This window comes from Crocodylus siamensis, chromosome 2 (assembly GCF_052110815.1).
Source record: "Crocodylus siamensis isolate JL-2025a chromosome 2, ASM5211081v1, whole genome shotgun sequence".
In the NCBI taxonomy this organism is placed as follows: Eukaryota; Metazoa; Chordata; order Crocodylia; family Crocodylidae; genus Crocodylus; species Crocodylus siamensis.
Window position 1 is genome coordinate 92,163,459 of NC_143396.1, and position 72,089 is coordinate 92,235,547.

General features: G+C 42.7%; 1 protein-coding gene across 2 annotated transcripts; it reads left to right on the plus strand.

Moving 5' to 3' along the window:
* Positions 1 to 11,833: 11,833 nt before the first annotated feature.
* Positions 11,834 to 50,121, plus strand: EDNRA (endothelin receptor type A). Of its 2 annotated transcripts, none has more exons than XM_090036353.1 (8): positions 11,834 to 12,246; positions 15,514 to 15,981; positions 31,822 to 31,949; positions 38,517 to 38,715; positions 43,799 to 43,951; positions 45,956 to 46,089; positions 46,499 to 46,607; positions 48,413 to 50,121. In XM_090036353.1, the coding sequence occupies exons 2-8, from the start codon at positions 15,592 to 15,594 to the stop codon at positions 48,551 to 48,553; spliced, it is 1,254 nt and encodes a 417-aa protein (XP_089892479.1). In that variant the 5' UTR covers positions 11,834 to 12,246; positions 15,514 to 15,591; the 3' UTR covers positions 48,554 to 50,121. The 2 variants fall into 2 exon arrangements, with proteins under 2 accessions (XP_089892479.1, XP_089892480.1); XM_090036354.1 differs by lacking the exon at positions 11,834 to 12,246 and adding an exon at positions 12,768 to 12,969.
* The last annotated feature ends 21,968 nt before the right edge of the window (positions 50,122 to 72,089 follow it).

Below are 72,089 nucleotides of genomic sequence, written 5' to 3' on the forward strand. Positions count from 1 at the left end.
CCATGATGGCCCACTGCCCGCACCCAAGCATGGAGACCTGTAACAGAGCACCATGGGGGGTGCTCACCACTTAGTGAGCTGCTGCAGGCTATGGAGGAGCCTGCATGGTGAGCAGCAGAGTCACCCCGCCCCTCCTGTAGCCATTTTAAGGGGGAAGGTGTGTGGCAGAGCACCTCCCATAGGACCCTCACTACTGTTAATCCTGGGAAGAGTCACTGGAGCAGGGCATGGCATGCTGTGGGGAGCTTGGCAGCAGCTTCTCCTGCCACTTCCAGCCAGGAGGGCTACAGGCTCTCTGCAGCAGGCAGTGATGGTGCCAGTCAAGGGTGTCAAAGATGCACACAAAGTGGTCCAGGGCCCTGTCCATAAATTCCCTCTCCTGGCACTGTGATTCCAACAGGTCTACAGAGGCATGGGTTGCCTCCTTAAAACAGCATTTTGCCATCTCAAGCACCTATTCATGTGCCAGCAGCCCAGGTGTAGGCATCCCCCAATCTGAGCATGTTCCCCCTCCACATTTCAAGTCATGCTGGTGCCAGGAGTTAGCCTGTGTGCACCCAAAGCTCAGAAGTGAAAAACAAGGCCTGCAGCATCACCTCCTTTCTTCTTCAATGCCTCCATGCTCTGTACAGCTGTACCCCTGGCCTTGGGCCAGCATCACATTCTGCAGGTACTATCCTCCCATGTACAGGTAGTCTCGCTGCAGTTAACAGAGCCTTTGTGTGAAGTTGCAACTGTTGCTGATAAAATGAAGTATGAGGGCAGGTATTTGGGACCGTCCCAGCAGTCGCCTGGGCACTCACACAGAGACAGCAAGATAGCTATGGTAAGTCCCCCGTCTGGACCCTTTCCCAGTCCAGGCCCAGGAGCTGTGTCACTGCTCTACAGCCAGCACAGCAAAGACTGGGGTCCTGACTGTGTTGCAGGTGGGAAGCAGGCCCTGCAGCAGTGCTGGGAGGGGTTGCCTAGGAGGTTGTCTGTATCCCTCTCTAGGTACTACAGTGGCATCTTCTACACTCCCCCAGAGGGTCCAGGGACCCAGGATCCCACAGGGACTCAAACCATCCCCAGAATGAGCAGAAACTGAGGTCTCTGCCTCACCCCAAAAATAAACAAGATCCCTCAGTTTCCCATAGTCCCAACTGTGTGACTGGAGTTGGATAATGGAGGAGGATGGGATGAGTTCATCCATGATCCATGGTGGTGCTCATGAGGTCTCAGCATCTATGGGTGGGTGAAGGTCTGGCTGCAAAGAGGTGGATGGAAGGATGGATGGAAAATGGGAAGGGTGGATGGAAGGAGCGATGGATGCATGTTTGTGTAGGTCCTGGCACGTGGCTTTCCTGTTCACTGCAGCTAGTCCAGGGCTCCACTGCTCAGGCCACCCCCACAATCTTGAACTTTCCAGGGACTTCCAGCAGACACCCCATGATTTTGATAATGCCCTACACCTCACCCTGGAAATTTTCAGTGTCTTCTACCTACAGCATGGAGACATCCCACCTGCTCCTGAAGTTTCCAGGGGCATCTGCCTGCTTTCTCCAGCTTGGGTGCTCAGTGCCACCCTCCCCCAACCCAGCCCTAGTACTCTGGGAACCTGTAGCTGTGGGCCAAAAATGCCTTGCAACACCTCAGCTGCACATGGTGTCTGGGTACCTGCCAAGACTGGCCAAGCTGTGAAGGTCACAGGGTTGCCTCCATGCAGGCCCAATCCTGATGTTCTGCTCTCTACTACCCTGACCCACCAGAGACAAACGATCCACTACCGATTCTGCTCGAAGTGGGGTCCATGCTGGGCTCTGGGTGACGGGGTGTCCGGCTCTGGCCTCCGAGATGTGGTGTGCAGAAGCCAGAGTCAGGGTCCGTGGGGCTGTGCCTGAGCATGGAGGTTCTCCTGGGATCAGTGTTAGGTGTGTGTATACCTTGTGGGGTGCTTCATAATGGGGTGCAGGGACACGGCCCGAGGACTCGAGTGCCCAGGTTCTGGGGCTCATGCAGGGAACATAGACACTTCCCTTCCCCCCACTACCTATCTGTAGCTGACAGATGGCTTGAGGTGGGAAACAGGGCTGGAAGAGAGAAATTGTGCTGCTTAGCTCTCAGAGAGCTCAGGGATGAGGCCTGATGCATGGGCTGCAGCAGCCAAGCATGAGCTGAGTGCTAGCATGCCTCCCTGGAAGGGCAGGACAGTAGAGGCTGCAAAGGAGGCTGGGATGGCAAAGAACAGTGATCTAACTTAAGTGGGCCATAGTATCTTAAAATACCAGGTACAGACTAGTTTTCTAGTCTAGTCTGCATGTATTTGGAATTACAGTCAGTCAGCTTATTCATTTGCAAAAAAATATGTTTGGCACATTTCGATTTTTTATTTCCCAATAGCATCTGAAAAATTGTAGATAAAACAAACATAGATTACTGGTTGTAAATGACCAAAGAACAGTTAAAGGAATGACACTGAGCAGGATCCAGGGGCAGTCTGGAGGGGGTAGGGGAATGGGGGTGCAATAGTGCAGTTGCACCCCACACTCGCTTTGATTTCTGCTCCATTCAAACTTTAAAACCAACTGCCTAGGAACGGCAACGGCATTTCTATTCAGGCAGTGCTGAGAGAATCAATTGCTTTCACAGCTCATTGTCATCACCCTGATTCCTGATCATTTCTCTCCACTGCACAAGTGTTAATGACCCTCTCTCCTTTTCAAATGGCCTCAATGTTCCACAATTCAAATTATTCTTTCTTCTGCGGTTTTGCAGTCTGTTAGCCATTCCTAGTAATGTCTCACTTCAATTCCAAAGCCCTACTGACTGTTTTTAGCTCTATTTAAGCCCTTTAGTGTGTTAATATTAACTCTGGTGTAGAAATGACTGACAGTGAAGTATTGGTTGCTGGATTTATGAAGCTAGATTTTGCTTTATAAATCTGGATAAGAGATCTGCACTTAACTATAAAGACTACAGAATGAAAGACGCAACACCTTTTGATTATTTTGACAATTTTTCATAGTGTTGTTTTTATAATTTTAAATCTAACAAATTTGTGCACATTCCAATTGTTATACTTGTTTTTGTTTTCATCTTAAATTGAATAATATAGTGCCAGCCCCCTAGTACATTAGTAAAGCATCTAGTTTATCTTTAACTAGACAAAAATATGCATTATATTACACGTGATGGATGATGTGCAATGCCATCAGCTCCCTTCCCCCTTCCACCTCTTCAAAATCTAGATCTGTCTATGACAGCATCTAAGGGTCTTGGTGTGAATCATCACCAATGGAAAAAACTAACAGAGGAGAGCAGAACATTGTGAAAGTAGCTCAGGACATTCTTGGATCTAAGGAATCAGGTACCAGAGTACCAGCTGATGCTTCTTTCTCCAGGGAGAGAGAGGGATGGGGTTGCTGTCCTAGCCAGAAAAGTGTATGGAGAAAAAAATGTTACTTGTTCTTAGTCCTAATGTAACAAGGTGCATGGGTCAGAGGTGGGAGCCCAGCTGCAGAGTGTTAAAGGGCAATCACCTGCCTGCCAAAGAGCACTGAGCCAGCTGATGGGGAGGGTTGGCTGGCCCTGGAGGAAGGAAAAAGCTCCCAGAAAGATGACACTGGGGAGGAGGGAAGTTGAAAAGAAAGGCAACATGGAGGTGCAGCAGTGAAGTCCTTCCCCTGGATTGGAGAGGCAGGGAGGGATTTGTTGACATTTTGTTATTCTGTTAAGGAGTAACAACCTGCTACACCAACATTAAAATATATTTAATAATCCAATACACACCAAGCATTATTTGCTTAGGCAGTGTCCATGCTGTCACCACAATCTTAAATGTTAATGGTTCTTTCTTGCTGAAGTACTCTCACGTAGTACAGTCTTACAAATTACTCCACAACATACAATCTACAAGTGCACACAGTTTTAATTCATGGCATTCTATTCTATTCTATTCTATGCAGAAATCTTCCTCTTGTCAAACTATTGTTGACTTAAATGGAATTTTGATCTGAATAAGAATTTAAGGATTTGGCTGTCAATCTGAAACAGCAAACATTACTGAGCAATCACATAAAATGCATACTTGAGGGTACTTTCCTCAAATCCCTACCTCTCATTGCCAGCTGCAGGCCTTGCAAGTGTGATAAGATTTTTGCCGCTATTTATTCTTTCTGATTTTGAGATTGCTTGTGTTTAAGGCAGGTTTTATCTTATAAATGGAAAACTGTAATGACAAAAAATATGGTAAAGAGAAAAGGAAATGCAGTAGAAGCATGGCACATTTTATATTTTTATCCTCATTGTTCCAGCACTGATGCTGGTGAAGTACAGTGACAAGCAAAAGTTGGACCTTTCCCAGTCAGTCTTTCCTGGGTTTTTTCTTAGACTGTATCATTAACAATTATGAAAAAATGCTCCAGAGGGAAGCAAAAGGGCCAGTATTAAAGATAGCAAATTCTTCAGTTTAGCAAGTCTCCACGTTATGAGAGGGCCAGTGATGTCAGTTCTTACTATAGCTTTTCTATAATTCTTCAGTAAAATTCACAGTTTAACTAGCATGGAAGATAACGCATTGTATAGATAACCTGCCTTTGCACAGTCACAATAATAATGATAGCACCTAGTTTTTAAACAAGGTTTTTATTAGTCTGGGAAAACTTTACTTCTAAAAAGTAGAGAATGAAATCAGCTGTACCAAGATAGAACCCAAGTATTCAATTTGGGAGGTAAAAATCACCCATTTTCAAAAGAAGACCAGTGGGTGGAACCGCTAGGCAAATCTCTGACTAAAATTCCCATCTGTACAGTGAATTAGTAGCGACAGCATACAGCACCACCTGTATGATAAGGTGGGTCCACTCTGTCACATCCGTGTGCTTCAGTCCAACTGCATCACACTATGGAGACTTTGTCTATAGCAATATTCTGAATACCTACTAAAAGATTAACTAAAAAGGGTGCTCTTTGCAAACTTAACTTTGAATTTAAATCCGTGTTTTTAGTGGCTAAAGTTTTCTGGGAATGTGATGAAAGAAAAAAGGAATAATCTACACTTGGCACAGGAAAAAAGGGTTACTTATGCATATCACATAGGTGGAGTAGGCTTTGTTGATGTGTCATTACAGGAAATGTACTGTAAATAAAGCAAGTATGGATGGGAAAGAGGAGAAAGAGCAACTCTGTATATTACAGACAAAATAATCAGGTTTTTACAGATCTTCAGTGAATGTGATATTGGGTCAATTAAATATATATCTACAACCATGCACACTGCTAGTCCAGGGCAGGAAGTGGTTTCCACATCCTGCAAAAAATTCAAGATTTCTAAACTTTTGTCATTTCATGCCAAAGAAAGACAAAGATACTTCAAAATAAGAGAAAGATAGAAGCCAGTCTACCCAACAGACCTACTGTGCCAGGCAATATTTGCCCTCTAACCTATTGCCTTACCCTGTATAGGTCGTACTCCTGAACTGGAAACAGTGGAGCTTCATTTACACCATATCACACCACACCACACCACACCACAGATAGGCTGTTTTTGCATGCTAGTGAATGGTATACTCTCCTGGCACATGCTAGACTAGGTCTGCTGTTGTAATGAACACCCTAACTATAATGTGTCAAACTCGAGTTTTCACAGAAATTCCATCCTGGGCCCTGAGGAAATTTTGCAAACGTACTTTGTCAAAACCAACAATTTTCCATGAAGAAATTTGGTTCCAATGAATCACTGTTTTCCAACATAAAGTGTTTCATACAAAAAAAGCCAACCAGCTCTTACACACACAATGCATAAACTGCCAGTCTCATTTAGTTAATTTCCAGAATGTATAATAAAAATTGTGTAACTCTAAGTCATCAGGGAAATCTCTCCAGTGGCTGAGAGTGCTTTGACAACTCATCTTCTAAAGTTAATGTCATTCTGTCCTGGGAAAAGAAACCCTGGGAGCTCAAATATCTGGGAACCCATTGAAAAAGCTGGCATTGTCCCAAGGAACTCAACTCCTTTTTCCATACCGCCGGAATGGTCCTTTAGGATAGGATTTTTGTCTTCTCTGTGAAGGGAATGCAGTCTCTATCATAAATCAAGCTGGAAAGACTAAATGAAGCTAATTAGCAGTTGCCATGCTATACCATCAGAGACGTTTGAGAAGGGGATTAATCTCTTTTTGGTTTCTTTATTGAACCTCAGCAAGGGGATTTTAGATCTCTTCTCCAACTAGAAAATCTCCAGCATACATTATTTGTATTTTACAAAGAATACGTAGAGACATTTGGAGCATTTAAAAGTTGCCACAGTTCATGAGGGTAGCTTTTCCTGGTGGCTAGAGCAGTGATTCTCAACCATGTTGCTATAGCACCCTGGGATAATGTGAAATCCTTTTAATGGTCCCGGGCAAACTTAGCACTGTTAGGTGTGCAAGTGCCTACACATGATCCACAAGATAATGTGAGAAATTTCTAATAGGAATCCATAGTATCACAAACATTCTGAATTATTGTGGATTTTCTAAGTTCTTACAGCAGATGAATTGCTCTAATATTTTTCCAGTCAAAAAAATTAATTCATAGATTCATAGAAGGCAGGCTAGAAGGGACCTCAGAAGATCATTGGGTCTAGCCCCCTGCACCAAGCAGGAAAGACAATTGGGGTCAAGTCACCCCAGCAAGGTGAAAGTGCAGTCTCCTCTTGAAGATTTCCAGGGTGAGCAATTGCACCACTGCTTGAGGGAGCTTATTCCACAGTCTGGACACCCTGGCTGTGAAGTTTTTTCTAACATTGAGCCTGAAACAGTCTTCCAGGAGTTTGTCACCACTGCTCCTGGTTTTTCCCCAAGGTGCCCTGGTGAACCAGAGACTGGAAACCAGGAGGCAAGCCAAGGTCAGAAATGGGAGTTAGGAAGCTGGGAAACAAGCCAAGGTCAGGATCCAGAGTCAGGAAGTCGGAAGACACGACAGGGTCAGGAGTCAAGGACCAGGAACAAGAATAGGAAGCAGGAGAAAAGGCAAAGAGATACAGAACAAGCCTGAAGCTGTTTACACACTAGAAGTTCTGCACACTGGGCAGAGGTCAGCTGCTAGGGTGGTTCCCCCAATTCAGCACTTGGGCCAGTCAGGCCATTGGACTAGTCAGCGGATGTCAGCTAGAACTCAGCTGAGCCCACTAGCTCCTTAACTGTGGAACGGGGATTGTACCTTACATGGATAATTTACCACCTGGGTAACATTCATTTAAATCAGGGTGACTCATCCAAATACAGAACATGCTAAGTTATGCCATCCTTGAAAGTCTTGATGTTAACTTTCTATAAAGGGCTTCAGGTGTATCTCTCCTAGTTTAGTCCAATTGAATGATGTTTTTCCCACTCTTATATCTGAAATCCTTCACAGGATGGGGGAGGTGATCAGTATTAAAAAAGTGTAGCATTGTTGAAGTTTGCTGATGACTCTGAAAATCATATATACTTTCACCTCTTAAAAATGATTTGAAGTGCAGAATGGAAGCTTGTCTTTCACTGAAAAATCATAAGAAGTCATTTGCACATAGAATAATTACATGTTATTGTGAGTTATAATGTTCTGAATCGCTGAAGAAGCCCTGTAAACTAATGCAGTTCATTCTGTGGAGAGACCTAAGAGGTAAAAGGACAGACTTACATGGGGCACATATTTAAGGAGAAGATGCCTCATCAGGAAATGTTCAAACAAAAGAATACACACAGTGAGCAGCAATTATAAAATGTTTATAAATATCTTTTTAGTGTTAAAAGTACAAGTTCAAAGAATACTAATGAATGCCTCCTCAGCATCTAAGGCTGACTGCATATTTCTGACAATCTACTTTTAACAAATCATCATTTAAATAAGTTCTATGACATTACTAACTTGGGAGGGGAAATTTCAGTGCTTGAAATAAGAATCATAAAACACTTTAGCCAGAGCCTGTAAAAATCAAATGATCTAAGCCGGGACTAGCTTATGGCATTCGCACCATAGGTCTTTGCCTAGACCTTGGTTCCAGAAGTCATGCATAAATCATGACATTGGGATTTGACTTTCATTTTGAAATAAAATGTTTCCAACTCTTGTAGTTTGCAAGATGGACTTTGGAACATAAATCAGGTTTAAATGAGATAATCAGATTTGCCTGCATTTGCAGGAAGCCTGAAACAACAGCTCTAATAACAGCAACGGGATATTAACTCCAAGCCTGCCTGCTTGGGAAAGATGAGAGACTTTATTGACAGTACTCCTGTGGTGCACTAAATGCATGCATAGCTGGAGTCAAAGTATGCAGGGGGCCCTTTCCATCCATCCAGTTACACCAGTGGTTCTCAACCTTTTTAGGCTCAGAGCACCTCTCTATAACTTTTTTGAAGTTCGTGGCACTCCTGATTGAAAACTACTGTTGTGTTGCCTCAGATTATCTCTATGGTTCTCAACCAGTGTGCTGCTACTGCTGCTGCTGCAGCCAGGTGGAACTGCCCCATGTGCCTTGTGTCCCATGTGCCCAGGAGGGCTGAGGCAAGAGGGTGCACTCCTAACCCCCTGAGGGTTGTTTGATAAACCTAAAGGAAGCAGGAGCACTCAGTCGGCTGCAGCACTTTCTGATCTGACCCTGCACCCTCCTCCCAGAAACAGAGGTGCACAGGGCAGCCGCAGCCTTCCTGCAGGCAGGAGTGCATACTCTTGCTACAGCTCTTCCAGGTCTGACTCTGCACGAGGCATAGGGGGAAGTTTTACTCAGTTGCAGCACCAGTGTCAGCAACAGTGGCATCTATGTCACACTACCGCAAAAAGGGTGTCGCAAAAAGGGTGTCACGGCACCTTAATTGAGAAACATTGAATTAGACATCCCGCAGCTGCTGAGATACGGGTTAGTTACATGTAAGTTCCTCAGCTTCACCTTTGCCCCTCTGAGTAAGAGAGGGCCTTGTTCCCAGATAGACAGGAAACCCTGCTGACACTTCTGGGGTGTGGGAAAGGGACCTCATGGCACTACTTCTAGGTCTCTAAGAAAGAAGTGGCCCTCTTGCTCCTACCCCACCAACTGCCTGAAGTCACTGAGGGACCTGGGTCAGAGCGTACCCATAGTTTTGGGCTACATTAATCTATTAATGATCCCAGTCAAAACACTGTGCCCAAGGAACCAGGATTCTTTGGACTTAGCACTGTGGACCTCACTACCAGTAAGATAACGGTAAAATAAGATGCTTAGGCTTGTAAGGATGAAATCAGGAAGGCCAAAACACAACGGCAGTTGCAACTACCAAAAGACATGAAGGGTACCAAGAAGGGTTTCTACAATAAGAGAAAGATCAGGGAAAGTATGAGTCCCTTATTGAATGGGAGAGGGGGGAGGACAACCTAGTGATAGATGAGGAAGAAAAAACTAAAGTACTCAATGCTTTTTTCACCCCGGTCTTCACAAGCAATGTCAGCTCCCAGGCTACTGCACCTAGCAGCACAGTTTGGGTCAGAGGTGAGCAGCCAACAGCGGTGAAAGAACAGGTTAAGAGCTATTTAGAAAAGATGGAGTTCATGGGGACAGACACAATGCACCTCAGGGAGCTGGCTGATGTAATTGCAGAGCTGCTGGTCATTGTCTTTGAAAATGCATGGCAAATGGGAGAGGTTCTGGACGATTGGAAAAGGGCCAATATAGTGCCCATCCTTAAGAAAGGGAAGAAGGAGGATCCAGGGAACTATGACCAGTCAGCTTCACCTCAGTCCCTGGAAAAACCATGGAACAGGTCCTCAAGGAATCCCTTTCTAAGCACTTGGCAGAGAAGAGGGTTATTCCATACTTTCTGGAACCACCCTTTAGGTAGGTGCAGGTTGCTATTAAATTCCCTCTCAGTCTTCTCTTCTCCAGTTCCCCCAGCCTGTCTCATAAGTCATGTGCCCTAGCCCACTAACCATTTTCAGTGCTGTCTACTGGACTCTCTCCAATTTGTCGAAGTCCTTTCTGTAGCGGGGAGAGGGAGGGGAGAGCAAAACTGGACACAGTGCTCCAGATGTGGCCTCACCAATGCAGAACAGAGGGGAATACTCACTCCCTTGATATGCTGGCAATTCTCCTACTAATGCAGCCCAGTATGTCATTTGCCTGCTTTTCAACAAGGGCACACTGTTGGCTTATATTCAGCTTCTTGTCCACTGCAACCCCCAGGTCCTTTTTTGTAGAGTGCTGCCCAGCCAGTCACCTCCCAGCCTATACCGGTGCATGGAATTGTTCCATCCTAAATGCAGGACTTTGCACTTGTCCTTGTTGAACCTCATGAGATTTTTTTTGGTCCAATCCTCCAATCTGTCTAGGCCTCTCTGAATCCTAGCCCTAACCTCCAGCATATCTACTCTCCCCAGCTTGGTATCATCTGCAATTTTCTGACGGGACACTCTTCCTATCTTCCAGGTTGTTGATGAAGATATTGAACAAACCTGGCCTCAGGACTGACCCCTGGGGCACTCCACTTCATACTGGCTGCCAACTAGATATTGAGCCTTTGATCACTACCCTTTGAGTCCGACAGTCCCACCAGTTTTCTATCTACCTTACGGTCCATTCATCCAACCAACCCATGTTTTCTTAGCTTGCTCGCAAAAATATTGTAGGAGACCATATCGAAAGCCTTGCTAAAGTCAAGGTATATCAGATCCACTGCTCTCCCCACATCCACAGAACCAGTCATCTCATTATAGCAATCAGGTTGGTCAAACATGACTTGCCCTTGGTGAATCCATGCTGACTGTTCTCAGTAGTGGCGGAAAACAGAACAAGGAGCCGTGGTCTGGAGTTGCAAGGGAACATTAGGTTAGATATTAGGGAAAACTTTCTCCTGAGGAGAGTAGTAAAGCACGGGAAGCAGGCTACCCAGAAAGGCTGTGAAATCTCCATCCTTGCAGGTTTTTAAGGCCTAGGTAGACACACCCTTGGCTGGGATGGTATATCTGGGGCTGGTCCTGCTTTAAGCAGGAGGTTGGGCTAGATGACCTCCTGAGGTCCCTTCCAACCCTAATTTTCTGTGATTCTGACAGTATTTCCTCTCATCACAGAAAATGGTTTGTGACCATTTTTACACCCTTTCAACAGAAAGGGTCACACCCATACTTCTCATGGGTGCCCCGTTCCTTTGATAATCTCTCACCCCCCAAATCCTTCTAGTGACAAGTGCACTGTACCGCCTACCACTCACACAAGAAATTGTTTACAGGGAGGGAGGAGTAATGCAAGGAAAAATGAGAATATAATAAAACATCGTTTTGCTGTTTTCTTAACGATTTGTAGCAACTGGAAATAGACTACAACTGGGGCAGATCCAGCAGTCGCACCCCCCTTTGATTCCTGCCCCACCTACACGTCGAAAACAACTGCCTGACACAACACCCTTTGACTATTTTTGCCTAGGTTGTTATGCTTTTTTAACTTAATATACAATCTAGCAAATCAGTGCACACTCCAATATTTGCTTTTGCTGGGATCTTAAACTGAATAACATAGCCCTCATTTGGGGGAACTTAATACATAATCCAGGAAATCAGTGCCTATTCCATATTTGTTTTTGCTGGGCTCTTAAACCGAACACTACAGCCCTAGCATATCAGTAAAGCTTCTCACCTAACGTGTGTAAGTGGGAACATGTCTGTAACATGTAAGTGACGGACGCCCCTGTCACGTCGCATTACACGTGAGGATGCCCCCCACCATCTGCACGCCTCTTGGCAAAAACCCTACATCTGCGCCCCCTCCCCGCCCCCGCGAGGACCACGGCGACCCATGGAGACTTCTCCCCGAGGCTCAAAAGGCTTTTCCATCCTTCCAAAAGTTTCTTTCGGACAAAACCCCCCAAAAGAGACAACTTTGAGGGCTGAAGTTACTGATGTCTTCCAGCCCCTGTGACTTCCCCGGCCTGCCCCGGGCAGCGGGCGCGGCGTGTGGCGCAGCCCGGGCCCGGGCCCGCGCGCGGGCGCCGGCGAGCGGCACACCCGGGCGGAAGCAGTTAAGGAGGGCAGTGCTCCCTTGCGCCCGGGAGGAAACCTCTGCGTTTGAACAGGGGCTGGGGCTCCCTGTGGGCTGGAGCCTGGGGTGGCTCGGGGGAGGGGGCAGACGCTCCGCTCCGGCTCTTTCTTCCCTGTGCTCATCTAGCGGAGGTGGAGATTTCCCGATCCCACCCAGCCCGGCGGAGACGGGAGGATCTGCTGAGCCTGGCCCGGATATCCAGCCTGCACCCGAGCCGCTTGCTCGGGGGGAGCCGCCTGGTAGGGTTTGGGGGCGCAGCGCGGGCCAGGGGGGCGGGGGGCAGGCGGGGGCTGGCATGGACCGGTGCTGGTGCTGCAGGCGGGGTGGGGGGCATCCCAATGCCGCGGAGCCGGGTCTGGCCTCCCCCCCCTCGCTTTGCAAACCCCAAGCTTGTTGAAATCCTGCTTGACATCTCCCTTGGGGCTTCTCCATTGAACAGCAGGCTGCTCTTTGCTTTCTGGAGGTCTTTGGGGATCCCAGGCTCTCACCTACTGACCACCTCCACTGACATTTTTGGCTTTCTTGTGCGTCTCCAGCTGCTTGACCGCTCCTAGGAAGAGCGCAGACCACCTGCGAACGCTTCTGCAGCCAGGCGGAGGGTGTTTGTTCCTACCCGCAAGTTTGCAAACTAGAATGGTTTCCAACTATTTGAGTTGGTCTGGTAAAAGATAGATTGAACCAAAGCACCTGGTCTGCCAGAAATCACAGACATGAAGAGCTGGACAGGACCTGGAAAGATCATTGAGTCCAACCCCTGCAGCTCTGAGCTGGAATACTGCTGAGATCAAATGTTCCCAGCAAGGTGTCTGGTAGAGGTGATCTCTTTTATTAGACCAACTCAATAGTTGGAAAAATTGTTCTTTGCAAGCTTTCGGGCACAAACACCCTTCTTCAGGCATCGGAAGAGTCTTCTTAGGTGTTTCTGGCTTCCCTACTCCAGGCAGGAGAGCTGCTGCTACTAGGTAAGGAGTTGTGCTCTCAGCCCTCCCAGGGTCCCAGGGTGCCAGTAGCATGTTACACAGGTGTGCCAGGGCTGCCAGTGGGAGAGGAGCAAGGGAAACCCCCTCCTCAGACCCAGTCCACTCTGCCTTTCAGCATCCACACTTTGCCCCCATAGATGCTGACAGGCAGAGTGAACTGGGTCTGAGCAGGGTTTTTCCCCTGCTCCTCTCCCACTAAGAGACTGGGCAGGATAGACCTACAGTCTGAGTCTTGATGGCAATTCTTAATGTTCTTCTGGTTTACTGCTTGTGGCCTGGGAGTCTGAAATAATCCCACAGATACTATAGCTCACATGTATGCTTTGGTTTTGTATTATCTATTAAGGACAGTTAAGCCAAGTTTTACTCCAGATTCCTGCAGAGATGTGTGTGCATGCATGCTGCTACTATGTACGCATACAGACACACTGAGCATAAGCAGTGGCAGGACATGTCAGTGAATCCATATAAAAGTGTTCTTGGAAATGATCACTTGGGGGGCGTTTTCTGGTTTGTTTAGCTTGTTGGGAAAGTGTCTGAGAATGTGGTTGTCTGTTTGCATGTTCTTGCTGCCTCTGACATCACATTCATAGGGGTTGTCATCCTTTGAGCGTTCACAGAAAAGTTTCATAAAACAGGGAGACCAATGTGAATAAGGCATGAGTCTGGGTGTTAGGAAAACTGGAGTTTAGTCTGGCTCTACTGTGGATTCACATGGGCAAGTATGAATTTGGTTCTCTTCACTTAAATTCTCAGTGACTCAGTGTTACCCATTTGTAAACCTTGTAATAATAAATAATAAAAGTTGTCTGACAAGGAGCATTGGGAAGCGTAACTGATATTTATGAAATGATTTAGACCCCTAAGTCAAAAACAATTTAAGTAATGTACAGTATTTTTAATGGCCCTGAGTTACCAATATAACAGGTATTATAAAAAATAAATCTAAGGCTGCTATTCAGTTCATTAGATTTTAAGATCATAAGCACAGGCTAATGCAGTGGGCAAGATTCTGACTTTAGTTTACAGGGCTTCTTCAGTGATTCAGAAATCAGACTAGCAAGCATATGGAGATTAACTTAGGAATTCATATGTTCTATACACTACATTAGAGAGAGAGAGAGAAAGACCTCATGCACTACAGAACTGTGTATACAACTATCATGCAGTCAGGGAACTTTACATACCATATGCTACCATGGAAAAAGTTTCATAAAATTAAATGCAAGTATTACAAATGTGCCTGAGGCACCAATGTTAGTGAATTCTCTGTCAGTTTCCATTGTGAGTTCTACATTGTTATTTTATTTTTAATAACCCCATGGCAAAAAAAGTTAGGGAGGAATCTCTATATACCATAAGATTCATTAGTTTAAAAATAATCTTCCAGTTCCTTCATTTACAGTATTGCAATTCTAGACTTGAATTTTCCAGTGTGGCCAAGGGACTGCCCTTGATGTTGTAAGAAATTGTCAGACCGAGCGGAAGGGATGGAGGAGGAATCTTTGGGACGTGAGAATATATACTACTTTTGATGTGGATCCCACAAGTGACATCCGGCCTGAACTGCACTGCAGTATTTGTAATAGTGATAATCATCCATTGCTTCAGGAAATAGACTGTAGACTTTTCTTTTACTCAAACTTGTGCTTGCTGTGGGGGATGACCATGCTGCTGATGTTTCCTCTACAAGCAGCAGATTTCATGGATTATTCCTTACCAGGCTAAACTGTGTACAGTGAACACATAAAATCACTTGTATTTACACATAACAGACTTAACTATGGCTAAAATCTAAATATGAACTCCAAGGGAATTATGGAAGATGAAGGATATATTGATCCTATAGGCAGAGCCTATTGAGTTGTATCGGAAATGGAAAAGCTTTAAAGGATTTGATCCAAAGTTTACTGAAGTCAGTAGGAATCTTTCTGCTGTCTTTGGGCTTTGAATCTACCTCAAAATAATGGAGAGGATTTGAAAATCATCTCCAGGATCCTTATTTTAAAATCCAATCTGTTACTAAGATAGATAAAAATATGTTAAAAATATTAGGGTTTCAGCAGACAAAATAGTTAGAAAATATAACTTTCTGTCTTAATACTTTTAATGATGAAAGGCTGCAATTTCGCTATTTAGCTGAACTCATTTAGGGAAATTTGCTTAAATTTTCTAGGAACTGAAATATCATTCAGGGAAACTTCTCTGATATCCTTTTCCTAACACACTTTTCTTGCAAGCCCAAGTCTTGTGACACAACTTTTATCTGCCACTTGTTGTCTGGAATGTTTTATTCCACACATAGACAAGTACTCCTGCGCATTTTCATGGCATAGCAAGATCTTTTTAGCACAAGTCATCACGTGCCAAAGGTTATCTATCTGATCTTGTCAAAATAGCTCAGCTGATATAAAAACCACATATTTCCTGCTAAATAAGAAACTGTATGCTTGTTTTTAGTACTACTCCTATTGTGTTGACCCGTGTTTTATTTATGGGGTTTTTTTGTATTATTTCTCCATATAGGTAAAGAAGTGAGAAGGATCACAGTAAAATATTGAAAGAGCTGTTTCACACAATTTGCTTGAAATTCAAGGCTTCAGGATGGGAGCTTTTTGCTTATGGGTTTCCTTGATGCTTCTGGTACCAGGATTTGTCTTCAGTGACAGCTCTGATAGATACTACACCAATCTGAGTACTTTCACCATCTACTCCAGAACAGAAGCTAACCTACTTCTTACTACCAGCAGACCCATGGTGGTCAACAAAACTCACGCTTGCAGGCAACAGACGAGAATTGCTGAAACTTTTAAATACATTAACACAGTGATAAGTTGTGCTATTTTCATCGTTGGATTGGTTGGAAATGCAACACTCCTGAGGATCATTTATCAGAACAAGTGTATGAGGAATGGCCCGAATGCACTGATAGCTAGCCTGGCACTAGGAGACCTTATCTATATCGTCATTGATATTCCTATCAATATATATAAGGTAGGAAGAAACAAGGCGTACACTTCAACTGCACCATCTCTGTGGGTTCACAGCAGTTTGGCATGTTTCTTTTTTGTCTAATTTGTGCTTTTATTTAATAACAAGAATGTTATTGACTAGAGTGTACATTTAAATATAACTCAGCTGTTTTCAAGAACAAAAATCAAGTCTTCATTTACAGGTTTCTCCTTATGAAAATAAGGAGTGTGTTTTCTTTTGTGAATGATCCTGCTCCACCATATCAAAGTTTCTCCTTGCATTTAACAGCAGCTGATTAAAAATCAAACACAGCTGAGCTTAATTTTAGATGATGTCCTTATTACACTTAAGGAAGAAAAGGGTTAATCAGATTAAGCGAGCAGATTTTGAAAAAACTGCTATCTCTTTTTATAGATCAAAATGCATAGCTGCTATTTTGAGACTATTCTATTCTTGCCTTATGTTTAGATAGAGAATATTCTCTGAGATTAACACTATTTATATGGTAAATCTAGGAGGGCTGTGACCTGGTAGGGTTAATTATTAAGTAGGAGATGCTTAGATCAGTTTAGGATTATTAAAATCAATTATGCTCTAACTATTTTAGAGCTGGATTTGTAAAAATATTTGAAGGATTATAAACAGTTATTTTAAATGTAACTGAGTTTCCGGGTCTAGCCTTTATTGCTTTGCACTTGTAAGACTGAAACGCAGATTCTTTGAGACATACGATCATTCATTTCTTTCTTGTTTTAGCCTCTATTTCAGTTACTCAAACATATTCATTATGTATGAATTATTGACATATTTACAATACACTTACACATAGAATAAGCTTATAAGAAATTCTAAAACAAGCATTTTTTTTAATTAATCAAATATACGTAAGTAAATATAATGCTCAATATTTGAGCAGGTATATATGAAACCAAGTAACAATGATTCTTTTACAAGGGGATAAAATTATAGGTAGCCCCATCGAAGGGTAAATTAGTTTTAAATTAATGTCAGATCAGAACTGAGTGAAAGGGAATGCCATAAAATGCATACAGAAGCTGATAGCAACTTTCTTTCGAAATTATTTTTTCAATAGAAATTACAGGATCTATAAAAAAAGATTTCAGCTTTCTCTGTGGAAAACTGAAATGGAGCAATTCATTATGGGTCAAATTGATGGACATCAAAATATTTTGGCTTAACGTACTGATTCATAGAGTTACGTTTCTGGCTAGTTTCACAACATTCTGGTCTGCAGAGCCTCAGAGGACGTGTAGTTTGGGAGCTTCCAACTCTCCTTCCTTCCTGTGGCCCAACTCACTCTCTAAACTACATTTCCCATGACGTGTCTGTATTCCCTATGGTTCAGCTACCATGGCTGAACTACCCTCTGGATATATTTTATGCATTGTGGTGGGGGGTTGTCACAGATCAAATTTTATCAGAAATTTGCTGAATAAGAGAATAAGGCAGATGTTTCTGAAAGGTTAGAGAGAAAATGTTGCCAACATTTACACTTTTTTTTTCTCTAGACGTTTTAAAGAACTTTAATGTCTCTGGGCTCTGGAGGAAGACCTAGAAATTTGGGGTGGGAGAAGAAAGGAGTTCAAGAGAGAGTGCCTTAGATCAGAATGCTGCCTTTTGTTGGTGTTAGGAAAAGTCATATAATTTCAGTCATATTAGAAGGTGTAATTTTTAGGTGTGCTGGCATTTTGTAAAATTTTTTCTTTAACTTTTGAGTACTGTACTATACATCCAGCCTAGCCTCACAGACTCCCATTGAATCACTCTGAAGCAGAGGCTCACACCTCCAGATGCAAACAAAATGGCTCAAGGCTAACACATGAAAATACCCAGAGGGAGAAAAATAGTAATCTGTGATCATGGAATTAAAGACTTGCGGTAAATTGTTGGCATCGGTGTGTCAGCTCTTCCATAGAAAGAAACAGAATTTAAGTTTCACAGGCAACCTTCATTCTCACATTTCTTACTTTCTGAGTTCATGATTTTGAAACCTGAATGACTTCTTTTTGCAAAGTAATATAGATATACATCCTGGAAGTATACTGTGGGGTTGGTTCTGTGTCATCTAACCCAGAGAAATGCTGATAGAATTTAGAATTAAGCACCTTGGTAGCTCTACCTATCACATGGCAATATTATTTCTAGAATATTTTTCGTATAAACTAAGCATGTCAAACTCACTTGCACCCCATGGCCAGATCCAGACCATGGTGCTCCACACAATCCAGATCCAGACCACAAGGAGCCTCCCAGGATAGGTCTGGACCTGGAAGTAGGGGCAGCGCAGGGGTTAATTTGGCCATTACTTGCCCCCTCTACCATCAACAATAATGATCACTGGGGCTCCATGCCCTGGATTACATTGGCAGGCCCCATCCCCACTCTACCTCTGAATTCCCAGCTCCTCTGAGAGCCCCATGAGTTGGAATTGGCATGTGGGCCGCATATTTGACACCCTGGATATAAACTATTTGGTCATATAAAAAGTAATTATGCTGCTAGTTAGAAACAGTAAGGACTTTAAATTTATGTCTTTGTAATTTCCCTTAAAATATAATCTTGTCTTTAGGACCCCTAAAATCTTAACACCTACAGAGCAGCATTTAACTCCATCTGTCCAGCTGTGCCCATTTGAAAATGTTAGTTGAATTTGAAAATTTTTGGGATAAGTCTTTGAGGAAAACCCAGTGTTTAAAGAAGGAGAGCTTCTTTCCTGTTGGTTGAATACTAGTTTCAAAGCTTTCTGTACTCAAACCTGCAAAAATTTTTAAATGTTTTGTTTTCTTTAAAGATTGGCTTTATAATAAGCCACATCAGACTGAACACAGTAAGCAAAGTTGAGCCAGTATAAGTTGAAGGAGCCGGTGCACCGTTTGCTGGTGAACATTGTATTTATTATTATTAATGGAAATAATTACCAGTATCTTTTATATATGAATTCTTTCAAATAAGAGTCTAATCCCACATTCTTCATTCAAGCAAAACTGCCATGGACACCAAAGTGAACAGACATTTATCTAGATAATAAGCACATCCATAATTAAGTTACCCTGGATAAAAAATGTATAAAGGGATATATAGACCTTCATGATTCAATGAACAAGCCATTTATTAACTGACTGAGCCTAGGAACAAGTTTTCCCAGTGGACAGGTTATTCCATAATTGTTTGCTGTATCAAAATCTATCTTTTTCCAAGTTTCTTTGCCTACATAATACATGTGCAATAACAGAAGTATAAATTAGCCTAAATGTATTACATTCAGAAAAATGTAAATGACAAATATGGCAAATTTGCCCCTTCTTAGAGACCAACTATCAAACATTATCATGACAAGAGAAACATATATTGAGAAGTAAAGTGAATGTTTCCATAAACTTGTTCAAAATGCTGAAACTGAATGAATGAATGAATGAATGAATTTATAGTTATTCAGATTCACAATCTGAATGTTTACGCCTTCTTTGAGGGATCCTTTATGTAATACCAGGTGTGATCCTTCCTGTTACGCACCCTTAAAATAATTCAATATAATGTAATACTGCAAACAGGCTCAGTGGACTTATGCCAATTTATGTCAGCTAAGGATGTAGAGCTTTATGTTTAAACTGGTATCTTCTGCCTTTTGCCCTTGCAGGGGTTGGATTCAAAGGCCTGTTAGGAATTCATCCTCTACTAGAATTTTATAACCTCTTTTACTTATGATTGCTTCCCCCTTAAGGCTTGCAGAGAGATTTAGATGCAAGTAACATTCACTAACTTTGAAGGCAGTCTGAATCTCAATCAAATGAGACACTAGCTTTAAAACTACCTTCAAATTTGTTTTTAGTTACATGTTTATACTGCCTGGACCTATATCTCCTTCCTTTCCTTTCCATCCCCTAGTTAGAATGGCGGCAAACCACATTTTTAGCTTACTCCCAGTATCTTTGGTCTGTGTACTGGGGTTGCGGTTGTGGGGAGGAGGGGTGATATAGGATGAAGAGTGTTATGCACTTACTTGTTATTGTAGGAGGCGGTTTTTGTTTTGTTGTGCTTTAAGGATTTTTTTTAATGTAGGGGGAAAAACTGATCATTAAAATATTTTAAAACTGCTGAAACAAGAAATCTAAAATATCAAATACAGCTAAGCATTGCCATGATAAATACCAGGGTTTAATTACTTCGATGGCATCTGAAATAGGACTCAAAATATTGTGAAAACATAATTGAAATACAACATATTAGTTTAATACAGGAAAGCTTCTTTGGAAAAGATTCCGCAACATTTTTAAAAACTGAGCTCACCTTCCACCAACTGGGGTTTTAAATATCCTTTAAAACAAAGAGACATTCATTCAGATCTAATTTGTGTCAGTTTGATGTGGGATCTATTTTGTCTATATTAGCACTCTTTGATTCTGTGGGCCCTTAAGTTACATGTGTATATCCGAGGCATAATGGGTCCTTTATTATCTTGGGAATTTTTGATATTTACTTGATTGCTAGTGTAATGAAGGACCCAAGCCAAAAAAACTAATCTATGTATCCCGTTCTCAAACAGCTGAACAAAATGTTGTTATATGTGGAGCGATGCTTTCTGTGACCGACCTTCACTTAATCAAATGCTGTGAAAGGATGGTTTTAATGCTGACATCATAGTCACATCAGCATCTAAACCTCAGTAGTCTGTGCAGAGTAGCATTAGGTTAAGTCCTATACATGGTACTCCTTCTGTGTATGTTCACCAGACTGTTATATAAATAACATACATTTTCAGGGCTCTTCTCACTGGGAGAACTTTTATATTATACCGTTTCTGGCTATTATCAGTGTTTGACATCAGAGAATCTTCTTGTGGGGTGTGTAGATAAGCATATCTCTCCTCAGCTTTTTCACAAAAGCCACACAGATTAGCAGCTTGGTGCATTAAATTGTTTTTATCATCATAATTAATGTTGTGCATAAATTACAATGCTAATTATGTGCATTGAGCCTGACCCTATAGACCTTTCCAGCAGGTAGCATCCATGGAAATCAGTGGGACATTTGTACACAAAATGACTAAGATCAAACATACACAAGCAAACATACATATATAGCAAACATAAGGCTAAAACCTTAATTCAGATGAGAAAGTCTGACTTAAAAGAAGATTTCATCTATACACTGTACATTGTTTTTATTAAATGCAGCCTCTACTGGTGCCCTAGGGGGTAATGGGCATACTGCTTGCATCAAAATTTCATTCTGCTGAGATTAGTGATCTTAGAAAATAATAGCTTGCAGTGATACAGAATTTAATACAACATGGATAGATTGAGTGCATGGGAGGAAAGGAATAAAATGAGTCCTCCCTTCTTCTTCATAGGGTCCAAGAAGAGGTAGAGCAGTGGTCTATTTTCACCATTTGAACCATGAAACCACAGTAACCTAAGGAAAAGGGCATCAGTTATATTCACAGAATTATAGAATCATAGAAGTAGGGTCGGAAGGGACCTTGTAGATGTTCAAGTCCGACCCCCCCGCCTGGGCGGGAGAAAAGACTGGACTCAAATGAGTCCAGCCAGGTAGTCATCAAGCCTCTTCTTAAAGATCCCCAAGGTAGGAGCCAGCACCACTTCCCTTGGAAGTTGGTTCCAGCTCCTAGCCACCCTAACTATGAAGTAGTTCTTGGGGATGTCTAATCTAAACCTACTCTCCAATAATTTGTGTCCATTGTTCCATGTCATGCCAGAGGGCGCTGGGGGAAACAGTGTCTCCCCTAAACCCTTCTGGTCCCCCCTAGTGAGTTTATAAACAGTCACCAGGTCCTCCCTCAGCCTTCTCTTGTGAAGGCTGAACAGGTTTAGGGCCTGCAATCTTTCAATGTAGGGTCTGCCCTTTAGTCCCCAAATCATGCGGGTGGCCCTCCTCTGGACCCTTTCAATGTTGTCCACATCCCTCCTGAAATGGGGCACGCAGAACTGGACACAGTACTCCAGCTGTGGCCTGACCAGCGTCGCACAGAGGGGGAGGATCACCTCCCTGGCTCTACTTGAGATGCACCTGTGGATGCACGACAAGGTCAGGTTAGCCTTGAAGTATTCTTTCTGTACTCCAGGGTGCTGGGGGAGATATTCTGCCACTGAAGTCCAATTCTTACCATGGCTGTACCACCTCTAGCTTATAGCTGTAGTTAAACAGGCACCACTTGAGACTTTTTTGGAAGTCAGTTGTTCTCGCTACAATGGCCACCCAGCTCCTCCCTGCCCAAACGCTTTATATGAGGTGTTATTTTTTACCTGTGGATTTGACATGCTCTGTAGTATCTAGATGCCATCGGTATAACACAGATCTCTTAGAATGTTCTCTCTGTTCATTCTTCAATGGATTGAACTATACAGATAACAAGGGATTGTTTTGACTGTGCATATCCAGGGTTCACCAGTTCTGCGGTAGTTTGTAAGCTGTACTGTCGCTCTCTTTTAAAACACACAAAAGACAACACAGTTGGAAGAAAAATAAAAGGGGCACTTTGCCCGGGGACTGAAAGGAAAAAAATCTTTTCAATAAACTGCCATGCACACCAGCATACCTAACAGATCATTCCCCTAAAGGAGAGCAGCACAGCTTGAGATAGTGTGCCTAAAAGAGGAGGGGAAGTTAGCCAACACCACAGACCAAATAAAAGAGCAAGTAATCCTACTGTGTAAACAGAAAATATACCACAAGAAAGATGTCTAGAATTGTCAGGAAAGCTTTACCACTAAGCTGACTGTAATAAACACAGACATTTTGAAGACAATCCAAACTAAAACTACCTGTTTTCCCTGACAAGATAGGTATTCTGCTTCCAAGGCTTTCATTTTCTGAGCTTTTAGCATCTCTGGGAAATATAACCTGTCTGCTATACATTCACTTCCCAAGTTATGTCTGGCTGCCCAGATGAAAAGGAAGCATACTATGGGAATCCAAGTATTTTAAGAGCTGAGACCTCCCACCTCTGCTTAGCTGGCCAAAAGTGAATAAAGCAGCAAACAAACAACAACACAAAAGCAGTGATGGGATGTTCAGAGAGACAAAATTACTTCAATGATACTCCCTACTGCTCCACAATACAGTCAGCCCATTGCCCACACAGAAAGTGGGACGGAGGACAGTATTCAGGGAGGGCAAAATTAAAAGTATGTTTCTACTTACCCATTAAAGACAGACTGGAATCTCTAACCAAAGGTAGTATGATTTGACTTGCATGTGCCATACATTTCATCATCTTAGGTATTGCCACCTCCAATGCAACAGAGAGTCTTTTGGCTGGAGAACTCATGCAGTTCTACTCCATAACAGGTACTACATGAAGGGTGGGCAACCTCTGTATGAAACAGAGCTTATTTCCATTGGAAGCCAGTGCAATGGGAGGCAACCTCTTTGTGAAATAAAGCTCAGTTCCATGGGAAGCCAGCTGGCATAGTGTGCCAGCACATGGAACGTAGGAAATGGAAGCAATCTTGTAAAGGGGCAAGATCAGGACTTGAGGCTGTGGCAGCTGTCACATCATCACCCTTACGAGTGTGTGAGGGGCTGCAAAGCAGCTCAGAGCCTCGTCGTATCCATCATCCAACTAAACCCATCAACTTAAGCTTGACTCCAGGATCAGCATGTGCCTATAAGCACAACTTTAGCCATAGCTAGATAAACATTATGTATGCATGTCCACATGTACTGGTTCACAGTGTGAACCAGCAGCCTATAAATTGGCTGGGACATAGGTTTTCATCCATACTTTGTACATCACCTTGCCATGCTAATAGTGCTTAGCGAAGAGCTGCAGAAGCACAGTACAACCAACTGGGTGACATTTAAAAAATCATTGCAATGGAATGTTCTCAGAGCTGTTTTCTTGTTTGTTCCAAGCTCTAGCATCAGGGGTAGAGAGATCATCATAAGGAGGGAGGGGAGATGCTCAAGGAAGCTGCGGCTGTCTGGTGGATTTCAAGTGGAACCTTGAAATCTCAGTTTCTGATTTCAGTGTAAAACTATGCTGTTGACTAAACTCTCTTCTCTCTTAGGAATTGCACCACAGTTCAGTTTTGTGTAGTACCCTGTGGCTGCAAAATACGCAAGGGGAAAGCATGCTTCCTTTGCCAAGTGTCCTATTTTGAACAGTTTATTAGTAGGACTGCAGCAGCAGCAGAATCCATTTGACCATGTTTCAGGGAGCTGGAACACGCATAGGGAGAATGAGCTTGATTTTCCGCTGCTTTGTACCTTAAGGATAAATTTGATTTGGTAGCATTTTATACCCAGTCTGCACAGTAAAACATATAAGGCAATGGAAAATCAGGCCCAGTGGGTCCAATTCCTATCTCATTTCTGCATAAGTCAGGAGTAACTCCATTAAAGTTGATAGAACCAATTCATGCCGGCAAAATATAACTCCTATTGAAGTCTTTGGGGGTTACTTTAGAAGCCAACAGACTTATTGAGCTGTAACACTAACTAGTGTTAAGTGCAAACAGGATGAGACCCACTGATTCCAAAGACATTGGAAGAGGAAAAACCTGACATCTGATCTGCAAAGTAATGACTGCAGAACTAATGCTGAATAATAATGGAGCATAACCACCAAAATGATTGCAATATTAATCTGAAAAATCAAATAAATGAATTCTGATCTCAGTGATTTTGATTAAAATCAACTTGAAAAGAATGTCTGATCAGTCAGGACTAGTGTTCCTTCAATTAGGGCAAAAGTGTAAGAGACAAAAGGAATAAAATACTTTTCATCTCTCTAACAGAGAGACTCCTGGGGAGCTTGCAGGATGTGTACATGCTGAAGCCATGAGAGGGCCTCACTGTGAAGACCAATGGCTAAATGAACCTTTTTCAAGTACAGCATTTTTTTAAAGCTAATGTTTGCTTTGTAGTAGAAGAGTTTCATATAGTCATTACAAAGTGCACATTCATTTCCATTTCTGTGCATGTGCTAGGACTGTATACTATATGAATAAGCGAATACCTGGCTGTCTTTCTACTAACTCATAAGTGTTGTCTGTAATGGCAAATGAATGCTTGGATGACTGGATAGCTTAAAGGATTGATAATGGCATGCCAAGCCTTTTTCCTTGGCAGCGCCCTTTCAAACCTAACCTTCATCAGTACAGACTGAAAGCTAGGTTAAGTGGCTGGGATTCAAACGTGTCTGAATACTGAGGGCCAAAAATCAAGATGAGATCTAAATTTCATAGGTGGAACTATTACAACCTAACTGGCTAGACGATTATCTTGTGTTCAAGTTTTGGGATGTTGGAAAGCCAAACCTAAAAGAGTAGGACCTTTTCTTTTTGAGAACTATTCTGTGTCTCTGAAACGAAGTGACAGCTTTGGTCAAGAGAAAGACTCTTGTGAACAAAAGCAAATATATGCCCTTCAAGTACTTGGTGTAGAAATGTTATTCTGCATAGTATGACTTTACTTGTACCGTGTTTAATACTGTTGGTGTCAAAGGAACTGGTCAGCAACTTGCTGGTGAAATTTAATCACGTTCATTATAATTTATAATAGTTAAGTTGCAAATCCTAATTAACCTATAAGTTCCTAGAAGGGCTGTTATATAATATCTTTGAAGTGCTTTATGACTAATGTTTCAGTAATGAAAAGTTGAACCTAGGAAGCTGACGCATAAACTCGGCTATCTAGGCATGTGGTCAGTTCATATTTTGAAAGTTATCTCTTCTCAACTTTGTGATTCCAACATTATTTTTTAACTGAATCTTAAACTTCGAGGGATAATTCTGTAGCAGGAATATGTGGATTTTGCAGCTGAAAAATTACAAAAGCAAACTCTATTCCACATTCTGTTCCACCTGTTAGGTGCTTCAGTTCAATTCTGTTCTACCCTGTCCACATCCTGAAAATCTTTTGTGACATGCTACCATGTTACCCTTAAGATTGAGTCGCAAAAAAGCAGCCAGAGGGACACAGATCTACCCACATCTTGCATTAACCATTTAAGTGACTCAAGTGGGTGGAAGAGAATCTCATGTAGACTCCCATGTCCAGTTACATGTCTAATAGGTAACCTAGAATCTGGGCCAGGGTGCATGTTTTCAGCAAACATTGATGTCCAAAAGCAGAAAACCACTGGGACAATGGCAGCATTCTGTTTGCTGTGGTTTGGATAAAAACCAGGTGCCAAGCACTTCCTGAGGAATGTGTGGCTGCTCAGTACCTCATGGAAATGGTCAGCAGCTTGCTTGATGGTTAGCATAATAGCGAAGGGCCCTAAGTTATAGCTCTCTAGGGCCACACCTAGATGAGTGGTGGACTGCACAGTTGTTACTGCACAGTCATCTAATACTTGCATAACCAAGTACTAAATGACTACACATTAACCAGCATTACTGCACAGTAGCGTCCCCGCATGGTTTTTTTTCAGACTGTACTGCACAGTAGCGTTGCATCATGGTTAGTGCCCACCATCACTACTGTGCAGTAGCATTTCATATAGATGCATCCCAAAAGTAGGGAAAATTTAGAATCAACATATTTGTACTCTCTATTATTTAAAAATGTCAGGTTCACATTTCTCTTGGAATCCCAAATTACCGGATTAGAATACAGCTGTGGTCCGGAAATGAATGGAAAGCAGGAGCTCCAACACAGAGTTCTCAAATATTTATTGGGGTGCTTATTTAAGAAATACTGGGTACAAACATAGAAACAAAAGCCATTTCCCATTATAAGTTATTGTGATAGATGGGTGTAGACTTCATGTGATGTGGGAATGTGGCAGAGTCGCTTTAGTGTCTGCCACATTAAGGCTGTGAGCAGGCAGCCGGCAGGTGCAGGCCAACCCTGATGAGGTGGCCATCTTAAAACCCAGGCCCTTAGGGCTGACGCAGCAGTCTGCTGCCAGTATCCAAGAGAATAACACCTGGCTGAGCTGCTGCTCACAACACCTAGCAGCAAGGGAAGAACTATAGGGATGGCAGGAGGTTCCTAGGGGCCCAGTGAGGTCCAAGCCCCAGAGAAAAGGCTTGGGCCTAAACAAAACAAAACAAGGCCCAGCCTGGGAAGGGGCTTAGGGTTTGTGAATCTACACAGGGGCTAGGCAAGCCCCTGATGTGGAACAGGCAAGGGTGAGGCCTGTTGCTCTGGTGAGCCCAATTAAGAGCAGAGACATGTTATTAAGACCTCTGGGGCTCTGAGTAAGCCCAGAGTGAGAGGGCTGTATAATACGGCCCAGAAGGGGATCCGTGCTGCCTAAGGAAGTCAGCTGCTATGGTGCTGGGACCAGAACACCCCAACTGGTGAATGCAAGAGGGCCAGGGCTGGAAGGCCAAAGGGCAATGAAGTCCAACATCAGGGGCAGGCCCGGGCCATGATGGGCTATCTGACACCCCGACTGGCCTGTTGGTGGGGCCAGGGCCTAAGGAGTCTGAAGGTTCCCTCCATGGGGGAGACATCACTGTCTAGGAGGAGAAGGTTCAGTGAGATAGAAGGCCAAAACAATTACACCTAGCCCAGTAGGTGTAGATCTGCAGGTAGCAGGTAGATCTGCATGACCAGAAACTGTATCCCGCTAGGGAAGGGTGGTCTGGTGGGGCTGTCTGTGGTGGGACAGTCCCCCAGAAATGCCAGCTGGTTACCTCCCTGGTGAAAGGCAAGGAAGGGCAACTTAAAATTCCAGCCCCCACATCCTTGTAGATTACCCAGACCCAGGGACAGGTACGGGGGCCAGGCACATCTCTGGACACCTGAGCCCCATGGAATGCAAGACCCTGGAGGCCCCAGAGAGTGGGGCAGATGTGGAAGGCCCTAGCAAGAGGGTATAAGTGTAATGCCCTAGTGAGAGGGCGTGAGTTGATGCCCCAGGGAGGAGGCAGTTAGGCCAAGGAAAATCTATGAACACCTGAGGCTGCAGTTGGGCCAGAGGCCGAGACCCCAATAAGTTCTCAGACATGATGAGTCTGAGTTGGGGTCAAAAGGATGAGTAGTCGGACCTAAGAGGGAGCGAGAGTGATAAGTTACCCAGAGAGGGGCTTGGGTCAGAGCAAGGTGAATTGGCTGCTCACTGTTCAGATGATGGTCACAAGAGGCCCCAAGAGGCTATGCACTGACCAGGCAAGGAGTGTGAATAGGCAAGCCTGAGGGCCTACACTGTTGCTCAAGGAAGCAGGGCAGGTTGGGTATGGCCCAGTGAGGGACAGCATGTAGGAAGCCCGGTGAGAGAGGGCAAAATGTGAGAGGCCCCAGGGGTTGAGTTTGGCCTGGCCTCAAGCCAGATCATAGAGCAACTTGAGGATGCCCTCTGCAAGGCATGGGATACAATATGGGGAGATTGGAGTTTTAACCCCTGGCATCAGGGCATTAAAATGAGCAGCCTTCTGCGTTTTACACCAGTTCTGGAACAGTAAGTCATGGCAGGAAAGACTGGGTGGACTACCCTACTTAGACAGGTGGGCAGGCCAACGTGAGACCCAGCCCTAACTTGGCCCCCTATCACAGGGAGAATATCAGAAAACCATGTCAGAGATGATCATCAAGGACAAATTAAATGCCTACATCCTCTGAACAATAAATATGTTTCTTTAGTAAAATATTTCAAACGTTTTCCAGTTTGAATTCAGTTGTTTTGAAGACCATAACTTATTAACAAAGTATTTCACCCATATGAATATTTGTAAGCATCTTGATTATTCATAGGTTTCAATAAAAAATGAATTGGAGAGGAAAGTATTTACTTTGCATACCACAATACAGACATAATCAGAGTTTAATTTTTGGAATACTGCAGTTGCAAAATCCACATATTCTTGCTGTGGAATTGTGCCTCAAAGCCTAAGGTTTGATTAAAAACTGTTTCTCAACTTTGTGGTTGCAGAGTTATCTTTCAAAATATGAACTGATTATAAGCCAAGGTACCAGAGCTTGTGCATTTACTTCATAAGTTTAATTTTTCATTTCTGCTAGCACTAGTCATAGAGCAGTTTGAAAACATTATGCAACAACTCTTCTAAACAGCACACCAGTATTAAAGACAGCAAAGCTGAGGTACGGTAAACAAAATGTCTTACCACATTTATAAGGCACTCAGTGAAAAAGCATGGGATAGATCACAGGAGTCATAATTCTGTTCTGTGCTTGAGCTACTACACATACATCTTCCATTTAGCAAAAATAATGTGCTTCACATTAGCAGTGGATTCTAGAATCCACTCCTAAAAATGTAACTATCTAAGTCACCTATGACATCAGTCAATCAGGGCTCCAGGCTGCTGAAGGACACAGTGCACTTACTGGCTTGGAATCCCCATCAGCTGACTGGGGCTCCCAGCCAGGGAGCCGTTTATTGCTAGGGGGATTCTGGGTTTTTCCTGCAGTAGCAACATGGTGCAATGGGATCTAATGCCCAATACCCACAATCATACCTCCTGTACTTCTTGGTTGGTCTAATAGAAGGTATCATCTCTCAACCAAAAATTCTAGAGTTTTGCATGACAGGAAGTACAGTTGCTTGGATTGCGCATTAGATCCTGTTGCACCTCTAAGTTAATGTCACTCATGGGCCCAAGTTTTAAAATTTTTCTTACAACATGTATATGATTTATTGTTTCAGAAACATGAACAGGAAGGGACAGGAAGTGTTTCTCCCAGCTCTTTGGAAGGGAGCTCAGAAACTCAGAGTCCTGGTTCAACCTGGGAGGTCTTGAGGCTTTTAGGATGCCTGTGCACAGCCAAGAGCTCAGCCCAGTTTGAGCTAAAAATATCAGTGCTTCCAAAGCCATGGCAGCCATGAGTCCCTGGCCTGGACAGTCTACATGGTCAAGCTGCCACAGTACCATGGATGCTGGAAGCCCTCGGGTCTTCAGCAACCCCTACCTCCACCCCAGGGAACCAAACAAGCAGTGTTCTAGGCACTCTACTGAGAGTTGAAGTGATTCAGAATCATTTAAAACACCATCAGCTTCACTACATAGGATGATATTATGGCTTTCAAAGCCACTGCAGCAACACTCACCAGCCTAATGCTTCCTTCCACTTCAAGCTTCTGGCCCATTCTTTCACAGATGCCCAACCAAGAAGGATGACTCCTTGCTGCTCTCTTTTGTCCCTTTGTGCCTATGTCAGGGGTTCCAGGATCTGGCACATCACAGGTACTTGATAGGAAATGTTGGTTATGCCTCCTCTGGATCGTTACATGGACATTTGAAAATAAAATCATGTATATAGAAGATCTGTACGAAACAGAAACAAGAACATCCAAATGCTGTAACGCTCATAGAGATTTACACTGCATTGTTAAATCTAAGTACAGCCCTAATTCATATTGAGATCAGTCAATATTTAAAGCAAAGCTGGTTTGATTTAAAGTCTGGGGCAGACTGTGACAAATCAAAAGCCAAGGGTACAGAAGGGAAGGTAGGCATAAGTGCCAGGAATGACATTTGCAGTGTGAGGCAAACCATCACACAAGCAGTAGAGAGAGAGGAGGTGGAAGCATCATCACATGCCTACACCAACTTGCTGGGTAGCCATATGTAGAGAGAGATGAAATAAACTACCTCCTCAGGATGAGGGAGGTATAGTCCTCTTTGAAGCTTGAACTATGGACCAGTGTGAGAAAGTTTCCATCTGGATCTTTTGCCAGCTATTGAATCCAGGGTCTGTTTCAAACTGTGGCTCTGCTCAAACCTGGAGTTTTGCTTGGCCACCTATGAAAATGAGACCTAGATCTGGATCTGAGAATCTTCACAAGTTCAGGAGAATTGAAATCATTCCTGTTAGTTAATTAAGTTATAAATGTTGCCAGCTATCCTGTGCAATGAAGCACGTAGTATAGTTTCTCTAACTCTTCACAATAATTGGATATTCTTTCCCAACTTCTCCTGAAACAAATGAAGACATCTGTGATTACCTGTTGCAAAGTGTCATGTAAATATTCTGCATGCCATGCCTTTGTTTGGTAGGATTGGTTATAAATAATAGGATGAAACATTATTCTATACCGCTTTCAAAATGGAGCCTCCTATTATGCAGACTCCAGGGCTCTGAAAAAAACCCCAACACATGCCAGGCTCAGGGAGTTCGTATTTCTCTTTTACATATACTATTTTGTATTATACAACCATTTTTTTTATTCAGTAAGGTCTAAGTAAGTTTTGCAAGCATCTTTATTGTTCAAGCATTAATAATGACAGCTAGGATGAATAGTTCTGTTGCCTTACTAAATACAAGAACACGTTTATTCATTTTTGTTGCACTGATGCCTTGCAGGGAAAAAATGGTAGTCCAGACCCCTTCCCCCTCAGGCATACCTTCACACAGAGTTGCCTATCACCACCTGCCATGGCCCACATGCAGGCTGCCAGCCTCTTAAAATGCCATATGGAACAGATTATGTATGCAGTGATTTTCTCTGCGTTTCTGAGTCCAGCAGACCTTGATAATGACACAAGGCTGCTTGCATGAGGCATGGGACTCTGGTACCATTCTGAACCATGTCTTGAGTGTTAGGCTTTTGGTGGACACGCTGGAAACTGCACCTGCTTATAGCATGGGTGAATTTGATTTTCTGCATGCAGTAAGAGTAGCTGAAATATTTCAGGAAAGGATCCTTTAATAATACAACAGTTACTACCTCACTGTTCAGTTAATCCACCCCACTGCTTATGTTCAAGCAGTCCCCTTTAATCCCTCCATGCTCCTGCACCAGCTGGTTACCTCCCAGTTTCATTCATTACCTAATGACATACTTAAACATGAAGAATTCAGAGCTATTAGGGCAGAATCTGAAGACAAGACGTTGTAATCTGTTACATATTCTTTGCCTATATCACCATTCAATGTTTCTGATTATTGTATATCTTTTCTTAGCTTCTTGCTCGGGGGTGGCCATTTGAGAACTCCGATTTTGGATTATTTCTTTGCAAATTCTTCCCCTTTATACAGAAGGCATCTGTGGGAATCACAGTTCTCAATCTCTGCGCCCTGAGTGTGGACAGGTAAGGTATAACTTCTCCATTTGTTCTTTCAGATCTTTCACTTGAGTGTGTTCTGAAACTGACAGCACCGAATGGTGTGGTTTTACTAGGAGTTACAACCAGATTCTTGACAACTTTTCTTATTCATAATCTAAGACCTACTTCTGCCTACCTAAACACAGGATAGTGTCACAGGAGTGTAGGTAAAGAACCCATGTTTTCTAGTCCTTACTTACTCTTTCTTCCTTTGTAGCCACAGACAAATCATTTAAACTAAAATTTTCAAAACTGAGAAATGCCTAAAGTCAGGAACTTAGATTCATGTTTAAACACCCAAACAAAAAAGGCCCTGACTTTTAGATGTACAGTCAATGAATATTGAGCCGTATATATATCACATTTGAGTTCCCATGGACTGCAGCATCCTTGCAAAATCAGGCCTGCTTTTTCAGATTGGTAACATTAGATACTGGCTTCAGTGGCTGTGTCTACACGAGATACTTACTGCACAGTTGTTACTGCACAGTCACTTACTATTTGCATACTCAGGTACCAAATGACTGGGCAGTAACCGGCATTACTGCACAGTAGCACTCCCAAAGTGGTTTTTGGGTGATGCTGACTGTGCAGTAGTGTCACATCATACTTTATGTCATTTGACAGTACCGCACAGCAGTAACAAGCTACCGCACAGTCAGCATACTGTGTAGACTTGGCCAGGGTCTCTGGTTCAGTTCCTAATTTCATATTAGTTTTCTAGTACTAATATAACTGATACTGGATGAATCTACATGAGATACCATAATATACAGTAGCCTATTTTACTACACATTTGCATGTCATGGCAAAAACTGTGCCAATGTATAGTACAATTACTCTACTGAACACTGAGCGTCACAGAAAAAACCCCATTCACCTTTGCTACTATGCATTAGCGCAGGCTAGTGAGCCTTTGTGTAGTACCTCATATTAGAAGACACCTATACATGAGCACAAAGGCTGCTCTGATGTACTGGAAGTCCAGAGTATGACAATTACCATGCTCCAGGAGCCTCCTGCATCTCATGTATTAATGTCCCTCTTTTAAAAAATGGTGGTGGGGTCACTTGAACTAAGGCTCATTGAACAAGCTTTAGTTCAAGTGCTCCTGCCATCATTTTTAAGCCCAGGGATGCTGATACACGAGACACGGAGTTGCTTTAATTACAGTGGCTCTTGGAGCCTCCACCTATGGAGCACATGTAAAAGTGCACAGAGATACTAAACTTAATGTACAGTAGCAAAGGTGAATTAATGAATGTGCAGATGTGCCCTCTGAAATCTTGCCTGGTATCTATTTCTTCACACATGTTCTCTGCAAATATTTACTACAGTAGTGGCAAGAACTAAATAATATATTTTCAGCAAAGCATATACCATAGGAGAAGAAGTTAAGTATTAAGCCCTAACTAGATGAAACAGATTCTAATCCTACATAAATTTTATACTTCACTAGAAATGGTACGTGAGTGTTGCAGTATCCATCAATGAATGTTTGTAAGGAGCGTTCTGTAAGTGATAATCAATTTTGGTGGAGTTACTACCAATTTAAAGCAATATACACAAGAAAACAGTTGCATCCACTGGGATTGCACTGGTCAGAATTTATCCCATAAAGCTATAAATTTTACATATGTTGTTAGTACAGGAACTGTTTTTCAGAACACAGTCTCACAAATTGATGTTTCTTCTTCAAACGAGTTTTGAGCCAAGGCAAATAATATTCCCACATGATTTTTGAAGATAGTTTTTCAGGGCTTAGACCCAATACTTGCAGAAAGCACCACACATTTCAAGTTTTTTTATTGTGGCTGCAATTAAAGAAATATCAGTTAATAAATCAATGCTTTAGATGCATTTCAGTTAGAGACATTAGCAAATTACCAGTCTTCATTCTGGAACGTGTACATTTTTAAACAGCCCATCTTGTTTTTCATACCAACTAAATCAGCATCAGTTTGGGGATTGCTGCGTTCAACTGGGTATCGTTTTATTAACATAGCATCATTTAATATATTTTTACACAATTTGTGTATTAAACTTGGTGGTATTTTGCACTAAACCTTGATAAAGAAAACCCAAGAACAAACAAAATATGTTTTATAGTAAAAACCCCAACTGTCATAACCAAATTAATCTCTTTTTTGCAAGAAGCACAAAAACTTTTTGGTAAATTTATAAACATGCTCAAATATCATTTTCTGTCATTCAGATCCATAATCTATACACAAAACTGAATCAGCTGTGTGTTCTGAGCTTCCAGACTAGTGTTAGCAGTAAGAAGAATCTTAGAAGTCTTGAAACCACATGGAAAAATTAAATGACTGTTTTCTAGTCAAACATAACCAAATGAGTGCTAAAAATAAGCAAAACCAGTACTATAGTTATATTCTGTAGGTAAAAAAAAGTGTCTTTGTTATATCAAGAGCTTATTAAAATATAAAACAACCTGAGAATCATGGCAGAGGGAAAAAGTCTGCACACTGAGGCAACGTCCAGTAAAAATCTGTCTGGCAAGGGAAGTCCAAACAGGGTGTTGCCACTTTAACAACTGCTTTCGTAGAGGACTATGCAATAAAGTACGTGGAAAAGTTTTACTTGGTCATTAATAAAATAACTTTGGTTTAGAAGTAAAGCCCCCAAATTGGTTGTTGCATAACTGGAGTTTGGGAAGAGAGGTGGGGCAACTGGGGCCGCATCCCTGGGCACCAACTTCGAGGGAGAAGGAGCAAAAATAGCAGCCACCAGGCACATCTACAAGGGATGCTAAATATACAGTAGGCTAATTCTGCTGCGCATTAGCACAGCACAGCAAAAGCCATGTAGAATTAGTCTACTGCGCATTAACATCACTTAAAAGGTACAGGCCAATACTAATGTGCATTTAGTTAGTACCTGTTATTACAGGTACTAAACTTACTGTGCAGTAACCACCGCACATTAATGCACGTGTAGATATGCCCACTGCCACTGCTTTCCCAGCATCCACACCACACAAGCTCATGGTCTGTCTACATTCAGACTGCAGAGTAAGGTAGAGATACCAGAGCTAGGTTTAGAGACGCTGTTTTGGGTTCCAGAAGCAATATGTTACTATGGGGCTCAGTCAAGGCTACTTAACATAAATTAATCTATTAGGATTTCTGTGCTCTAATGGCTAGAGTGCTTTGGTACCCGAGCTAAAACATTTAAATTGAGCTCAGATATCTTTACACTGTAGTGCTGTCACCAGTGTAGACATATGCTGAGTCAGTAAAATCCAGCTTTCCATAGCTTTGGTCACAATTGCTTTTGTAACTGCCTTTTGCTTTCTTTAATTCCAGAACTAAATGTCTGTTCCTTTCTGCAAAGATTTGTCCCTGCATTTAACTACATCCTCTATCTACTGTAAAACCTTATTCATTACTTATGCCCCTTATATACAAAATGGTTTTGCATAGCACGCTAAAATTTAACAGTACATGCCCAGAGGGAGCTGTACTGTTCATGTGTAGAGCTGATTTTCAGAGGCTATCAGGCAATACTATACCAGCCATTCACCCTTCAAAGAAAACACATTTCTTGTATATGCCTGTCAGGCATTTTTAAACTCTAGGTCATGGTGATGACTACAGTCTGAATCTTTTCTTAACTGAGTCTGACTGTGACTAAAAGGAAGGAGATTTCCCAACCTGAGCTTTACTATTTCTTATGTCCCAGACGATCTGACGGTTGTTAGATGAGAGGCAAATATACAGATCTCATCCTGTGTGTGTAAAGTTTTTATTTTACCTTTACTGCAAAACTGTACTTCGTGGAAGAGGAGAGGCAGCACAGGACTGGGAGCAAGAAACTTTAATTTTCTAATTCCAATTCTAACAATGACACCACTTTGTCCTGGATTGGCTCATAATCTTTCTCTCTTTGCCTTTATATCTGTAAAATGGGAATATGAAACTTAACCACAGTATATTCTAGGGTTGTTGCAGTGATTAATTCAATAATTAACATTTGTAGCATTTGTTAGGCCAGATACAAACATTACAGTTTTACCAGTATAAGTGTTTGGAAACCAGTCTATACCCTAACAGGACAAAGTTAAGCTAAATGTAAGTTCTTGGAGGTAAATTGTTTTGGGAAAAAAAAGAATTAGAGGTAAAAAAGTTGTAAATACTTTTGGAGAGTTGGAGGGAAAACATAAACAGCTGTTAACTTCAATTATTGTCACTGGAAAAAAATGACCTTAGGCTTAAAAAGTTGCACATGCTTTTGCTTTGCCAAGAACTCAAGAAAAAACAAACAAACAAAATGACCAACCCTAAACACAATGGAAATATAATATTTCTAGCCTAGAAACTTTATAGTTTGGGAGACAAAATTAAAAGTTCTAAGGCTGGTATAAGTAATCAGAACTGGGTCAGTACCCAGAACAGAACAGAAGTTCGGCACACAAAATGGTCCATACCTGTAACAGAACAGGAGTTCGGCACATATAGACTGGTTTAAAAATGGAAGAATCAAGTCTGAGATTTGCCTCCTAAAGGGTGGCCATTAGTACACAGGAGATCAAGTTCCATTCGTTATGTCTACGTAGCACAATACAGCACTGACAGAGATACCCCAAGGTATCCTCTGGGTAATACCTCAAGGTATTACAACTGTTCCTCATTTACCAAAAGACATATACCAAACTAGTGTCATGCGCCATCCAAGCTTTTTTTTTTTTTTGCTGAACAATTTCATTGTTCTCTTCTTTAGCAAATGAACTCTTGTCATCCAGTACATAGGCATTCTATATTTATAAGAATACATTTAAAAGTAATTGTTAGGTTTTGCCTTCAAATCCAAATTGGAATTTGGATGTTTTAATAGACCTTTCATTTATACTAATATTCCCCTTAAAATATTTAATATTAGGAAGGAACTTTTCCCTAACCTTGCAACTCCACTGTTATAAGTTTTGGTTTGCAACTGTGTTGTATAATAGTGCTAGATGTACCAAAGGGAAGAATTTTAATCTATTAAGTGCTAAGATATTGGCCCTGTCACCTTCCACATCTATTCTGTCTGTAATCTTATGGTCATGCTGCTGCATTTTTTTCTTAATAGATTCATTTCTGCATCCATGGATTCAGTCTTCTTACCAGACACCCTTGATTCACAGAACTTAATTCACAAGTCCACCAATGCATTGTTGAGAGTTGGACTTGGAACCTTTCCCCAGGCACTCAAATTACCACACATCCCTTTAGTATTTTAACTGTTTCATTGGGCCCACCTTCATCTTGTAAATTAACATTTTGTAAGTAGATGAATGGCCTTTCCTGGCTATCTCCTTGGTTTTCCAAATTAAAAAAAAAATAATTCTGTAGTGGATGACATGGTATACACATAAATGAAAACAGTACAGTAATTCCAGATGGTGACTTAGTACATTTTTTAAGGAAGTAAACAAACAAATTAAGTATAAATGGTTTTCAAAGTGGATGTGTATTAATGACACAAGTAAACCCATCAGGCCACAGTAAACCCTTGATATTATTATAGAAACAAATACTAGAGGCCTGTTTATGAGGTCATACTGCCTTTGCTGAACTGTTTCATATGCTAGGTGCACATTTATTGAAGCTGTTGTTGGATAGGACTAACCTCATATGAATAGCTTCAACTTAAAAGTAACCACTTGATTTTAGCATTTTAGAAAGAGTGTGCTGTTTTTAGCGTGGATTTTATTTTCAGATTTTCCTACCCGTGTACTTAAATTTCTTATAGGAACAGTAATGTAGATGTTGAGACTGGATTGACAGTCCTTTAGTATTTGTATTCTGAGGCCTGTCTAGAAATTACCATATAATGTACGTCAGCCTGTAAAACATATGCATCTGGTGGCATGGGCCAGATGAGTGGTATGGAGCTGCTCTGCTGGCCAGATTTAACTGACAGACTGGCCCCACATTCCTGTCCTGCTCTTGTTGCTGCTGGGCTATGCCACAAGGCCCCAAACCCCCACCACATGCAGCACAGCCCCAGAGCTATACACAGCCACTCTGAAGTTGTGTTGCATGCTCCATCACTCCCTGGGCATCTCAAGGGGCCATCTAGCACACCCTACCCACTGCCTGTGGTTCATTCAAAGGCACATGGGCAGTACCAGGAGCCAGATGATACAGCTGTGGGCTGTCTCTTTTGACACATCTGCTGTAAAATATATGACAAATGGCACTTGAAATGGTAAACAAGACAAGTGCATTTTCGTGAGTGATTTTTTTTTCAGGATTTTAGGGAAACTGAACACCCCATAGTAAAACTCATTTATTTGATGCCTACAGATTTATTTGCCTTCCTATGCAAACACTTGCATACATGCTCTGTCTTCTCAGGGCTACAACCCTCCTGGCTAACTAGGCCTTCACTTAGACAGGTAACAGACCCCACGCTGGCAGTGGGCAAATGTCACCTGAGGGATTTTAAGAACTGTAGGTCCATTCCTGATATGTTAAGCCTGCACCAAAGTTCTGAATTTTAATTGAGAAAATTGGTCACTGAAACCCAGTGCTTTTTCTATTTTAGGTACAGGGCAGTTGCTTCCTGGAGTCGTGTACAGGGAATTGGAATCCCTATGATCACTGCTATTGAAATTTTCTCCATTTGGATTCTCTCCTTTATACTGGCTATTCCAGAGGCAATTGGTTTTGTCATGGTAACTTTCAGATACAGGAATGAACACCACATTACCTGCATGCTCAATGCTACAAGCCCGTTTATGGTGGTACGTATATATTTATCAACAGTCTTCCTTCTTTTTTTGCAGTCACCAGTGTATAAAACAGACATTTGAAGGATCTTATGTTTTTAGAATTAAACAAAGCTTTATTTAAAGTTTCCAGTTGGGTGGTTGGAAAAGGAAACTTCATTTTAGCTTACTAGTATGGTAACTGTGACTTGTAGCTAGACTCATTTCTTTGCTAGCCCAAGTTTATTTTTTGCACAGGCTCTGTTATGGTTTTACAATTCAGCCCTGAATTGCTGGGGTGCACTGCACAGGCCTATCAATGTAGCAGGTCCACTGGAAGCCAAATGCTTATAGAAGGTATAATGTTCCTTGGGGCTTCCAGGCATAGAAGGCAATGTGCCTTTGGCCTTTTATTTTCTCATACCTCACCAAATACCAAATAAGAAGCACACCTTTTTTTGCAAAGACAAAATGGGGGAGGGGATTTTTTCCGGAGTCATAATCTAGAGCTGGCATTTTCGTGAAGACGCTGCTACAAGATGGCTTCCAGCAAGCAGGAGGGAGAATTCATGTTAACCCCTTTACAACCACTCAAATTGGTGCCACTTTTTGGCAAGATTTGTCCCGTAGTAAAGAAATTGAAGTTATATAGTACCAAGGTGGTACCCATTACTGTATGACATATCACCCATATCCTTGTTACAGCAATAAAACCTCCCAAACTTGAATTCAAGTTGAGAGAGACTGTGAAAGGTTTAGCACTGGACTGGATCTGTTGCTCCCTCCCCTCTTGTTTGCTGGCAGGAGAGAGAAGTTGCCAGCCATCTGGTAGCACCATGTCTTTGTGCTTCTGTGCCTCCATGCAGTGAAATTCTGGTGAAGAAAATCAGGTTCCCCGCTCCAGGCATGCACCCCAGTTTTGGAGGGCTGTGTTTTTGGGGAAAAGGTGCATGTGGTATATAAATAAATATGGTAACCATCTACTCTTCATGCAGTCAGTCAGCTCTAGTCATTGTGTTGATCAGGACAAGAACAAGCCATGGTATAGCCTGTTGTGTATACCTTATGATTGTTCATCTACCCTGTGTTGTGGCATTTATCAAGAAATCTCTTACTGGGTCTGTGTTAGCAAGCCAACTTCTCCTCAAAGTGCCGTGCACACCTCTGTACTAAAAAATAATAGTAGTAATCGTAATAGTAGTAATCGTATGAAATATTCTGAATACTTCATAACATCATGTTTCATGCAAAATACATAACCTATAGTAATATATAGTTTTATGTGTAAGGCACTAAATGCCAAGATATATATGTAACATTGAGTTGGAGGCATTTTGCCTCTTCTGATACTATTGGAGCTATGATTTTCCTCACCATTAGTCATCACAAAATCTGCAAGGAGTAAAACTTTTAGGACTTAATGGGGTCTCTGGCATTTTTCCCTTTATGGGGTCAGAACTTTGTGTGGGTGAGGATTTAACAGGTACATTGGAAGTGTTTAGCAATCAACTGTGTTTAGTTTTGACTGTCCTTTTTGGCAGAAATGCAGCCTCAGCAACTTCATATGGAATACATGGAATATAAGCCAGTGCCAAATTTGACACTTATATGGGTCCTAGTTTAGGAGGGGGAACAAGGGCAAGTGAAAAATAACTGTTCCTGCTTGGGTATGGTGCTCTCCTACTGGTGGGGACAGAACGAAACTGTCCATAACTTGTAGGAATAAGGAGCAAATATAATGTAGAACATGCAGTCATCATGATTTAAAAGTGTACTCAGCAAAAATAGTATCCTGGTTCCCTTCCTCTTAAGTGAAGTGTAATGGCCTCTCCTTCCCCAGCACAGGATTGGCTCAACTCACTCCCTTTTCCCCATGAGAAAGAGTAAGTATTCTTCACCCCTCCTAAAGCTAGGTTCTTTCTTGGGAAGGACCTTGGTCATGTCACATTTCTTTATTTTTGTTCCATTTTTGTTGCAATATCCAAACATAAAAGTCTAGATTTTTAAGCCAAAAAAAGGAATATTTTATGTACTCACGGAACTCAAAAGCTCCAAAAACAACTGTGGTTTGATTTTCGAAAAAAATTAAATTGTGTAAAATTTCAAGCTGAGATAAGTATGGGAAGTATCAGTTGAAAAGAATAATGTTGTAATATGTAGCAAGTGAGTGAAAACAGTAGATTAAAATGAAAAGTGCTTCTCAACTCTAACTATAACATCCACTATCACAACCACTGTAACACAGTCAATGCATTTTGGGAGGGCTTTATGACTATTTAGTAGTAGGGGACATGCATCTTTAAAGTCATCTTTTGAAAGATTTGGGCTGAGATGTGAATCCCAGGAGGCTGAGTGCATTAGGAAATGTGTTTTAAATGCACATTTCCTGTAGAAAACTAGTTCCATGTGGACTTGCAAGAAAAACAAAAGGATGCCTTTCTCTCTTAAATCAACCCAGTTTTGTGCTTTGATGTAAGCTTGGTGAAACTCAGATTCCATAATTAATCATTTACAGACATTCGTGTAGGTTTTATAACTTGGAAATTTCCAAATGTCAGTCCTCCATGCAGAATCAACAAGTTGGTCAGAGCCCTGGGTTAGGGCTATTTTGTTGTTGTTGTTTTGCTTATTTAACTTCCTTTATTTTAGACATGCAGTGCTTATGAAAGCTGTTGGATTCCCACTATAGAAATGGAAGTGTTCTTTTTAGGTATAGAACATGTACGCCAGGGATCATAGCTTGCAGATCCCCCAACACTATCTTACTAACACACTTCAGATCTGAGCTGGAAGAACTGATCTTGTCCTAGGACAAAAAATTCTGTCTGCATGTACATACAGTTCCCACTTTTCTGCAAGCTAGGGTGCCAATGGACACGCTCCACCAGCACAACCTAGGCAGCAAAAATATTTTAAAATATTGCTTCTCTCCTGGGTTTCTTCTGACAGAAAAATAGTCTAGAGCCCCAGCAGGAGAAATTCTGTCCAAAAGGAAATGCAGCTGTGCATACACCTGCAAACCCTCCTCCACGTTATGATGGGGAGGAGAAGAAGAGGGTAAAAAAGTTAATGAGAAAGTCACCTGGGGTGAGCATGTGGCCAAGATACCATGATTTATATGCCAGTTCAATTTACGTATTGGGGGAGCTTCTGTAAGGGAACCCCTTCTGCAACTTCCTGTTGCTCTCTGTGACTTCCTCCAGGATATTATTCCCTTTACTCTTCCTTGCCTGCACTACCTTCCCAGGTCTCAATTCTGGATGTCTCTGAACTCAGAAGGAAGGAGCCTTATGACTGTAGGAACTCAATAGGCACACAGATGTTTTTGTTCTCTGAAGCTGATTTAAATTGAACAAAATTATATTTTGGCTGCTGGAGCCTTCTAATTGAGCCCAAGTGCACTGGGCTTCACCCTACTTAAAAGCTGAAATCAGTCTAGAGGAGAATTCCCTTTGAGCCCGATTCTGAACAATCTTACACAGAGTAGTTTTCTCTCACTGACTTGCCCCTGGGCTTCAGTGGGAGTATTGAGATGTGCCAGTCAGCGTGAGGAAAAGGTGCAGAATAAGGCCTGCAAGCATACATTTTTCCTTTACCTCTACCTATCCAGGGATAAAACTGTTTCTTGGCAACCGAAGGGTTCTCATGTAACTAATAGTTCTATAGATGAAAGAGCCGAAAAATTAACAGAAATCAATCTGCTTCATTTTTTTTTCATCTTCAGACATTTATTGCTGTTCAGTTTTTATACATAAACAGATTTTAGACCTCTGACCTCTTTATTCATCAGTAGGGAGTCACAAAATCCTTAGTTATTAGCATTGTGACATTTTGGTCTGGGAACTGTGATGTTACCAAGTAAAATTACATCCGCAAGGAATAAACAAGCTAGGGAAAAAATTATGCGAAAGCAGGATCCCCGTTACACGCATCTATCTCTGTGACTAATAACCTAGAAACAGGGAGCATTCAAGATGTCATATTTCAATACACAGTTTGGCTAAGCATAAAAGTGAATCTTTAAATATGGAAAAAGAATATAATATTTCTTCAAATTTGTAATTGGAGCTGCCATCAGAGGAATACTCTTTGTAAGGTTTTGTCAAATGTAATAGTGCCCCTACACTGCTTCAAGTATTTGAATATTATGTAGGAAAATAAAAGTAAATTTTTGACGGCCCTGCTTTCCTGTCATGCAAAAGTTGCACAGTGTGCATTCCAGGGAAAGGTTTAAAAGCTGAATCCATTGGAAGTGGCCAGTCTTAAGCTTCACATTTTCCAGACCAACACACATTAAGTGGCTTCTATCTGTCTAGCACATAAGCAAACTTACTAGTAATCTTTCTACTGATAGCAGAGGCTGATTATACTAACAAGACATTTTGAACCTACCCAGTTGGAATACAAAACAGTTTACAGGAGCCTTAAAAGGTAAATGACTTTTGTTGAGAGAGGCTCTCGTCAAGACTTGCTGTCACACAGGTTTAATACACAGTTTAGTGGTTGTGTTATTTTTAGGAATCAAACTGATGCTTATTTCAATTTGGCAAGTAGTTTGTATGGTAGGAGTTGAGTTACAATTGTCATGACTGGGCATAAATGCACAGCACGTACTTCCACAAGAAATTGCTTCTAGCCCAAAATGGATTGCAACAAAGATACAGACAAATTATTACCATGGTAAGCAGAATGTTGATGCCGCTCCCAAGTCCCTATTTTGTCCGTATAAAGTCATCTCCCTGTTTCCATGATAGTGAAGTAGCCTGGTAGTTCAGGACATAATATGGTGGGCAGAATCCACTGTAAAACAATGATTTATAATTACTTGATTTAATCAGAAGGGGCAAGATTACCCATAAAGCTAGGGAGGCTATAATATGGGATTACTGCTAATTCCAATAATACATTTCAGATGTTAATTAAGAAAAAGTAATGGCAAACAAGCTGTAGGAACTAGATAAATTTAACCCATTCCCTAAGAAATATCTTTATGGTGCTTTAACGAGATTCCCTGTCAGAAGGCTCAGAAAAAATACTATTAGCCACTCAGTCATATTTCTTTTATATGTGCTGTTACATCTAAAGAAAATGTATCCTCTTTTCTTTCCCTTATCTTCAGTTTTACAAAAATGCAAAGGATTGGTGGCTGTTTGGTTTCTATTTCTGTGTACCACTAGCATGTACGGCTGTCTTCTACACGCTGATGACATGTGAAATGCTAAACAGGAGGAACAGCAACTTGAGAATCGCTCTCAGTGAACACCTAAAGCAGGTAAATATTAAGGAAACCTAGAACTGAGGAGCAGTACTGCTGTGTCTACAGGCAAGTTTAGCAATCTTTCAAAATGGCTTTTAATAAAATGAATTCCAGAAATAGAAAGTGAGGCTGCAGCTGACTTTTGACCCTGAGGTATTCAACCAAACCCAGAATGTAAGAATAATTTATAGTATAAGCAGATATGGGAGACAGCATGTTCAAGTGACTAACCTATGTTTATTTCCTTTTCTTAGCAAGTGTGACAGTCCTGTTCACTCACTCTCTAACCTCGATACTCTACTGGCTAAAATTCCTTGGAAACCAGCTACAAAGATTTACTAAAAATACATTTCCTGAATTTTTCTCCATAAGTATAAAACGCCCTGCTTTAGTCTGTCTTAATAATGTAAACTTTCTGAATAAAGAGGTTAGTGGCAGAGTACTCTAGTTATAAACACTTCGGCCTTATCTAAATGAGGCTGGAATTATCTTAGAGTTTTCCCACTGGCACACACCCACCAGAGTGACTGTACCAATGTGAGCAAGAACACAACCACAGATAGCATGCGAGCAGCTATCAGCATTTTACCATAGTGTCATCTGGATCTTCTCTGAATAGGTATAGACAGCAATAAAAATAGGGAGAAAGGATATGCTGCTGCAACTGATGCACCCCCCATTGCTACTATGAATGGACCAAAGAAGAGAGAGGTGTCATTTCAGACCATATTTTACTTCTTTGTAGCCCTTTTCTATGTCACGTTTTGGACTGCAGCTTCAAAAAAACAGCCTGTAGCCAGGTCCCTGCTATTATGATCTGGCAAATGAGTGCAACTCTTACCTCAGCTCCTCATTTCTTGGCTTTGTGTCTCCATCTGTGAATGACCCTCTAGAAGCAAAACACACAGTCCCACTGCCCAAAGAAAGGGCCTTCATAGCATGAAGTGAGCTCTGAGAGCTTTCCCTGCACTTTTCAGAGTTTATTTAGGCAGAGCAGGGGTAGGTGAAAGGAGGTTAGACAATCTTTTGACTTTCCAGGCATGGGATACGTGTCCTATACCCACAGAATCTACTCAAGCCATTAGAAGTAGAAGGGTATATAGGGAGGAATCCATCCATTAGGCCTGTGCAAAGCTCCGTATTCAAATTCGGACAGTTTGGGGGACAGTGATTTGATTTGGTGATTTGAATCACTGTCCTGAATCGAATCGGCCAAATCTGATTCAGAGATTCAGCCACTGCCGAATTGGCCAAATCTCCGAATCAAATAGGCCCTATCCCCTGCCTGCTCTCCCAGCCCTGTCAACGGCTGCCCTGCCTGGCCCCAGCTGTTTAAAAAAAAATTTTAAAAGTCCTGCAAGCAGCTGCCAAGCCCGTAGTCTGAGATCAGAACCAGGGCTGGGAAAATGTCCCCTGTCCCAGCAGCTCCCTCCTGCTGGGCCCTCACTCTGATCCTGCCAGGCCCCTGCTCTGAAATCAGTCTGGCAGCCAGGCAGCTGCTGGGGTAGGAGATATTGTCCCAGCCCTGTCTCTGAATTGCTGATCGGAGCAGAGGCCCAGCAACAGGCAGCTGCCTGGAGGAGGGGACAGTTCTCCCACTCCCTGCTGCCTGGGCTGACCAGGAACAATTTGCTCCCTGTCAGCTATGTACCCATGTGCTATGTACCATGTACTGCACCATGTACTGCACATTAGCTAATGCATGGTAAATCTACTTGTATTTACAGGTAATAGAAAACCATGCATTAGCCTATTTCAGTGTGCAATAGCTGCTGCACACGGTTACATAGTGACGCTTTACTGCACAGAAGGTTAGTCTACTGCACAGTAAAGCATCTCGTGTAGATGTACCCACTGATTATGATAGTTGTTCCCTAAATATATAGTGGAAGATTAGGGTCTGATAAGTAACACTTAATGGCATAGCTTTTCTCAAACTGCAGCTTGCCCGATCGTTATTTAGCAACTAGATTGACAGGCATCAGTAATCTTTCGGATTTTTTTCTTTTCTTTCTTCAGCGTCGAGAAGTTGCCAAAACTGTTTTCTGTTTAGTAGTGATTTTTGCGCTCTGCTGGTTTCCTCTCCATTTGAGTCGAATTTTGAAGAAAATGGTATACAATGAAAACGACCCTAACAGATGCGAACTGCTTAGGTACTGCCTTTTTTCTTACCCCAAACATTCACAATGAAAAAAAAGTGAATCATTGCCTAGAGTTTACTGTTTCATAATTTTGTTGTCCCTGCAGCTATGTATGTAAGCAAACACTAGAAAGTTGGTTACATTGGCACCTCCATTTTGCAGTCTTCAGTGGGGGTGGATAACAGCCAAATTTGGTTTATTACCATTATGTACATTTTCCCTTCATTTTTCCATAGTGGAGCCTTAGGCCAGTTATTTCAGGCAGACCATGCTTAAAGTATTGCCTAGCTTGGAATAAGATAAGCAGTGGATAATTAATCTTTGTATCATAGAAAAATTGGCCATGTATAACATTAAGGCTTTTGCAACGTATAAATGGTTGTAATTATTTTACTTTCTATTTTACTTTCTTGTTGTCCAGTTTCTTGTTGCCACTGGATTACATCAGCATTAACCTGGCAACCATGAACTCTTGTATAAACCCAATTGCTCTCTATTTTGTCAGCAAGAAGTTTAAAAACTGTTTCCAGGTAAGATTTCTGTCTGAAGACCTTTTTCCTTTTAAATGTTGACTTTAAACCCAGTAGATATGTTATAGTCGAGCACTTAGTAATTATTTATTTGTTATCAGTTTTAAGGAGGGGCATATAAAGGAATGAAGGATTATAAATTATCTAATTTGCTAGCCAGAAGGTCACATAGTATACATACCAAACTGAGAGCTGAAAATATCCAGCTAGTTTTAGGCACCAAACCAATAAATTCTTAGTTTGACATAGTCCACCTAGATAAACATTAATTGATTAAGTAGTTTCAAAGGATGTTTCTACTATTCCAAAAAACCCCAAAAACAGTTTTTCAATCTGATAGACTCTAACCAGGGGAAAGGGCAGGGATCAATCTGCTTCATATTATTTGAGGACCATGGAGAGACTTCAGGCCTGGACCTCTCACTGAGTGTGTGTATACGAGGCACCCAATGCACAGTAACTGGTGTTACTGCAAAGCAGCATCCCAGCATGGTTGCCTAGTGACACTTACTGCGTAGTAGCTCATTACTGCTGTGCAGTAGCTTGTTACTACTTTGCAGTAGCATCACGTCACAGTTGATGCCCAGCGACACCACTGCACAGTAGTAACAAGCTATTGTGCAGTAAGTGTCTCATGTAGATGCGCTCATTGAGTATCAGGGGAAAGGGGTTAGGAAAAGAGGGGTAGCCCATTCTGTCACTGCTCCAAATACAATTAACTAACTCCTTGCCTGACCCCTCAAATACAGTTACATATCGCACAGATCCTCTCCAGCAGCTCCAGGTTAACTAGGTCAGGCTATATACCCTAATCCCCACCATAAAATTAATTTATCCCTCCCATCCACTCATCATAAATCACATCCCACATTCCACTTTATCAGTACAGCTAATCCAGGCCATCTCCCCACATTCAAGTGAGTTATTCCACCTGCCTCTGAACCAATACAATGAATTTATGCCTCAACCCACAGGGATACATTGTAGTTATTTTAAGCTCAACCCTACCTCTCTGCAGCACTCCCGCTGCTACTCCACAGCTTTTATTGCACTGGGATTCTCACCCTTACTCCCCTTCTCCCTAAAGAGCCGCAAGAGGAAATCCCAGCTACACAAGGAACAGACATTGTTTTCCATTAAGGTGAATGCAAGTCAGAGGAAACATGCTGAACTCTTATATTTTTCAGAGGAGATAATGTAGCCTCAGTCTGTAAAAACCCAATCAGTTTACACCTGATTCATTTCCTCCCCATAATCCATAAGAAATAGAGCAGCCTTACCTATTTCCATTATACCACTCCCCTGACAGCAAATATTTGTCTGCTTCTGCGCCTACTTCTTTCTGTTTTTTATGTAAGAGTGTTCATGTGATGGGGTGGGACAGACAGGGACAAAACATCAGGAGAAGGATTCCCTTCTTTTTTCTCCAGCCTTGTTAGTCTACTGTTGCTAATCCTGGTCTGGCAATATTGCCTTCATTTGTAGTGTAGTGGAACAAGGATAGGGCTGCAGCTGTTGTTGAGAAAATGTCACAGCACTCGAGGAATTTGGTGGGATTAGCTCTTTCAAATCAAACTCAAGCCAAATTTCCATTTGATGTGCTGGAAGTTTTGCCAAAACCAAGAATGGAGGGTCCCCTAATTTGTTGGTGTTGTGAAGAGTAATTAAAAGCATTACATGCAATTTAAGGTCAAACTCTGCCTGTCATCAGCTGCCTTCATTTGAGGGTCCGTGAATGCTTCTGAACTTGAAGGCAGAGTGCAGGCCTATAGATTGATGTTCTTCAAAATCCTTTTTCTTTCTAGTCATGTCTGTGCTGTTGCTGCTACCAGTCGAAAAGTCTAGTGACTTCAGTGCCAATGAATGGAACAAGCATTCAGTGGAAAAATCAAGAGTTGAACAACCACCATATAGATCGAAGCAGCCATAAGGACAGCATAAACTGAAACTAAAGAACTTTGACATCACTTCAGAATCCATCAGGACAAAAAGTATCACATAAAAGCCGTTTAAACAGGAAATCAATGAGTATTCCATGAAATATAATCTATGCAGACGTTCTTGTGCCCTTCTACCTAATTACACAGACGTGACCGAGTAGATTGACCACACATTTAAACTTCTGTGAATTGGGATCTTCCTGACAATGTTCCTGTCTCTGACAATTATACTCATCTTATTGTACAGTTGAAAGACTCATTCTGCACTGTGCAGACTGCTTGCTATCTATGAATCAGTCAGGAATGGCCCAGTGTGGAACTGGTACACAACCATGTCTTTACATGATGGTTGATTAGAATTATTCACATGGGATTTTTTGCAAGATGTCAAAAGTGGAATCTGTGAGCATATAGTTGATCTCTGCCCTTCTGCCAAGGAAGAATTGAGTGGTGGTTATACTCTGTACAAGAGCATGTTTAGCATGATTTTTAAATAGCTTTTATTTGGAAATGAGTGAACCTGTGCCAGTATTTTTTTAACTTAATTTTGCAAGATGAGACAATGCAAAAGCTGAACATTTTGCATTTGAAGCACTTTGCTATTCAAAGATTGGTACAGACCTTCTCACATACCACCAACATTAGGCACTCACAGCATAGACTGATACCAAAAAAGAAATCTAACATACTACATATTCTTACTCTTTGCATAATAAAGTTTTTTTTCTATTTAACTCTTAAACTAGATGAACCTATATTCAAACTATATCTGTTTTGGATGTAAATTGAATTGAGAGTGCAGAAGTATTAATGGTACACCATAAACACCTTACTAGGACTGTCTGGAACTCTTCTCAGAAGATGGTCAACAGCAGTTCACAGACTGTCATGTAATGGAGCTGAAGTTATAGCTTCAGCAAATGAAGACAGAACTCATACCGCAATCCATTAGAGTTGTATACACATAATGATTTTATGTCTCATGCTTACAAAGTTCAAATGTTTAAAATGAGTATAAAGTTCTTATTTGGGTTATTAACCATAAAAATACTATTGACAATATAATATATAGAAAATATTGCTTACATACATGTAAACATGTGACGTAACTTTCATTACCACCAGCTCTTGTTACATGGCAAGAAATTTGTTGTTTGGCTGTTATGTCTGCTAAATAGATACTGTTTTATTAAATAGAAGAATGAAATAGAGCAGTATCAGCTACAACATGCCTGCTGCAGAAACCTACCATGAGATTTATAATATCTGGTAGGCCAGGTTGCAAGGTAATAACTACAGTGCTGTTTTTAACATCTGGTTGTGTTACAAGTGGAAGACACAAGCCTGCACATTATTTACTAGGTCAAAGTATTAAGTGCCTTCTGCTGCACAATTTCCCAAATGTTTACACACACAGCAAAAAGAATTGTTTAATGTATATTAAAAAAATACCCTGCTCTTTAAATTACTTCATGTATTTTGTGGGCTTTTGTCTCTATGGCATATATGTGTGTATATATACATACAAATTTATGTTAATACATTATAAAACTAAATATAATCTTTTGACAGTGCTCTGTAGTCATGCCCAAGAGCATGCTATTGAATGAGACTTGGCTGAATTTTATTTAAAACATCCCAGCATCCAAGCTGTACCAATAACCAGAGGGAACAAATGATGGTAATTTTTCTTTCAGAATTCTGGCTGTGTGAAGTCTCTTTACACCTAGATCCCTTCATTCCTATATGATAGAATCCACCAAAAAGGACATGCAAGTCAAGCAATAATAGACATGTGGGATGTTTTGTGAAGCAATAACAGACAGGCTTCAACATTATTAAAGCTAGGAAGGGATGCTATATGCTCATCTCTGTGCTCATATGCCCTTTAGTTGACTCTAATGCGGACAAAAGGAATCTCATGATAATATCAAACCAATAACATACTGGGAGCCGTTCATCAGCTTCTGTGAAGAGGCAGGTTGTAGAAGCCACCCGGGGAGAGGAACTTCAGGCTAGGTACAGACAGTCAAAAAGCCTTAGGCAGAATCGATCTAAGTTATGCGATTTTCTGTAAGTGGCATAGTTTAGATCAGTAGTAAACTGAACACATTTGCCCTTTGGCAGAGGGCGGTGGGGAGAGGCGAAGCAAATCTTTGATCGGGGTCCACTATTTTTAAACCAGTCTGTGTGCGCCAAACCTCTTCTGTTACAGGTATAGACCAGTTTCTGATCTCTTATACCAATAAAAGTGTAATGTCTGTACCTGGCCTTAGTCTTCAGAGACATCAGTTTTCCTTGCTGCTATCAGAGAAGGGTCCAGCAGTGAAAATCCCAGTTTCATTTATGTCTAGGAGCTGGCCCTTTCAACCTTAACATACACAGGACATAAGCTGCAAGCTGTGACAAGCCAAAAGTTTTACCTTTTTAATATTGAATTCTATTGCTCTTAACCCAACTGGTGCTTCCCTGATGCCGTATTAACCTTCTTGACAATTTGGCTTGACAGGAAAAATTCCTTCCTGGCCCAAACGGATGATTAGTCAGAACAGCAGAGGCATAAAAGACTTCTCTTGCTGTTCCCAAGGGAAGAGAGAGAGTGTAGAAGCTGTCAGGAATAGGAAGCTGTTGATAAGCCTCGGCAAGCTGAAATAAGGGATTGGGACCATTAGAAACTAGAGGTGCACCAATATATCAGTCCATATCATATTGGCACCAATAAAAAGAAAATTGATATTATCAGCAATCATTTTTTATGGCCAATTTAGCTGATAATGTCACAGATAAATGCCACATACATGCTTATAGCCAGGTATGCAACCTGGCAGCATGAAAAGCAGCATCTGGCTAGTAAGTCTGTGGGAGGGAAGGGACATGGAGGAGGGAAGGGGTAGTGGGGGCAAACTTAAGGCCCTCACGGTGAGATAGGGAGTGGGGCTGGGGTGGGGCCAGGGGCAGGTACTACCCAGCCAGGACAAGACAGGTTGCAGGATGGAGCTGCAGGCAGCTTGTCTGGGGACCTGGTGGGGCAGGAAGGGAGGCAGTTCCCACCACTGTGCATACCCCCGGGGGAGACATGGGGGGCATGTGCCCCTTGGATTAGTGCACAGGGTGAAGCCGGGCTGCCTACTGCAGGCAGGGCTGTGCCAGCCTCTTCCTGGTGGGGGGAGGCTGGGCCAGGGTTACACTCGGGGTGGGCAGGGGTGGGCAGCTGTGGCACTGGGAAGGTGAGCTATGGGGTGGCTACAACAAATTTTGGGGTAGCTGTTGCCCACCCCATAACCCCCCCTTCCCAGCACTGCCACTAACTGTCTCAACCACACCTACCCCACGTACAGCCCTGGTTTGGCCCCCCCTTCCAGGAAGAGGCCACAGCAGGCAGCCCACCCTCACCCTACCCACAAATTCAGGGAGCTCATGCCTCCCCCCCCCCCGGGGTGCATGCAGCATGGGGAGCCACTCCCCCATCCTTCCCATGCCCCCCCAGAAGAACTGCCTGCGGCTCCATCCTACAGTGTCTGCCCCGTCCCAGCCCCATTCCCTCCCTCACCATAAAGGCCTCAATCTGCCGCCTGCCACATCCCTTGCCTCCCCCACACCCTTTTCCCTCCACAGACTTAATAGCTGGATGCTGCTCTCCAAACTACCAGGCTGCATATCAGCAATTGGATCGGTATTGGCTGATATGGCTACTTAATAATCGGCCATTGGTATCAGCCAGAAAAATCTTTATCAGTGCACCCCTATTAGGAACTAATTGGCTACTCTCCAGCCATTGGAAATGCAGAACATCTTTAAAAGAGGGGGAGCAGCAACACAGGTTAGCATGCACTGGTTTCTCTAAAAACTATACTCCCATGTTTAGTACTCTTCTACTCTTGTTGCCTACCATTGCTCCCTGCAAATACCACAACTGTCAGTAATTCTCATGTTAGTATCTTTGACTTAGTATCTTCAAAAAAATAAAAACCATCAACCAAGAAAACACTCCACTGACCCTGAAATCCTACCATCTTACTCTCTTTTTAACTTTTCTCTGCAAATTGTTGGAAAAGGAGCCCTCCCATCTTCTAAAGTGCATTTCAGGTAGCAACGTATTTTCAGTCTGGGATCCAAGGCTGTAGTTCTAGCCATGGTACAGAATTAGCTTTTCTTAATCTAGTTAATGTCCTCATATGTACGTGATGATTAAGGATCTTTTGCTTTCAACATTTTGGGCCTCTCCTTACTTTCGGACTACCCACAGCTCTATCAACATTTTTGTTCTTATCAGCTGACCCAAACTGTCCTTTTTCTGGAGTGAACCCATCTCTACACTAAATGTCTCCTACCTATGAATCTTGCAAGGTTCAGCTCTCAGCTCCCTGGTTCTATTTTATCCAGCTCTTCACTGTAACCTCCACATACCTACAACTTTACCTACCACTTTCAAACTTAACATCTTTATTGATCCTTCCATTTCTACTTTTCTTACCTATTTATACAAATGTTACGGTTTTATCTACTCCCTCGCCTGAATGTTTCAAGTGTGGACTTGCTTCTCTTGAGCAAAAGCAGTAATTTATTGCCTATATCTTTAGTATCATGCTAAAGCTGAGTTTTCTTTCCTATAACTTTTTAAAGTTTTCTTATAGCTTAAGTTCCACATCTCATCTTGCCCCTTTGTGACTTTACCAGAGTTAACTGATACTTAAAATCCATTTGCACCCTTATCTCCTCTTTCTTTTCTTATTACAACTTCCTGTCCTGTGCCCTCCATAATTCCCATCTTCTTAGAGTTCAGTATGTGTAGAAAGTTGGTGTCTGTTTTCTCACATGGACAGTTTTGTCTTCCATCTCAAACAACTTACTGGTTCCCCTTCACTGAGTTCAGTATAGTCTTTCCTTTTAGTTTTAACATGAAAGTGTTCCAGTTCACCTCATGTACATTGCCTTTTCTATAGAATACTACCTTTATTCTCTCCACTGATAGCATGGGCCTCTATTTTTCGATGCAGCCTTGTTACTGTTTTTGCAAGAGACCCTTCCCTGTAGCTCCTACTCTCTGGAACAGCTTTCCTATATCTCCATACCTCTAAGTGTCTTAAACCTAACCTAAAAATATTTCACTTTCCTATCCATCTTCCATTCTTTTAGGGGTTTTTTTTTTACAAAATGTTATAATTGTGTTATCTAATTCTATAAAGCATTATGAGATACAGTTTGCACAAAGAAATGAAACAAAAATCAAATTCTACTGTATTTGTATAAGCATAGATTTTTGGTCAAGTCTCTCCAAGGTACAACACACTTTAGAAGACATACACAAGACATACACTTTAGAAAACGTACACAAGACTGTATGCTAATGTTGCATTACAAAATCCCATCAAGGGACTCTTCCATTCAGCATTTGGATCTGTAATTATTCCTATTTTATGCTTCTTGCCCTGCCACACACTCAATCAGGGCAATTGTCTTCAAAACTTGGGTGAGAGGAGAAGCATAAAAAGTTTATCAAACAGGAGTTTTCCAAGTAAATACAGCTGATCATTACTGCACCATGGGAGAAACTGAATTAAGTCATCTGCACTTTCTCCAAAGGAAGCTGAAAAGAGCTGACCTCCAATACCCCATCTATCATCAGCACAACGTTTTTTCTCTCTGCAGACATGATTGCTGCTGAAATCAATAGCTGCTTGATTCACACTTTTGCAGTCTCATAGGTTACTGTAGCTACTGTTATTCTTGGGTAGTTGTTCTTTCTAAAAATACTGTTTCTAAATTCCAAATTCCACTGGGTCTTCAGGCACATTTAACTGTAGCTCTATATTTTTTCACCTCTGTCTCTTTCATTTGTGATGAGTGTGTCAAGGTAAGGATTATGATGAAGTTCAGGTTTGTTTTGCCTTTTTTTTATAACTCTTCAGATGTCATCATGGCTAACCACCATAAGCCATCAGTTTAAAAAATATTTGAATACATTTTCCATATACTGTGGGCTCCACACAAACTATCCATATAATACAGTGATTTTCAACAGGATTTTCAAACAATGTGTGCCACAAGATCCTTTTAAGTGTTCTGCAGGGTGCCACACAACACCTACGCATGATCTACAAGATAAATCGAGAGATTTCAAAAAAGAATACAAAAGCATTCTGATTTGCTAAGGTCTTTCTGAGATTTCTGCAACAGAAGACTTGCTCTATTTTGTGTAGTCAAGAAACAACTCAAAGCTAAGATCCAGAATTTTCCTAAGGGTGCCTTGAGTCCAATGACAGTGCTTTGAATTGAAAAAGATTGAGAACCACTGGTATAGTAAATACCACCTTATGCTTTAAGATACTAAAGGTAAATGCCTCTAGGTTTCCTTCTTTCTTTCCTAATAGACAAAAGCCTACTCCTTCCTATTTACCATGCACATTAATGCTCCATACAGACATTTGGAGAGGTGAGGGGGAAGTTAGATAACTTTAAAAATTGCCACCCAATTTAACTCAGCTCGCCCAGCTGTGGACCTTACACTAGTTTGGTGGATCTATATGCAAACTGTAGAGAATTTCAGGACAGATCCATCTACAAATTGCCAACCCAAACACAGTTGAGTGTACCTCTGAGGTAGTCTAACTTAGCTCAGGTCCAGCAAGACCAATCTAACTGAACTTCTCTGTGTCACACGGCACTAGGGTGTCCTGCTCCTAGACGAGCAGAAACTGACTGGGAGAGGGCCCAACGAGAGAGACAGAAACCCAGGTGCAGGTTACCAGGGCAACAAGCCAGAGGGCAAATTATAGATTTCATAGATTTCATAGACATCAGGGCTGGAAGGGACCTTGGGAGATCATCGAGTCCAGCCCCCTGCCCAAAGGGCAGGAAGTCAGCTAGGGTTATAGGATCCCAGCAAGATAAGCATCCAATTTACTCTTGAAGGTGTTCAATGTAGGTGCTTGAACCACCTCCGCTGGCAGACTGTTCCAGACCTTGGGGGCTCGGACAGTAAAGAAATTCTTCCTTATGTCCAGCCTGAAACGGTCTTGCAGGAGTTTATGACCGTTCAACCTAGTCATCCCTTGGGGCGCTCTGGTGAACAAACGTTCCCCCAGATCCTGGTGGTCACCCCTGATAAACTTATAGGTGGCCATCAGATCACCCCTGAGCCTACGCTTTTCCAGGCTAAAGACTCCCATGTCTCTCAGCCTATCATCTGTTTTCCTGACCTCTGATCATGTGCGTGGCTCTCCTCTGGACTCTCTCAAGCTTCTCCACATCCTTTTTGAATTTTGGCTGTACCTGCACATGATCAGCTGACCAGAAAGGGGAGAGCACTGGGCCCATATAAACCCCAGGCTAGGGAGCTAGGGAGGGCAGTTCTCCGCCAGTGGCCAAGGGGGAAGGAGCTCTCGTAGAGTTAGTGAAGGAAAGAAGCCTGACCAAGTTCTGCTCCCAGTAATAGAAAGGGGCAGAGCACAGCTAATGCAGTTGGTGTTATGTTATAGCCCAGGGGTTTATGTTTGGTTGTAAGACTGGTGGTCTGGGTGAGGCTATTTGGGGAAGGAGAAGGCATCATTGGGGTGTGAGGACCCTGGCACCAGAGAGGGAATGGCATTTGGGGTGCACGGACCCTGGATCCAGAGAAGGCCCTGAATTTGGGGTGCACAGACCCCAGTGCCAAAGAAGGCGCAGCGTTTGGAGTGCACAGAACCTGGCAGCAAAGAGGGCATGGCATTTGGGGTGCACAGACCCCGGTGCAAGAGAGGTGCAGAGACAGCACTGTGGAGAGCCCAGAGAGGACAAGGGGACCAATTCATAGCAAGGCCCAGACCGGACAATGTCAATGTCATCTGTGAGGCTTGGGGCGTGGTAAAGGGGCAGTTGGAGCCACGCATATAGCCCATAAGGCTAGGGTGCCCCCAAAACACCCATTGTGAGACAGGACCCACAAGAGGTCTGGGCACCCATGGGGTTCAGAGAGTCAATCAAACTATGTCCAAAAGGACTTAAAGGCAGCCAGGCAGCCTCCCTATTTTTATATTTCCATCAAAGATGTGGTAGATGAGAACAGAGGGTGCCCATCAGGCTGAATTGGCACGGTCAAGGGGCCTTAGGGGTAACACGGCCATCCTTAGGGATCCCATCCTATGACACTGTACAATTCCCAATGCAGACACAGCCACTGGCTCCAGCCCTGGGGCTGTAATTTTCCTACACCTTCCCTGGTGCCAGGCTATTTAAGCCCCCCCCCACCTCCATATGGACAACTACTCCCATGAACCAGCTACCTTCCTCCCCAGCCCACCAGACCACACATCCCACAAGCTGCTTCAGGTGCCAGTTTTATCATCAGTCACCAATACTGGGAGCTGAGGAAGTACGCCAAGGTGGGGGAGGTGGGGCAGGAGGGATGAAGAGGTAGGTTTGTGGGGCTGTGGGGATTGTTTGTCTGGGGTTGGGGGAGATTAAGAGGCTAAAAATAGCCCTGATCCCCAGGGGAGTGGGAGAGAGCTCACCATCCTCCTAAGCCCACCTGCAGACCCCACAAGCCCCCCTGATGCCACCAAACCTTCCCAGACCCCCCAACCCCCTGCAGACCCCTCCTGCCCCCCAAACCTTCCCTCAGACTCCCAATGCCCCCAGAACCTGCTTGCCCTCCTAATCCCCCAACCCTCCCACTAGCTCCCCCATCCCAACTTACCTTAGATCAGGTGGCTATTTTTAACCCTAGCCTCCCCAAATCTCTGTAAGCACCCTAAAAGAACCCTAACACATACAAACACAACTGTAAGCCACTACTGACATCAAATCAGGGGGGAAGACGAGGGTGGAGGAATCATCGGACTGCCAGACCAAGCAACACCCACAAGTACAGCCCAGCCTAGACCAACGAGCGAAACATATACACAGGCAAGTGACAGGGGCCAGGGCAATACTGAAATTAGGGGGCCAGTACACACATCCACAGGAGGCCTCAAATGCCTCTACACAAACACTCATAGTATGGGAAACAAGCAGGAGGAACTCACCCTCCTGCTAGCTGACATCAACCCAGACATAGTGGGGATCATTGAAACATGGTGGGACTCAACGCATGACTGGGCGGTGAATGTCAAGGGCTATAGGCTGTACAGGAGGGACAGGATGGGAAGGAAAGGTGGGGGCGTGGCACTCTACATTAAGGAGGAATACCCATCCTCGTCAATTAACAAAAAATCAGAGGAAGGGCACTCTGAAGTGCTTTGGGTTAGAATACAAGGCAGTTGAGGGGAAAGAGACTTAACGGTGGGGGTCTACTACAGACCTCCCAACCAAGGGGAAGAGCTCGACCAGGAATTCTTAGGTCAGCTCATGGAGGTAGTGAAGTCTAAGGATGTGGTAGTCATGGGTGACCTGACCTTCCCGGACATCTGCTGGGAAGAGCAGTCAGGCAGATCTGACCACTCACGGAGGTTCTTAGCCAGAATGCAGGACCTCCATCTAACCCAGGAGGTGCACAGCCCCACCAGAGGAGACGCCTTGTTGGACCTGGTGCTGGCCACAGGAGATGACCTGGTGAGGGGGCTGCAGGTGCTCAACCACCTGGGCAACAGCGATCATCGCCTGCTGGAATTCACAATCCAGCAGAGGGTGGCAAAGGCCTGCAGCAAGGCAGGAGCCCTAGATTTCAGGAGTGCAGACTTCAATGAGCTAAGGAGAATAGTCGGGGAAGCACTGAGGTCCCAGAGGGGAGGGAAGCCAGGTGTCCAAGGAGAGTGGTTGCTCCTTAAGGAGACGATCATCCAAGGCCAAAGGGAGGTAATCCCAACATGGATCAAAGGAAGCAGAAGGGCACACAAGCCTCTATGGCTCACCAAATGCATTTGGGAATGTCTCCTAGCTAAAAGGGAGGCATACACCCAATGGAAAGGAGGGGCCATTACCAGGGATGACTATACTACAGTTGTTCGGGGATGCAGGGGGGCAGTCAGGAAGGCCAAGGCAGAGATGGAATTGGGACTAGCTTCCCAGATTAAGGACAAGAAGTCCTTTTTTAAATACATAGGGGGTAAAAAGAAGGTTCCGGGTAATGTGGGCCCCCTGCAGGACACGTTAGGAAATTTGGTCGTCACACCAGACGACAAAGCCAACATATTTAACGATTTCTTTGCCTCCATTTTCCAAAGCAGGGACCAGAACAGTCACCACCCCCCACTAGGCCCCCCTCAGGCCCCAGGGGAGGCACACCTAGGCCAAGGGTTAGTGAGGAACTAGTCAGGGAACTTCTGGAGGGACTGGATGTATTCAAGTCAGCTGGTTTGGATGATCTCCACACTAGAGTACTGAGGGAATTGGCTGAGGTCATTGCGGGACCCCTGGCATGGCTTTAGGAGCACTCGTGGTGCTCTGGTGTAGTGCCAGAGGACTGGAAGAGGGCCAACGTGGTTCCCATCTTCAAAAAGGGGAAGAAGGAGGACCCAGGAAACTATATGCCAGTTAGTCTTACCTCAATCCTGGGCAAGCTTTTTGAGAAAATTATTCTGGCACATATCCACAAGGGGCCAGCAGGGAAGATCATGCTTAGGGACAACCAATATGGGTTCATCAATGGCAGGTCCTGTAAGACCAACCTGGTGGCCTTCTATGATCAGATCACCAAATCACTAGATGCAGGGGTAGCAGTGGACATAGTCTTCCTGGACTTTTGGAAGGCCTTCGACACTGTCTCTCACCCTGTTCTCATTAAGAAACTGGGGGACTGTGGTGTCGGCACCCACACAGTCAATTGGGTCGCCAACTGGCTGGAGGGCCACACCCAGAGAGTAGTGATTGATGGGTCATTTTCGACCTGGAGGGACGTGGGCAGTGGGGTTCCTCAGGGCTCAGTCCTCGGGCCCACACTGTTCAATATCTTCATCAGTGACTTGGACGAGGGGGTAAAAAGCACCCTGTTCAAATTTGCTGATGACACTAAGATGTGGGGAGATGTGGGTACACTAGAAGGGAGGAATAGGCTGCAATAGGACCTCGACAGGTTGCAAGTGTGGGCGGATGAGAATGGGATTGGATTCAACACCGACAAGTGCAAGGTGATGCACCTGGGGAGGATCAACTGGCACCATACCTACAGGTTGGGAAACTCCATTCTTGTCAGTACAGAAGCGGAAAAGGATCTGGGAGTCATCATTGACTCCAAGATGAACATGGGCCGGCAGTGTGGGGATGCAGTCAGGAAGGCCAACCGTACCTTGTCATGCATCCACAGATGCATCTCGAGCAGGTCCAAAGAGGTGATCCTCCCCCTCTATGAGGCACTGGTCAGGCCGCAGCTGGAGTACTGCATCCAGTTCTGGGCGCCACACTTCAAGAGGGATGTGGACAACATGGAGAGGGTCCAGAGGAGGGCCACTCGCATGATCAGGGGGCAGCAGGGCAGGCCTGATGAGGAGAGGCTACGGGACCTGAACCTGTTCAGCCTCCAGAAGAGAAGGCTGAGGGAGGATCTAGTGGCCTGTTACAAACTAGTCGGGGGGATCAGCAGGCACTGGGGAAGTCCCTGTTCTCCCAAGCACTATCAGGAGTGACCAGGAATAACAGTCACAAGCTGGCAGAGGGTAGACTTAGGCTAGATATCAGGAGGCGCTACTTCACAGTCAGGGCAGCTAGGATCTGGAACCAGCTTCCAAGAGAAGTGGTGCTGGCCCGCTGGGAGTCTTTAAGAAGAGGTTAGATGTACACCTTGCTGGGATCATTTGACCCCAGTACTCTTTCCTGCCATGGCAGGGGGGCGGCTAGATCATCTACTCAGGTCCCTTCCAACCCTAGAAACTACAAAACTATGAAATCACTGAGTTGGAAAAGCTCAGCATGAAAAACAGCATGTAAATCATTCACTTACCTCTAGAGCATCCATATCCTGTACTAGTACTCCATGCATGCCTTTGATAATGGAAGGTGTGGCATAAGTTCAAATACTTCAGTGAAAAGGCTACATATTGTTGCAGCACTGAAATGCAACTTTAAAAGTAACATAAATTACCTGATTCATAATGTGCTTTCTCATCTCCCAGGTGTTTCAGAACAGTGCCACTTCTGACTTGTGAAAATAGTCTGAAAAATATTAGCGTCTGTACTTCATTCATTTCAGCAATATGTACTGGAATCCATTCCATGGATTTTACTTATTTTGCTCCCGGTGTATCAACAGAATTTATATCACATCAATTCTGCAATTGCTATCAAGAGCTGCAAAAGTCACTCTTTTCTGTTCTTTATGCTAAGATAGAAGTATTTTACCACGTGTATTCCTGCTAATACAAATTTCAAAAAATCAAATGAATCTCTCTCTCTCTATAATAATTTCTACTTTGTATTCATCAAAAAATATCTAACTAGCATTTGTCTATTCAGTACATCCCTGCATAAAAACATGAATCAATGTAGAAAACATGTAGGTAGGCTGGGAGTGAATTAATATATATGCCTGCAAAATAAAACATTTCACTAAAAGAAACTAATAATTTCACTGCTGTTTCCCCAGATACAACTGTTTATAAAATAAAATGCATTTGTTAAAAATCCAAGTTTTAAACTTCTGGAAGTGAATAGTTGGGTAATCTACGCAGTAATATATAATCCCTTTTTTCTTACCATTGCCTCACAAGATTTATATTACCCAGCCAACCTTAGGGTCATCTTCCAAAATTCAGAACAATATGCATAATGATCAACATAAATTACCAGGAAATTATATCATAGCATTTTCTATTAAAGGGATCAATTTCTGGTATTTTAAAGCACTAACGCTTACTGTTTTACTAATTACAATACAACTACACATGTTAACTCCTTGGCATTATAAGCAAAAAAATCAAACGTACATTTGACAAGCACCTTGATCAGTCTATAACGCTACAATTGACACATTCTCTAACACTGCAGATCAATTATCCAATTCTGTCTATACAAACATTCTTGTATTCAGTGAACATACTCCATTTAGAAATACTGACACTATTCCCTTTTGAGGTCTTATTACAAAATCGTATTTGCAAAATCATGATAACATTTTCAAAAGGAATGGGAATCTGGCTATATAGTAAGTGAGGTTCCCTTCCCACATGTGTGTGTGCAAACTCTCTGGCTTCCTACTCATCACAAGCCCTTTGACTCCCCAGGCTTCACATCACAGATTCACCCTCCCATTTGCTCATTTCAAGGATCCTAGGATACTTCCCATCACTGTATTCCTAAACCCACCAAACTCAGTAATTTCAGGTCATGGACACTACCCCCACCCTCCACACACCGCCTCCAAGCACAGGTTTCATACTTACCCATCCCACACCTGATCCCTTTGCCCCCCTTTTGTCCACTCAAGCCATTCCTGCTGCTTCTTATCTTTCTTCTATCTATCCATTTTCCTCAAGCACCCAAGACTGCTCCTCAGTTCCACTGTGCCCTCATTTTTCTTTGGGCATGATTCAGAGAATGAAGCAACTGTAAATCTTGTTGAGGTTGATGGGAGTTTTAGGCTGTCACTATACCTAAGGATAAAATCTTTTTTTATGACTCATTCTAGCTCTGTTTTTTGGATTAAAAAGACTCCACCCTTATTTATGGCAGCATAATAGAACACCCCTTCAAACTCCAATTCCACTTGCATCATTTAACTTTCCAATAAAATATTGTAATAAAAGTGATCTCTTCCCCATTCTAATAAATTAAGACACACTGACAAGTAAAACAAATATTCTCCACAACAGACAATATATTCTTTCAGCCCTCAGGCCTCCACAACCCAGAATGCTAAAATGGGAAAATGAGTCTTGCCTTCTGACCTTTTCTCCCCCAGCTTTCAAGAGAGTAGTCACTGTTCAGTGCATGGATGATAACAGCCTCCTATCTCCTTCCAGATCATTTGGCTTAAACCCTGTCAAGTTTAAGCTCCAGTAGTAAATGGTCAAAGGGCTGTGGAAGAAAACAGGAACATATTGTACAGCAGCCCTGAAAAGAAATGCACGTTAGCTCTTGCTCAGTCTGCTGTTAGGACATTTCTGCTGCTTCTCTGCTTGTTCCCTCTGTTCTTCTGGTCTTGCAAAAGCATGTTTTGTACTTAATGGGGCTGGTTGTGGTTATGTCTAATTTGCACTGGCGAGCGGAGGTGGTGGAGTTCAGTTATTGCCCCCACTTCAGTTCCATTGTGATCCTGGCAATGATAATTGGGGATCAAAAAACAAACAAACCTTGGGCTGAAGTTGGTTATTAGGAACTGCCCCCAAGTTCAGAAAAATGACTTCTGATCCTCTCCCAAAACACACAATCAGTCCTCTCTGAGCTTCCAAATGGAAAGCAGCTAACTTCCCTCTGCTTTTTCCCCTTACCCCACAACCAGCTCACTGGGTCACAGACTCCTTCTTTCATTCCCTTCATCAGGTGGCAGACTTCCCCTTTCACCTAGTATTGCAGAGTCACTAGGCTTCATTTCTAACTCTTTGAAATTACAGGCAAGCCAGTCTCTGACAGCTTTCTACCAGTTTTTCCCTGCTTTGGGCCCAGTACTCTTCCTAAGAGGCAGTGTCAGACCACAACCTTGATCCTAGGGCCTTGGTTTGCCAGGCAGTCACTCAACCTGGTCTGCCAAGCATGCTAGGGCAGACTCAGGCAGCCAGAACCTCCCATGTGGGATAGCAACATACCTCTTCCCTGCCACTGAAGTGGTCAAGCAAGGTTAGTCCCTTTGTCCCTTCTAATATAAACCCCTGACCAGAAAAAGAAAGTGTTTGAGCAACAAGATTAAACTTTGTATCTAGGTTGCTGCACCATTGGCTTGTGCTGCTACCTGATCTCTGATAGATTCTCTAGATACCTGACCTGGCTTGCCTGTGGACTCCAAGTTTGGCCTGACCCTTTGGATCCCTGACCCAACTCAGGTTGGATACATGACCTGGCTAGCCTTCTGACCCTTTGGATCTCTGACTTGGTTCTCTTGACAGATCTTCTGGCTTCCCTACACCTGGACTTTGCTCCTGCTCCTTGGATCTTGGTTGCTTCTCCTAACCATGTGTGACCCCCCACATCTAACTGCCCATGGCCTGGTATGACATGGGACTGGGCTTCATGACTGTTGTAATAGAGTCATAGAGTCATAAAGTCAGCGGACCAGAAGGGACCTGTAAGATAATTGAGTCAAGTCCCCTGCCATAAGCAGGAGAATAAAGAGCTCAAACTAGCTTAATGAGGTACTTATCCAGCCTCCTCTTGAACACCTTTACTCTTTAATGTCTTTATAAACAATCTGAACGCTGGTGTCAGAAACAGACTGGCTGAGTTTGCTAATGACACCAAACTTTGCGGAAGAGTATCCACACTTGAGGATAGGCTGGTGATCTAGGCTGACCTCAGTAGGCTTGCAAGGTGGGCAGATGAAAACCTGATGGCATTCAATATGGAGAAATGCAAGGTGCTCCACCTCAGGATAAAAATCTGCATCACACTTATAGGCTTGGCAATGCTAGCACTATGGCCAGAAGAGACTCGGGGGTCATGACTGACCACAAGACAAACATGAGCCACCAGTGAGATACTGCAGCTGACAAAACTCTGGCTTGCATCTACAGATGGATCTCAAGCAAAACCCAGGATGTCATCCTCCTGCTGTACTCAGCCTTGGTGAGGCTGAAGCTGGAGTACTGCATCCAATTCGGGGCTCCAAAATTCAGGAAGGATGTGGAGGCACTTGAAAGAGTCAGAGGAGAGACACACATGTGATCAGAGGGAAAGAAAACAGGTCTTATGAAGACAGGCTGAGAGCTATGGGACTCTTCAGCCTGGAGAAGCACAGGCTCAGGGATGACTTGGTGCTATCCTATAAGTACATAAGAGGTGTGCATCAGGATCTGTGGGAACACCTGTTCAACAGAGCACCCCAAGAGATGACAAGGTCCAACAATCACAAGCTCCTGAAAGACCATTTTAGCCTGGACATAAGGAAAAACTTCTTTCCTGTCTGAGTCCCCGAGGCCTGGAATAGACTCTCCCCAGAGGATGCAAGCACCTACTCTGGACACTTCTAAAAAACATTTGGATGCTTATCTTGCTGGGATCCTTAGACCCCAGCTGACTTCCTGCCCCTTGGGCAGGGGGCTGGACTCAAAGATCTTATGAGGTCCCTTCCAACCCTAATGTCTATGAAATCTGTGAAATGGATGAAATCCCCAAGGATGGCGACTGTACCACCTCTGCCAGGAGTGTGTTCCAGGTTCTAGTTACCCTTATGGAGAAGTTCTTCCTCATGTCCAGCCTAAATCTTCCCTCTATTAGTTTGTGATCATTGGTCCTTGTCCCCCCAAGGGATGCCTTCCTCAAGAGTTGCTCCCCCAGATCCTAGTGTTCCCCCCTGACATTTGTAGGCAGCTATCAAGTCACCTCACAGCCTCCTCTTACCCAGACTGAACAAGCCCAGCTCCTGGAGTCTCTCCTTATAGGGCCTATCTTCCAGGCCCTTAATCATGCAAGTGGCCCTTCTCTGAACCCTCTTGAGTTTATCCGCATCCTTCTTGAAGTGCAGTTCCCAAAACTGGGGGCAGTACTCCAGTTGCAGCCTCACCAACACTGAGTAGAGAGGGAGAAGCATTTCCTTGGATCTGCTGGCAACACAGCGGCTGATGCACACCAGAGTTTTATTTTCCCTGCTGGTGGCTTCCTCACACTGTTGGCTCATATTCCCCTTCTGGTCAATTGTGACTCCCAGGTCCCATTCAGATGCCATGCCAGCCAGTGGGCTACCGCCTATCCTGTAGTTGTGGTGAAGGTTCTTCCTACCCACATGAAGGACCTGGCGCTGTTCCCTGTTGAACCACATCTGATGCCAATCAGCCCATAGAACCAATCTGTCAAGGTCATCCTGGATCTTTACTCTATCCTCTGGTGTGCCCATATTTCCCCACAGCTTGGTATCATCTGCAAACTTAATCATAGAGCATTCCACCCCCTCATCCAAGTTGTTAATAAATATGTTAAAAAGCCCGGGTCCAAGCACCGATCTCTGTGGACACCACTGGAGACAGTCCTCCAGGATGAGACCATCCCATCAATTATAACTCTCTGGGACCAGCCTCTAAGCCAGTTATCCACCCACCTCACTGTAGGCTGATCCAAGCCAGTACCCTCAGTTTAACTGAAAGAATTTCATGGGAGACAGGGTCAAAGGCCTTACAGAAATCTAAGTAAATTATGTCTATCTCATGACCTTTGTCCAACTGATTCGTTACCTGGTCATAAAAGGACACCAGGTTTGTCAGGCATGACCTACCCTCCACATAGCTCTGCTGGTTGTTTCTTAACAACCTGTCAGTTACAAGAGTGTCATTGATGTCCTCTTTAACAATGTTTTCACAAGTTTTTCCAAGGACCAAAGTCAAACTGACTGGTCTGTAGTCTGCAGAGTCATTCCTCTTCCCTTTCTTAAAGATGGGCAGCATGTTGACCCTCTTCCAATCATCCAGGACCACTCCCCAGTTCCATGACTTTTTGAATATCTTTGCTAAGGGCGCTGCTATGAGTTCAGCCAGTTGTTTCAGAACTTTTGGATGTAGGTCATCTGGCCCAGGGGACTTAAAAATGTCCAGTTGTTCTAAGAGGACTCTCACCTGTTCAGGACAGATGTCATGTTGTCTGTAGGCTTCCCCATGTTCTCTGGGCCTCTGGACAGGTGCACAGCTCCTATTAGCCTTCTGGAATACTGATGTAAAGTATTCATTTAGGAGCTCAGCCTTTTTGTGGCGGTCAACCATGGGCTATCCCTCCATATTTGGTAAGAGTCCCACAGTGGAGCTCTATTTTTTCTTGCTCCCTATGTGCCTGTAGAAGGACTTTTTGTTGTCCTTTATTTTGGATGGTAGCTTGATCTCCATTCCTGATTTGGCTTTCTGTAGCTCATACCTGCAGACCCTGGTTATATAAGTGAACTCTTCTCTGGTTGCTGAACCTTTTATCCATCAATTATATGGTTTTCTTTTCTTTTTCAAAAGTTCTCTAATGTCCCTGTTGAGCCAAGCGGGTCCCTTATCATGTGGGAATGGCCTCTTTTTGGCAGTAAGAATTGCTCCCTTGAAGAGGCACCATTGCTCCTGAACTCCAGAATTGTCCAGTCACTGGTCACAGAGAGGCTTTCTAACTGGCCTCCTGAGTTTGTCGAAGTCTGCCCTTCTGAAATCTAAGACTTCTGTTCTACTACTTGGGATCCTAGCCTTCTGGTAGATGGTGAACCTAATCACATCATGATCACTGTCACCCAGAGTACCTCCAATCTTCAGGTCCCCTACCATGTCCTCCCCTTTGGTAAGCACTAAGTCCAGAGTGGCTTTACCCCTAGTTGGTCCTTTGACAACCTGTGACAGAAACAGGTCATTGATAGTTGCCAAGAAATTGACTGACTTGCTGGAGCCAGCCAAATGGACCAACCAACAGAAATCAGGGTAGTTGAAGTCACCCATGACAATGAGGTCTTTAGTTCTGGCTGCCTCAGTCAATTCCCTGGAGAATGCCTGATTGTTCTTCTCTTCTTGGGAGGGAGGTCTGTAGTAGACTCCCACCATCAGGTCTCCCTCTCCTGAATCCCCTTGTATCTTGACCCAGAGGGTATCAAGGAATCTCTCCCCACTATCAAACCTGACCTGCAGGAAGGGATACTGCTCTTTCAAATAGAGCCCTCCCCCTCCTTCTTCCCAGCTTGATCTTCCTGTAGAGCCTATAGCTCACGTTATCCACTGCTGAATCATACATCTTGTCCCATCATGTCTCCATCAGCCCAACCAGGTGAGATTCCTCGTCTGCCAGGAGGAGAGCCAGTTCCTCTTGTTTGTTACCCATGCTTATGGTGGTTCCATAAATGCACCTCACTTCCCCAATGGTCACCTCAGTTTTTCTGTCTATGTGAGTATTTTAGAGCATTGGTGCTCACCTGGGCGTCAACTATGTCAATGCCCTCTCTTTTTCGTTATGGGAAGAGGATTCATGTTCAGCACTGGATTCATGTATAACAATGGAACCTCCCCCCTCTCCCACAGACATGTCTGGTTTAAAGCTTTCCTCAGCAAGTTGGCAATTCTGGTAGAAAAGAGCTTCCTCCCTCTGCCTGTGAGGTGAATAATGTCTCTTGCATGTAGACCACTGCCATTGAACTAATGTACCTGGTCAGTTTACTGAGGACAGATAATGCAGTTTCTGATAATCATGCATTGTCTGCTCTATACTTTGAATGGAGATATTCCCTAGGAGTTAGATCTTTACCAGCTATCCCCTGATTGCGCTTGATGTTGTTGTGCTAAAAGGACTGGAATTTCCCAACTCCTCCTCCACTAATATCAGCCATTGCTTCCTGTTCTCTTCACTGTGCTACACAAGAGAAGGGAGAAAAGAACAGTACCTCCTTCAGCAGGTCTTTTTATTGTTATTTTGCAGGTAATGACATTTAATCCCATTTACCATGAGCTGGCTTATTCACTTTGCGAGTTCACCTAACTCAAAAACATTTTGTCTATTTTAATTGCCCTTTTATTTATTGCCTGTTCTAATTTATACTCATGGTTTACTATCTTTACTAAGTTTAGCTTTCCAAATTTTGAAGGGCTCATGTTTGGCTCAAATAACATATCAAACCTTTGCCATATTGATTTATTTCTTGCCTTTGTGGTTCTCTTTCTGTTTAGCAATAGACATGTCTTCTGAGATTCTGTGTGTGTGTTAAGCATTTGGCAAGATCCATCACTAAAGCCTTTAAAAAAACCCTGCCTTGACACAGGACTGGAGAGAAGGTTCTTGTGTGGAGTGAGAGCTGGTTAAAAGATAGGAAGCAAAAAGCAGGGTCACTTTTCAGGATGGATGGAGGTCAAAAGTTGGGGCCCCACAAGGATTTGTGCTCAGCTCTATTTTGTTCCACACTTTCAACAATGACCTGGACATGTGGGTGCACAGTGAAATCTCCAAGTTTACAGATGATAGTAAATTATTCCATGTAGTCCAATCCCAAGCTGATGGAAAGGAGCTGCAAAAAGATCTCACCAAGCTGGGTGGGGGGAAAATGGCAGATGAACGTCAATGTTGACAAGGTAATGAATCTGGGGAAAAATAACCTCAGCTATACATACACAGTACTGGGTTCTGAACTAGCTGTACAACTCTGGAAAGAGACCTTGGAGTCATTGTAGATAGTTCTTTAAAAATATCAGCTCACTGTGCAGCAGAGACCAAATAAGCCAATAAAATTTGGGGCATCATTAAGAAGGGAGCTGAAAACAAAATGGAGAATACTATCATACTATTAAACAAATCCATGGTGTGCCCACATCTTGTGCAGTTCTGGTCCCCACAGCTGAAAAAGGATGCAGTAGAATTAGAAAAGGTATATAGAAAGAGAATCAAAATTATCATTGTCCTGGAGCAGTTGCCATACCAGGAAAGAATAAAAAGGCTACAACTCTCAGTTTGGAAGGCTGAGGGAGATATAAAATAGGAGTCTATAAAATCATGAAGGATATGGACCAAGTGAACAGAGAACTCTTCTTCACAAAGTCCCAGAAAACTAGAACTAGGGGTACCTGCTGAAATTAATAGGTACAGGCTTAAAACTAGCAAAAGAAAATACTTTTTGAATGAATGAATGAATGAATGAAAGAAAGAACTTGTGGAATTCATTGCCACAGGTGGTGGTGGAGAAAGATAGCATAGCTAGGTTAAAAAGGGGACTGGATAGATCTATCATTCATTAATGGATTAAAGGTTATTGAACAAAATGGTTGGAGACTCTTTCTCTGGCATCTCTAACCCAATAAATGGTGGATGCCAGGCACTGAATAGGGATAGATCACTCCAGAGATATCTGGTTTGATGCATAGTATTCACTCCTGCCACTGCATATTATCCACTCCTGCCACTTTCAGAGACAGGATACTGGGGCTAGATGGACCCAGTATGACACTTACGTACATGTCAACTTTAAGGATTTACTCACATTGAGTACCTATAAATGTGCCTAACACCTGCTTTGATGCATGCTATTAATTTAGCAACATACAATGTTTAAATGAGTCTGCTAGAGTGTGCTAAGTAGTGTGTTCCAGGAGCCTCAGCGTCCCATGTACTTAGCATCCTCATGCTTTCAAATGGCAGCAGGGGCACTTTAACTAAAGCTTGTCAAACAAGCACAGGATGCTGAATACATGAGATGCTACAAGTGCTTTAATTAGAGCAGCTCCAGAGAGCTGCTCTAATTAAAGCACCTCCCATCCCACCAAAGACCACATGTAAAGATGCCCTTTAACTCTAGGGTCTTTGTGGTTCATTCTATTGAAGTTTTTCTTCTAAAGGTTACTCTGTTGTCTTTTGGTGAAATTTTGTGTCTTAATGACCTGGAGCCTAGGCATGTGATTATGAGAAAATGAAGCTTTCGTTTTAAAATAAGTAAATTTCTAGTTTCAAGATCATGAAGAAAAGCTGAAAAATTGAAAATGAAAAGCTCAAAACTCAAAAGGATAAATACAAAGCACCAACGTGCATTATTTTTAAGAACTCCTGATTTTTTAAAGCTAATCTCATGATTTTGGGGGCTTGAGCCATGACTTATGAATGCTCGAGTCTGAGAGTATTTATTGTGAGCTGTAGATCTATAATGGAACTGAAAGGAAAGTAGGAAGAGAGAGAATTTTCTGAATATTTATTACCGTGTGGCCTTAAAACAAAGGTTTGAAAGAAACTGGAAGAAGAGTATGATTTTAAACAGCAGTAAGCCAGGCAATCCAAGCATCTTCAGTGAGTAAGAAATGAGGCTTTTTATGGAGTTAAGGAACTCTTATTATTGTAAGTTATTAAAAGCAGTTGATAGGCAAGCTAAACACTGTAATTAATACAAAAGAATGAGTAAGCATACAGACCATAAAAGGTAGCATACTGCTCAGGACAAAAATACGAGGATTTGGAAAAATACAGTGACTATTCCTGGACCTTCATGTGCCCTGAGGTAGTGATTGTACATGTTTTTATTAGTTCCCCATAATTATCATCATTTTGTGCTAATCTGTTTATGCCTATGTACACCGTAGGCATTTTGCTTGTTTTTTAGTATACCGTCTTCATTCCACTCCTGTTATTGAACTTGCTTTTTAATACAGTAACATTCTGAACTCAAGCTCATTACTTTCTCAGGCATTTTCTGAAGTGCAAGATATGGATCAAGCAACTGATATTATTGGTATTATTTATGTATTATTTAGGGTACTTATAGAAGAAAGAAATGCTTTGAAGAGAAGGTTTGAGCTTTTCAAAAAGTATTTTATTCTGGATATTTTATTTACTTGTGTGGTTTTCAGAATTTGGGTAGGCAGCTAGAGCAAAAGACGGATCCTTTTTAACAAGTTTAAATAAATACATACAATGATTTGCATATCTAAAACCTGTCTGGACTTGACTGATAATTTATAGACAGACAGACTGATTTGGAGGAGTTTTTCCTAAGGATTCAGGATTGGGCCTGCAGTTTGGACAACTGCGTCAGCATTCTGTCAAACTTCAATTATTCAGTCAAGTGAGCATTTCACTTGTTAATTTCAGCAAATAATTAATACTGCCAAGTACCTGATCTAATGAATGAAAATGAAGACCAAAGGACTGACGTATGTGGTCAAAGGACTAATGTAGTCCTGTGAATCAAACCACTGTGTGTGAATAGATGGTAAAATTCAGTGTGTGCTGATATGCAGGAGAATGTTGTATACTAACTGGAAGTGCTATGTGGCGCTGCATCACTATGTAACAGCATGACCAATCTATTTCTGCTCATTCCAACACCTAATTAAAGTACAGGAAGTAATACATTCGCTGGTTGCGTACTGTTCATATAAGTAGTCCAGCAGAGTAGTTTCCTTATGGCCACATCCAACCCTTATTATTGTAAGTGCTGGTATGTAACACTAGTAGCATGGGGACAAAGTTTGCTAAGTGTCCTGACGGCTTTGGAAATTCTGAGCATTCTTCTCCCTTATAGCTATGCAGTCTATCATTTTCCATGTCCTGGAACTGTGAAGAAAGGATGAGAAAGACCCAGTACTGATAAAACCTTTATCTCAGAATAAAATTGTTTAGGAAACAGACTTCTTCAGTCACTAATTTCAGAAACAGAATATAACGTTAACAGTTTATGACAATTGCTCTGGAAGTGGAGTACTAGAAGTATTCAGCAAATAACCGACTCTGTAGCTCTATATGCAGATCCCAGGGCAACATCCATCGGCTGCTCAGTCCGCTGTATTAGACAAAGAGGCAGCCAACGTCTGAGCTCTTATAAACAGTAAAAGAATGTACAACTTTGCCACAATGGAATACCATGCCTTCTTTAAGAGTAAAATCATTGTATAGTGAAAAGAAAATTTCAGGCACTTCAGTCAAAGCTGTCATTCAAATATTCTTTATTTTAAAGCTAAAGAGTTCTGACACTTACTCTACCATGTAAACAACCCAAATTGTACTGCATAACCTTTATTTTTTTTCCCAACTCAGCAACTGGGAACAGAGCACTGGTGCAAATAACCCAACT

Coding starts and splice junctions, on each gene's coding strand:
- EDNRA (XM_090036353.1), top strand. CDS start 15,592: ATGGGAGCTTTTTGCTTATGGGTTTCCTTGATGCTTCTGGTACCAGGA. Junction 31,950..38,516: donor TGCGCCCTGAGTGTGGACAG/GTAAGGTATAAC, acceptor TTTCTATTTTAG/GTACAGGGCAGTTGCTTCCT. Junction 46,090..46,498: donor AACAGATGCGAACTGCTTAG/GTACTGCCTTTT, acceptor CTTGTTGTCCAG/TTTCTTGTTGCCACTGGATT.